The 72,089-nt window shown below is 42.9% G+C and overlaps 2 protein-coding genes and 1 long non-coding RNA gene across 11 annotated transcripts; 2 read left to right on the plus strand and 1 right to left on the minus strand.

The window, feature by feature from the left end:
• Positions 1 to 13,859: 13,859 nt before the first annotated feature.
• LOC123413274 lies at positions 13,860 to 18,219 on the minus strand. 2 transcript variants are annotated; one of them, XR_006613715.1, is made up of 4 exons: positions 17,697 to 18,219; positions 17,450 to 17,611; positions 14,327 to 14,470; positions 13,860 to 14,056 (listed from the first exon to the last, which is right to left on the minus strand). It is a non-coding gene; the product is annotated as an uncharacterized LOC123413274 (long non-coding RNA). The 2 variants fall into 2 exon arrangements; XR_006613716.1 differs by lacking the exon at positions 14,327 to 14,470.
• A 620-nt stretch (positions 18,220 to 18,839) lies between these two features.
• On the plus strand, positions 18,840 to 20,515 carry LOC123408476 (pantothenate kinase 2-like). Its single transcript, XM_045101579.1, has 6 exons — positions 18,840 to 18,959; positions 19,110 to 19,192; positions 19,395 to 19,511; positions 19,593 to 19,656; positions 19,967 to 20,113; positions 20,234 to 20,515. Exons 1-6 carry the CDS (start codon positions 18,840 to 18,842, stop codon positions 20,384 to 20,386), a joined length of 684 nt encoding a protein of 227 aa, XP_044957514.1. The 3' UTR covers positions 20,387 to 20,515.
• A 1,478-nt stretch (positions 20,516 to 21,993) lies between these two features.
• Positions 21,994 to 25,575, plus strand: LOC123412497. Of its 8 annotated transcripts, XM_045105449.1 has the most exons (6): positions 21,994 to 22,344; positions 22,478 to 22,605; positions 22,757 to 22,850; positions 22,980 to 23,135; positions 23,851 to 24,147; positions 24,951 to 25,575. In XM_045105449.1, the coding sequence occupies exons 1-6, from the start codon at positions 22,151 to 22,153 to the stop codon at positions 24,976 to 24,978; spliced, it is 897 nt and encodes a 298-aa protein (XP_044961384.1). In that variant the 5' UTR covers positions 21,994 to 22,150; the 3' UTR covers positions 24,979 to 25,575. The 8 variants fall into 8 exon arrangements, 6 of the variants coding, with proteins under 6 accessions (XP_044961384.1, XP_044961379.1, XP_044961382.1 ...); XM_045105444.1 differs by having other exon boundaries at positions 21,994 to 22,605; XM_045105447.1 differs by having other exon boundaries at positions 21,994 to 22,605; positions 24,963 to 25,575.
• The last annotated feature ends 46,514 nt before the right edge of the window (positions 25,576 to 72,089 follow it).

The following is a 72,089-nucleotide window of genomic DNA, read 5'->3' on the forward strand; positions in this document are numbered from 1 at the left end:
GGCGTGCTAGGTGGGGTTGGCGCGCCCTAGTGCCTAGTGGGCACCTGGGTTATCTTCCCGTGTGTTTATCAATTTCCTAATTTTTGTAATATTCCAAAACGAACAAAAAATATTTTTGCGGATTTTTCGGAGTCTGTTTACTTATCGTATCACATAACTCTTCCTTTTAAGGGTTCTCGAGTGTTCTGGAAGGTCTACTTTATGTGTTCCTCGGGTGTCATGGTTTGAATAATATTTGTTTCAATATTAATAGGTGTACCTGAAATATAGTGCTTTATTCTTTGTCCATTGACCACCTTCGGGTTACTGCCTTCAGGATTATGGATCTTAATAGCTCCAGACTGATAAACCTCTTTGATCATATATGGTCCTTCCTGTTTGGGGAGAAGTTTTCCTACCAAACACCTAAGATGAGAATTGCACAATAGAACATATTCATCAACTTTGAATTCTCGCTTTTGGATTCGTTTTTCATGCCATATTTGAATTTTTTTTTCTTTGAATAGTTTTGCATTTTCATAAGCTTCGGTTCTCCATTCATCTAGTGATCTAATATCAAATAACCTCTTTTCACCAGCAAGTTTGAAATCATAGTTGAGTTCTTTAATTACCCAATAAGCTTTATGTTCTAACTCAAGAGGTAAATGAAATGCTTTTCCATAAACTATTTTATAAGGAGACATACCCATAGGATTTTTATAAGCTATTATATAGGCCCGCGATGCATCATCTAATTTTTTAGACCAATTCTTTCGGGACCTATTGATAGTCTTTTGCAATATTAATTTTATTTCTCTATTGGTTAATTCTACTTTACCACTAGATTGAGGATGATAGGGACCCATGCAATTCTATGGCTAACATCATATCTAGCAAGCAACTTACAAAAAGCACTATGAATAAAATATGAACCACCATCAGTCATTAAGTATGTAGGGACTCAAAAACGTGGGGAAATAACTTCCTTAAGCATTTTAATAGAGGTGTTATGATCAACACTTCTGGTTGGAATAGGTTATACCCACTTAGTGACATAATCAACAACAACCAAAATATGTGTATACCCATTAGAGGAAGGAAAAGGTCCCATATAATCAAATCCCCAAACATCAAATGGTTCAATAAGAAGTGAATAATTCATAGGCATTTCTTGAGGACTACCAATATTACCAATTCTTTGACAATCATCACAAGAGAGGACAAACTTACGAGCATCTTTGAAAACAATAGGCCAATAAAATCCAGACTGTAATACCTTGTGTGCAGTTCTTGCTCCCGCATGATGTCCTCCATAAGCCTCAGAGTGACACTTCCGAAGGATTTGTTCCTGTTCATGCTCAGGTATACAACGTCTAATAATACCATCTACTCTCTCTTTATAAAGATGTGGGTCATCCCCAAAGTAATGTCTTAAATCAAAGAACAATTATTTTGTTTTGTTGATAGGTGAAGCTAGGTGGTATGTATTTAGCAACATTGTAATTAGCATAATCAGCAAACCACGGTGTGTTATGAGAAACATTGACCACAACTAGTTGTTCATCAGGGAAGCTATCATCAATAGGTAGTGGGGCATCAAGAACTTTTTCTAACCTAGACAAGTTATCAGCTACGGGGTTCTGAGCTCCTTTCCTATAAATGATATGCAAGTTGAATTATTGTCGCAAAAGAACCCACCTAGTAATTCTAGGCTTAGAATTTTTGTTTTCCATAAGATATTTAATAGCAGCATGATGAGTGTGAACAATCACTTTAGAATCAACAATGTAAGATCTGAATTTATCACAAGAAAATACAACTTCTAAGAGTTCTTTTTAAGTGCTAGCATAATTTGTCTGGGCATTGTCTAGAGTTTTGCTAGCATAATGGATAAAATTTAATTTCTTATCAACTCACTGACACCGGAGGAATGCTTTGTGTGTATCAAACGTCGCAACGTAACTGGGTGACTATAAAGATGCTCTACAGGTATCTCCGAAGGTGTTAGTTGAGTTAGTATGGATCGAGACTGGGATTTGTCACTCCGTGTGACGGAGAGGTATCTCGGGGCCCACTCGGTAATACAACATCACACACAAGCCTTGCAAGCAATGTGACTTAGTGTAAGTTGCGGGATCTTGTATTACGGAACGAGTAAAGAGACTTGCCAGTAAACGAGATTGAAATAGGTATGCGGATGCTGACGATCGAATCTCGGGCAAGTAACATACCGAAGGACAAAGGGAATGACATACGGGATTATATGAATCCTTGGCACTGAGGTTCAAACGATAAGATCTTCGTAGAATATGTAGGATCCAATATGGGCATCCAGGTCCCGCTATTGGATATTGACCGAGGAGTCTCTCGGGTCATGTCTACATAGTTCTCGAACCCGCAGGGTCTGCACACTTAAGGTTCGACGTTGTTTTATGCGTATTTGAGTTATATGGTTGGTTACCGAATGTTGTTAGGACTCCCGGATGATATCACGGACGTCACGAGGGTTTCCAGAATGGTTCGGAAACGAAGATTGATATATAGGATGACCTCATTTGATTACCGGAAGGTTTTCGGAGTTACCGGGAATGACGAATTGGTTCCGGGTGTTCACCGGGGGGGCAACCCACCCCGGGGAAGCCCATAGGACTTGGGGGTGCCGCACCAGTCCTTAGTGGGCTGGTGGGACAGCCCAAGAAGGCCCTATGCGCCATAGGAAGAAAATCAAAGAGAAAAGGAAAAAAAAAGAGGAGGTGGGAAAGGGAAGAAGGACTCCACCTTCCAAACCAAGTTGGATTTGGTTTGGAAGGGGAGACCTTCCCCCTTGGCTCGGCCGACCCCCTTGGGGCCTCTTGAGCCCCAAGGCAAGGCTCCCCCTCTTCCCCCTATATATACGGAGTTTTTAGGGCTGATTTGAGACAACTTTTCCACGGCAGCCCGACCACATATCTCCACGGTTTTACCTCTAGATCGCGTTTCTACGGAGCTCGGGCGGAGCCCTGCTGAGATTAGATCACCACCAACCTCCGGAGCGCCGTCACGCTGCCGGAGAACTCTTCTACCTCTCCATCTCTCTTGCTGGATCAAGAAGGCCGAGATCATCGTCGAGCTGTACGTGTGCTGAACGCGGAGGTGCCGTCCCTTCGGCACTAGATCGTGGGACTCATCGCGGGACGGTTCGCGGGGCGGATCGAGGGACGTGAGGACGTTCCACTACATCAACCGCATTCACTAACGCTTCTGCTGTACAGTCTACAAGGGTACGTAGATCACACATCCCCTCTCGTAGATGGATATCACCATGATAGGTCTTCGTGCGCGTAGGAAAATTTTTGTTTCCCATGCGACGTTCCCCAACAGTGGCATCATGAGCTAGGTTCATGTGTAGATGTCTTCTCGAGTAGAACACAAAAGTTTTTGTGGGCGGTGATGTGCGTTTTGCTGCCCTCCTTAGTCTTTTTCTTGATTCCGCGGTATTGTTGGATTGAAGCGGCTTGGACCGACATGACTCGTACGCTTACGAGAGACTGGTTTCATCGCTACGAGTAACCCCGTTTCTCAAAGATGACTGGCAAGTGTCAGTTTCTCCAACTTTAGTTGAATCGGATTTGACAGAGGAGGTCCTTGGATGAGGTTAAATAGCAACTCATATATCTCCGTTGTGGTGTTTGCGCATGTAAGATGCGATCCTACTAGATACCCATGGTCACCACGTAAAACATGCAACAACAAAATTAGAGGACGTCTAACTTGTTTTTGTAGGGTATGCTTGTGATGTGATATGGCCAACGATGTGATGTGATATATTGGATGTATGATATGATCGTGTTGTAATAGTTAATATCGACTTGCACGTCGATGGTACGGCAACCGGCAGGAGCCATAGGGTTGTCTTTAAACTAACATTTGTACTTGCAGATGCGTTTACTATATCGCTAGGACGTAGCTTTAGTAGTAATAGCATGAGTAGCACGACAACCCCGATGGCGACACGTTGATGGAGATCATGATGATGGAGATCATGGTGTGACGCCGGTGACAAGAAGATCGTGCCGGTGCTTTGGTGATGGAGATCAAGAAGCATGTGATGATGGCCATATCATGTCACTTATGAATTGCATGTGATGTTAATCCTTTTTGCACCTTATCTTGCTTAGAACGACGGTAGCATTATGAGGTGATCTCTCACTAAAATTTCAAGATCAAATTGTGTTCTCCCCGACTGTGCACCGTTGCGACAGTTCCTCGTTTCGAGACACCACGTGATGATCGGGTGTGATAGACTCAACGTTCACATACAACGGGTGCAAAACAGTTGCACACGCAGAACACTCGGGTTAAGCTTGACGAGCCTAGCATGTGCAGACATGGCCTCGGAACACATGAGACCGAAAGGTCGATCATGAATCGTATAGTTGATATGATTAGCATAGAGATGCTTACCACTGAAACTATTCTCGACTCACGTGATGATCGGACTTGAGATAGTGGATTTGGATCATGTACCACTCAAATGACTAGAGAGATGTACTTTTTGAGTGGGAGTTCTTAAGTAATATGATTAATTGAACTAATTGTCATGAACATAGTCTAATGTTCTTTGCGAATTACGATGTAGCTTGCGCTATAGCTCTACTGTTTTTATATGTTCCTAGAGAAAATTTAGTTGAAAGTTGATAGTAGCAAACTTTGCAGAGGATTGTCCTCGTTGCTGCGCAAAAGGCTTATGTCCTTAATGCACCACTCGGTGTGCTGCACCTCGAGCGTCGTCAGTGGATGCTGTGAACATCCGACATACACGTTTCTGATGACTACACGATAGTTGTGTACAAAATACTTAATGTCTTAGAAGCAAGGCGCCGAAGACGTTTTGAAACGTCACGGAACATAAGTGATGTTCTAAAGAGATGAAATTGTGATTTCATGCTTGTGCCCTTGTTAAGAGGTACGAGACCTCCGACGAGATTCTTTGTCCACAAAGTAAAGGAGAAAAGCTCAATCGTTGGGCATGTGCTCAGATTGTCTGAGTACGACAATCGCTTGAATCAAGTGGGAGTTAATCTTTCAGATGAGATAGTGATGGTTCTCCAAAGTCACTGCCACCAAGTTGTGAGAGCTTTGTGATGAACTATAACATATCAAGGATAGATACAATGATCCTTGAGCAATTCGCGATGTTTGACACTGCGAAAGTAGAAATCAAGAAGGAGCATCAATAGTTGATGGTTAGTAAAACCACTAAGTTTCAAGAAAGGCAAGGGCTAGAAGGGATACTTCGTGAAACGGCAAAACAATTGCTGCACTAATGAAGAGACCCAAGATTAAACCCAAACCCGAGACTAAGTGCTTCTGTAATGAGGGGAACAGTCACTGAGGTGGAGCAACTCTAGATACTTGGTAGATAAGAAGGCTGGCAAAAGTCGAAAGAAGTATATTTGATATACATGATGTTGATGTGTACTTTAGTAGTACTCCTAGTAGCACGAGGGTATTGGATACCGGTTCGGTTGCTAAGTGATTAGTAACACGAAATGAAAGCTATGGCATAAACGGAGACTAGCTAAAGGCGAGGTGACGATACGTGTTGGAAGTGTTTCCAAGATTGATATGATCAAACGTCGCACGCTCCCTCTACCATCGGGATTGGTGTTAAACCTAAATAATTGTTATTTGGTGCTTGCGTTAAGCATGAACATGATTGGATCGTGTTTATTGCAATACGATTATTCATTTAAAGAGAATAATGGTTGCTCTATTTGCTTGAATAATCACCTTCAATGGTTTATTGAATCTCGATTATAGTGTTACACATGTTCATGATATTGGTGCCAAAAGATACGAGGTAATGATGATAGTACCACTTACTTGTGGCACTGCCGCTTGAGTCATGTTGGTATAAATTGCATGAAGAGGCTCCATGCTGATGGACCTGTATACTCACTTGATTTTGAATCACTAGTGGCATGCAAATCATACCACATGAGCAAAGCCTTGTTTTCATTGAGATGAAACAAGATAGTAACTTGTTGGAAGTGATACATTTTGATGTATGCAGTCCAATGGGTGCTGAGGCACGCAGTGGATATAATTATGTTCTTACTTCAATGACGATTTGAGTAGATATTAGAGTATTTGCTTAATGAATCACAAGTCTGAAATATTGAAAAGTTCAATTCTGTTTCGGAGTGAAGTTCATCGTAACAAGAGGATAAACGATCTACGATATGATCATAGAAATGAATGTCTGAGTTACGAGTTTTGGTACGCAGTTGAGACAATGTGGAAATTGTTTCGCAGTTCATGCCACCTAGAACATCATAGTGTGATGTGTGTCTGAACGTCATAGCCACACACTATTTGGTATGGTGCATGCTATGATGTCTCTTATCGAATTACCACTATCGTTTATGGGTTAAGCATTAGAGACAACCGCATTCACTTTAAATAGGGCACCACGTATTTCCGTTGAGATGACACAGTATGGACTGAGGTTTAGAGAAATCTAAACTGTCGTTTCTTGAAAGTTTGGGGTTTCTACACTTATGTGAAAAAGTTTCAGTCTGATAAGCTCGAACCCAAAGCGGATAAATGCATCTTCATAGGATATCCAAAACGGTTGGGTACATCTCCTATCTCAGATCCGAAAGCAAAGTGTTTGTTTCTAGAAACGGATCCTTTCTCGAGGAAAGGTTTCTCTCGAAAGAATTGAGGGGGAGGGTGGTAGAACTTGATGAGGTTATTGAACCATCACTTCGACCAGTGTGTAGCAGGGCGCAGGAAGTTGTTCCTGTGGCACCTACACCAATTGAAGTGAAAGCTGGTGATGGTGATCATCGAGCATCGAATCAAGTTACTACAAGCCTCGTAGGTTGACAAGGTCGCGTACTACTACAGAGTGGTACGGTAACCCTGTCATAGAGGTCATGTTGTTGAGCAACAGTGAACCTACGAGTTATGGAGAAAGCAATGGTGGGCCCAGATTCCGACAAATGGCTGGAAGCCATGAAATCGGAGAGAGGATCCATGTATGAAAACAAAGTGTAGACTTTGGAAGAACTACTTGATGGTCATAGGACTATTGAGTAAAGATGGATCTTTAAAAGGAAGACAGACGATGATAGTGATAAGTCACTATTAAGAAAAGCTCGACTTGTCGCAAAGATGTTTCCAACAAGATCAAACAGTTGACTATGATGAGACTTTCTCACTCGTAGTGATGCTAAAAGTCTGTTAGAATTATGTTAGTAGTTGCTGCATTATTTATGAAATATTGCATGTAGGATGTAAAAACATTGTTTCCTCGACGGTTTCCTTGAGAAAACATTGTATGAGATACAACCATGAGGTTTTGTCGATCCTGAAGATACTAGCAAGTATGCAAGCTCCAGCGATCCTTAAATGGACTGGTGCAAGCATCTCGGAGTTGGAATATACACTTTGATGAGATGATCAAGGATTTTGGGTTTTGTACAAGGTTTATGAGAAACTTGTATTTCCAAAGAAGTGAGTGGGAGCACTATAGAATTTCTGATAAGTATATGTGGTTGACATATTATGGATCAGAAGTAATGTATAATTTCTGTAAAGCATACAAGGTTGTTTGAAAGGAGTTTTCAAAGCAATACCTGGATTGAGCTACTTGAACGTTGAGCATCAAAGATCTATGGAGATAGATCGAAAGCGCTTAAATGGAAGTTTCAACAAGATGCATGCCTTGACAAGTTCTGAAGGAGTTCAAAATAGATCAGCAAAGAAGGAGTTCTTGGTTGCGTTGTAAGGTGTGAATTTGAGTAAGACTCAAAACCCAACCACGGCAGAATAAAGAGAATAGACGAAGGTCGTCTTCTATGCCTTAGCCGTAGACTCTAAAGTATGTCATGCTGAGTACCGCACCTGATGTGTGCCTTGCAGCAAGTCTGTTGAGAGGTACAGAGAGTGATCCATGATTGAATCACTAGCAGCGGTCAAAGTTTATCCTTAGTAACTGATGGACTAAGGAATTTTTCTCGATTATGGAGGTGGTTAAAGAGTTCGTCGTAAAGGGTTACGTCGATGTAAGCTTTGACACTAATCCGAATAACTATGAGTAGTGAAACGGATTCGTATAGTAGAGTAGATATTTGGAGTATTTCCGAATAGCACATAGTAGCAGCATCTATAAGATGACATAAAGATTTGTAAAGAACACACGGATCTGAAAATTTCAGAACCGTTGACTAAAACCTCTCTCATGAGCAAGACGTGATCAGACCCCATAACTATATGGGTGTTGGATTCGTTGGAATCACATGGTGATGTGAACTAGATTATTGACTCTAGTGCAAGTGGGAGACTGTTGGAAATATGCCCTAGAGGCAATAATAAATTAGTTATTATTATATTTCTTTGTTCATGATAATCGTTTATTATCCATTCTATAATTGTATTGATTGGAAACACAATACTTGTGTGGATACATAGACAAAACACTGTCCCTAGTAAGCCTCTAGTTGACTAGCTCGTTGGTCAAAGATGGCCAAGGTTTCCTGGCCATAGGCAAGTGTTGTTACTTGATAACGGGATCACATCATTAGGAGAATCATGTGATGGACTAGACCCAAACTAATAGACGTAGCATGTTGATCGTGTCATTTTGTTGCTACTGTTTTCTGCGTGTCAAGTATTTGTTCCTATGACCATGAGATCATATAACTCACTGACACCGGAGGAATGCTTTGTGTGTATCAAACGTCGCAACGTAACTGGGTGACTATAAAGATGCTCTACAGGTATCTCCGAAGGTGTTAGTTGAGTTAGTATGGATCAAGACTGGGATTTGTCACTCCGTGTGACGGAGAGGTATCTCGGGGCCCACTCGGTAATACAACATCACACACAAGCCTTGCAAGCAATGTGACTTAGTGTAAGTTGCGGGATCTTGTATTACGGAACGAGTAAAGAGACTTGCCAGTAAACGAGATTGAAATAGGTATGCGGATGCTGACGATCGAATCTCGGGCAAGTAACATACCGAAGGACAAAGGGAATGACATACGGGATTATATGAATCCTTGGCACTGAGGTTCAAACGATAAGATCTTCGTAGAATATGTAGGATCCAATATGGGCATCCAGGTCCCGCTATTGGATATTGACCGAGGAGTCTCTCGGGTCATGTCTACATAGTTCTCGAACCCGCAGGGTCTGCACACTTAAGGTTCGACGTTGTTTTATGCGTATTTGAGTTATATGGTTGGTTACCGAATGTTGTTCGGAGTCCCGTATGAGATCACGGACGTCATGAGGGTTTCCGGAATGGTCCGGAAACGATTGATATATAGGATGACCTCATTTGATTACCGGAAGGTTTTCGGAGTTACCGGGAATGTACCGGGAATGACGAATGGGTTCCGGGTGTTCACCGGGGGGGGCAACCCACCCCGGGGAAGCCCATAGGACTTGGGGGTGGCGCACCAGTCCTTAGTGGGCTGGTGGGACAGCCCAAGAAGACCCTATGCGCCATAGGAAGAAAATCAAAGAGAAAAGGAAAAAAAAGAGGAGGTGTGAAAGGGAAGAAGGACTCCACCTTCCAAACCAAGTTGGATTCGGTTTGGAAGGGGAGACCTTCCCCCCTTGGCTCGGCCGACCCCCTTGGGGCCTCTTGAGCCCCAAGGCAAGGCTCCCCCTCTTCCCCCTATATATACGGAGTTTTTAGGGCTGATTTGAGACAACTTTGCCACGGCAGCCCGACCACATATCTCCACGGTTTTACCTCTAGATCGCGTTTGTGCGGAGCTCGGGCGGAGCCCTGCTGAGATTAGATCACCACCAACCTCCGGAGCGCCGTCACGCTGACGAAGAACTCTTCTACCTCTCCGTCTCTCTTGCTGGATCAAGAAGGCCGAGATCATCGTCGAGCTGTACGTGTGCTGAACGCGGAGGTGCCGTCCGTTCGGCACTAGATCGTGGGACTGATCGTGGGACGGTTCGCGGGGCGGATCGAGGGACGTGAGGACGTTCCACTACATCAACCGCGTTCACTAACGCTTCTGCTGTACGGTCTACAAGGGTACGTAGATCACACATCCCCTCTCGTAGATGGATATCACCATGATAGGTCTTCGTGAGCGTAGGAAATTTTTTGTTTCCCATGCGACGTTCCCCAACAAGTGGCACTTCTCCCAATTCAATACAAGGTTAGTCTTCTCACATCTCTGCAAAACTCGATCAAGATTGCTTAAGCGGTCATCAAAATAAGTTCCATAAATTGAAAAATCATCCATGAAAACCTCAACATTCTTTTCACAAAAATCAGGGAATATAGCAGTCATACATCTTTGAAAGGTAATAGGTGCATTGCATAATCTAAAAGGCATATGTCTATAAGCATAGGTTCCAAAAGGACAAGTAAAGGTTGTTTTCTCGTGATCATGTTGTGACACATGTATTTGAGAAAAACCAGCATAACCATCTAGAAAGCAAAAAATGTGTGTGCTTCGATAATGTTTCAACCATTTGGTCTATGAAAGGTAAAGGATAATGATCTTTTCTAGTAGCTTTGTTCAGTTTTCTAAAATCAGTTACCATTCTATAGCTAGTCACAACTCTTTGTGGAATGAGTTCATTTTTATCACTAGGAAAACAGTAATACCTTTTTTCTTAGGAACACAATGAACGGAACTTACACATCTACTATCAGCTATGGGATAAACTATACCTGCTCCCAGAAGCTTTAATATTTCAGTTCTTACCACTTATTTCATTTTGGGATTTAGTCTTCGTTCGTGATCAACAACGGGTTTAGCATCTCGTTCCATATTAATCTTGTGCTAACAGAGAGTGGGACTAATGCCCTTAAGATCATCAAGAGTATACCCAATAGCACCTCGGTGCTTCCTTCAAGTTTTTAACAATCTTTTTTCTTCATGTTCTGTAAGGTTAGCACTAATAATAACAGGATATATCTTCTTTTCATCAACATAAGCATATTGCAAAGTGTGAGGTAATTGCTTTAATTCAAACACAGGATCACCCTTTGGAGGAGTAGGACCTCCTAGAGTTTCAACACGCAAGTTGTGTTTGAGGATAGGTTGTTGTTCAAAGAACATTTTATCTATTTCATTTCTTTCACGCATATGCATATCATTTTCATGCTATAGCAAATATTGTTCTAATGGATCAGTAGGAGGAATGGGAATAGAAGCAAGACCAATTACTTCATCTTTACTAGGCAATTATTTATCATGGGGTTGCTTAGTGAACTTGGATAAATTAAACTCATGATACATACCACCAAAATTAACACGGACAGTTTCCTTTTTGCAATATATTTGAGCATTGGTAGTGTTCAAGAAGGGCCTACCAAATATTATGGGACAAAAATCATCTTGTGGTGGGCCAAGTACTAGAAAATCAGTATGGTATTCTACTTTTCTACACAAGACTTCAACATCTCTAACAATCCCAAGTGGTGTGATGGTGTCTCTGTTAGCAATTTCAATAGTAAGATCTCTGTCTTCTATTTCAGCTAGCGCTATCTCATGCATAATTTCTTGATGCAAGGTAAAAGGAATAGCACTAAAACTAGCGCCCATATCACATAAATCATGATAACAATGATCTCCTATTTTGACTGAGATGACAGGCACGCCAACAACGGGTCTATTTTTTATCTTTAGTATCATGTTTGGCAATTCTAGCAGCTTCATCATAGAAATAAATAACATGCCCATCAATATTATCGACCAGGAGATCTTTAACCATAGAAATACTAGGTTCTACCTTGATTTGCTCAGAGGGTTTGGTTGTTCTAACTTAACTTTTGTTAACCACGGTTGAAGCTTTAGCATGCTCCTTTATCCTAATAGGGAAAGGTGGTTTCTCAATATAAACAGTAGGAATAACTAGGTCAACATTGTAAATGATAGTTTCATCCTCAACTTTAATTGGTTCTTAAACTTCCTCTTTCATAGATGGATGATATTTAAACCATTTCTCTTTAGGGAGATCAACATGAGTAGCAAAGGTTTCATAAAATAAGGCTACTATCTCACAATCAAGTCCATATTTAGTGCTAAAATCATTGAAAGCATCAATATTCATAAAAGATTTAACACAATCAAACTAAAGTTTTATACCTGGCTCTTTACCTTCATTGAGTTCCCAATCTTTAGAGTTGCGTTTAATTCTTTCCGAAAGATCCCACCTGAATTCAATAGTATTCTTCATAAAATAACCAGAACAAGAAGTATCGAGCATGATTCTATCATTATGAGAAAGCCGTGCATAAAAATTCCGAACAATAATTTCTCTCAGGAGCTCATGATTGTGGCATGAATATAACATTGACTTAAGCCTCCCCCAAGCTAGAGCGATACTTTCTCCTTCGCGAGGCCAAATATTATAGATAAAATTCCGATCACGATGAACAAGATGCATAGGATAAAGTTTTTGGTGAAACTCCAATTGCAATCGACTCTAGTTCCAAGATCCTGTATCATCACATAGCCTATACCATGTCAATGCTTTTACCACCAAATATAAAGGGAAACCCTTCTTCTTGACTTCATCTCCGAATAAACGTGCAAGCTTAAATAATTGACAAACTTCATCCACATAGATTAGGTGCATATCGGGATGCTTTCTTCCATCTCCTGCATAAGGATTAGCTAGTAGTTTATCTATCATGAATTTCATAATAATCATTTTCAGTAGGTTCAGGGACAACACTTGGTGTTTCCGGTCGAGGTGAAGATACCCCGGACAAACCCCTCAAAGGATTATTTTCCATAGAGACAAGTGGTTATAAATTTCAGCACATAATATAAATTTCCCTTACCAAATTCCGCTTATCAAAGACGTTTCACTCGCCGTCAATGGAGGCAGAAAAGAGTCTTAATGACCCACAAGTATAGGGGTTCAACCGTAGCCCTTTCGATAAGTAAGAGTGTCAAACCCAGCGAGGAGCAAAAGGAACCGACAAGCGGTTTTCAGCAAGGTAATTTCCGCAAGCAGTGAAATAGCACTAACAAGTTGTTTGATAGCAAGACAATTATAAAAAGTAACAAGTAGCAAAAGTAACAATAAGTGCAGCAAGGTAGCCTAATCCTTTTGTGGCAAAGGGCAAGCCAGAACAGTTTCTTATAATAGGCAAAGCATTCTTGAGGGCACACGTGAATTTCATCTAGTCACTTTTGTCATGTCGGGTTAATTCACGTTCGGTACTTTGATAATTTGATATGTGGATGGACCGGTGCTTGGGTGCTATTCTTATTTGAATAAGCCTCCTGCTTATGATTAACCCTCCCTCAAGCATCCGCAACTACGAGAAAAGTATTAAGAATAAATTCTAACCTTAGCATTAAACATTGGGATCCAAATCAGCCCCTTACGGAATATCACATAAACTGGGGTTTAAGTTTTTGTCACTATCGCAACCAATCATCTAATAACTACTCCACAATGCATTTCCTTTGGCCCAAAGATGATGAAGTGTTAGGTAGTCGACGTTCACATAACACCACTAAAGGAATCACAACATTCATATCATCAAAATATCAAACGAATATCAACTTTACATGACTACTTGCAACATGACTTCTCCCGTGGCCTCAAGAACAAAAGTAACTACTCACAAGTGATAAACATGCTCAGGATCAAAAAGGTATTAAATAGCATATTGGATCTGAACATACGATCTTCCACCAAATAAACCACAAAGCATCAACTATAAGATGTAATCAACACTACTAGTCATCCCAGGTACCAATCTAAGGTTCCAGTACAAGATTGAACACAAGAGATGAACTAGGGTTTTGAGAGGAGATGATGATGTTGAAGATGTTGATGAAGATTGGCCTCCACAAGATGAGAGGGTTGTTGGTGATGATGGAGGGGAAGGGGGGCTGGCGCGCCCTGGTGCCTAATGGCCACCTGGCTGCCCCCTCTGGTACTTCTTTCTTCCATTATTTTTTATCTATTCAATAAAAATTCTTCGTGGAGTTTCAACCCATTTGGAGATGTGCAGAATAGGTATCTCGCGCGTAGCTTTTTCAGGTCCAGAATTCCATTTACCGGCATTCCCCCTCTTGGTGTAAACCTTACATATTATGAGAGAAAAGGTATTAGAATTACTCCATAAAATAGTATAATGCATAAAAACACTATAAATAACAGGAGCAAAACATGATGCAAAATGGACGTATCATACAACAATAATGTTCAACAAGTTCAGTAAGAGGTTAAAACGATTTCATCAGAAACATTGTTTAACTTGTTTAAGGTTAACCCGATTTCACTTTCATCGCATATTCAGATCTGCGGCAGTACTATTACTTGACATATCACAATTTCTTTGTTGTTGATATACCGTGTTTCTCTTCGTCGCGTACACTTGATTTATATATCCATCCCTGGAGTAGATGGATGGATGGGAATATTATAAAGTCAGCAGCAATTCTTTCCAATGCATGTTCTTTCTCGCCTGTCTGTTTGTCCACCTTTGATGTTGAACCTGAAGCAGCAAGTTGTGGTGGAGGGCTTTCAGTTTCATTTAAAGTGTAGTGTAGAGAGCATTATTACAATGTGAAAGTTGGAAACCATCAGAAAATCAATAAGTTGTGATGACTTTCTAGTAGCTGCAGTGCACAAGGAAATTAACAAGTTGTGATGACTTCTTTGATGGTCCGCATATCATATACTCCATAAACAAGATTGTTTAATCATCTATGGTCAATATTCACAAAATCATGACAAACAGTAAACCATAAGAGGTCTACTGTAATCAGTTAAACTGACAGAGGTGGCCATCAATAAACCTGGAACAATAAACCTGACAGAGGCAACCATCAATAAACCTGGGTGCATATAATTCAGTTAGGTACATATAAATTCAGTTAAGTGCTTATAAAAGCACTTAAATTTAAATGACTACTCCTATTCACAATAGCTTATTTTCATTCCTTTTTGAAATCATCTTTCATCTTCACATCTTCAGGAGAACATGGATCTCCCAGACCTCAACTTCACTCCATGTGTAGAACATGACGATGAAATGGATAAAGATGTAGGAAATCAAATGGAAGAAGATCTAGGAGATGAAATGGAAGGATATGCAACTGATAAAATGGAAGGAGATGAAATTTTTCATGATTGAGGTACTTCTTTCATTATTTCATCACTTGATCATATCATCTCCTGCTCATTTCATCATGTCATCTTTGTTGTATTTCTTGGTGCAGGTGTTGAGCAAGTTGCTAAAAGATATAGAACCGTCAATGACTAGCAAAAAATTGTTGCTTATGTAGCATTGCATACACTGTGTATGAGCAGAGGAAGAATTTTTAAGAGAATTAACATGCAAGACATTGCATTTTTTTGGACTAGGTGTCTGGAATATACAAAGAATTTGGAGGAGAGCAATGTTTCAAATCAAACAAGGTCGGGAACTGGATGTTTCTAATCATAAAAGAGGAAATTGTGGAAGAAAACCTAAGAATATTAACCTAGAACAATTCCTAACAATTCCACTAAAACAGGAGATCTACAATTAGGTCACTAGCTTGGCAGTCGGGATGTAGCCCTACCATGCTCCATAGGAAGTTCATGCTTAAGTTGATAAGGAGGCATGCAAACTGTGTGAAGACGACGCTAAAGGAAAATAATAAGAAGGATAGGATGAAATTTTGCTTGTCGATGCTTGATGAGGCAACAAAAACTATTGCAATGCCTAAGTTCAAGACTATGCATAATGTTGTGCATATTGATGAGACGTGGTTTAACATGACCAACAAGAATAAAACGTATTATCTCCTCGATGGAGAGGAAGAGCCTACAAGGCCTATACATGGTAGTTGTATTGGCAAGGTGATGTTCTTGACATCCGCTGCGAGGCCAAGGTGGGATAGTGAAGGAAATGTGACCTTCTCTGAAAAAATCGGTATTTTGCCGTTTGTAAAAGAAGTTCCCGCTCAGAGGAGATGTGACAATAGGCCCAGAGGTACAATAGAGACAAAGTCAATAGAAGTCGGTAAAAAAGTGATGAGGGAGTTCTTGATAGAGAAGGTCTTGCCAGCGATACAAGCTGTTTGGCCTGAAAGTGATGTTGGGCAGATCATCTATATACAACAGGATAATGCTTGTGTTGAGGCTCTGATGATGTTGTTGAGTTTGCGTTGCTTGTGTTGAGGCTCTGATGATGTTGTTGAGGTTGCGTTGCTTGTGTTGAGGCTCTGATGATCTTGTTGAGGCTGTGCTGCTTGTGTTGAGGCTCTGATGCTTGTGTTGAGGCTCTAATGATCATGTTGAGGTTGTGTTGCTTGTGTTATGGCTCTGATGATCTTGTTGAGGCTGTGTTGCTTGTGTTGAGGCTGTGATGATCTTGTTGAGGCTGTGTTACTTGTGTTGAGGCACTTATGTTGAGACTATGTTGAGGCACTTATGTTGAGACTATGTTGAGGCTCTGATGCTTGTGTTGAGACTATGTTGTTTGTGTGGAGTATGTTGGAGTATGTGTAACTCCATTTTGTGATTCTTACTCCATTTGAGTTTTAAAGGAAAGATTTTAGTTTAATTAATTAAAGGAAATGTTTTAGTTTAATTAATTAAAGGGAATGTTTTAGTTTAACTAATTAAAGGAAATGTTTCAGTTTAATTAATTAAAGGAAATGTTTCAGTTTAATTAATTAAAGGGAATGTTTTAGTTTAACTAATTAAAGGAAATGTTTCAGTTTAATTAATTAAAGAAAATATTTTAGTTTAATTAATTAAAGGAAATGTTTTTGTTTAATTAATTAAATAAAATGTTTTAGTTTAATTAATTAAAGGAAATGTTTGAGTTTATTTAATTAAAGGAGAATGTTTTAGTTTAATCATGCTCAATAAGGTAGGGAGAAGGAGAGAAGAAAGAGAAGGGGAAGAAGAGAGCTATCAGTGACATTACACTATCAGTACACTAGGTGGATTTCCCTAAATATTTTCAGTAAACACACATTCAAGCAAATGAAAACCATGGCCAAAATTAAATTTGATTCAGAACTTGAGCGGATCATAGGAGCTTACCCACCCATTGGTTCACAAGGAACTAAAGCATATACTGCTAAATACTCCACACTAAACATATATGGTCACCTGGATATGCAGCAGAGCATATACTGCTAAATACAGATGTTAACAAATGGAGTAATTCATTAACATTGATTTATTGTTAGCAAATGTGCTCATTAAATGGATTTCTTTGATTTTCTTAGGTAAAACTGTACATTGACACCAAGAAAGAACATCATGGTCATGTAGGCATTCAGGATTTCTGTGAGCATTGAAATTATTGGAGTACTGAATAATGAAAAGGATTTCAGGATTCAGATAAGGAGTGAGCAATGATTTACTCCTATCGATTTCAGGATTCACGTACTCAAGAGTAGGTTGGTGATTAGTCGGGCTTGGGCATGTGTAAAAAAAGTTCGGTCAATTGGAAAATTGGGCATGTGCATACCCTCGTAGGAGCAGCAGTTCACCAGGGCGCCGAGCAGTGCCTCGTCGTAGGCTGCGATGTCCAAACCCAACCATCACAACGGTCGCCTCCCCTTCGGTCGTGCCGCGCCACACCTCCTCCGTTGTCGCGGTTAGGGCGCCCTCGTCGCCCACTAGGACCAGCCTGTACGCGTCCGCGCTTACATTCAGAACCGAACAACAGGAAGAAAAGGGGAACAACGACAAGTCGACAATGTGAGAGGGAGTACGTGCAGCGGTGCCTGGCGAGGCCGACGGCGACCCCCCGCGACCCTCCACCCCTGCACGCGAGCAGCACCCGCTTCACCCTTCATCTTCTCAACAGCAACGACCACTTGTGTCAAGTGCGTCGTCGCCAACGAACATTGCTCCGTCGCCCACAAGATCGCCTCCGCACCGCATCCAACGCCTCTGACTCCAGAACGAGAGCAGGTGCACGCCAATCAAGCGGTGGCGCACACATATCCAGTGCCTCTGTCTCCTAGAAGCTCGCCGCTGGAGAAAAAAAAATCCAAGCTTTGACCTTAGATGTGGGGTGTGACTCGAGTGGGGTGCGAGTGGAGGCGGGAGAAAGATGGCGGCAACGGGGAGAGATGGTGACCGGTGAGGTGGGCAAGGCCGTGGACGGCGAGGTGGGCAAGGTGGTTGCCGGCGAGGTGGGCGAGGTGGTTGCAGGCGAGGTGGGCGAGAAGAGAGAGGCGACGGGCACAGGACCGGGCCGGCAAAATTTATGGCCCTGTGGCAAACGCTAAAATGAGGCCTCTACTTTTTCGGAAAATTAAAACTACTATACATTCAAGTTATCTAATATAACTCCTTTATGATGTTGAACTAAATCCTCTATTTTTTTCTAAAAGATCTTATATTTCTAGTAACCAGATTCATATTTTCTGGTTCTTGAAACATAAGATGTCTAAACCAATTATTAATATAAAAGAGTATAAATGTTGGAAAAACAAGACTAAAGGGATAAACAACCAACAGTTAGCATCAAACTATTTATAGAATTGGGACTGCTGAACTCACGGACCTAAAACTTGGCCTGATCGAACTGTCCCTCGCCTCTCTTTTAGTCCATCTTACTTTATTAACAGAAATTTATCTGTACTAATAAAAGTACGAGAGGCAGATCTAACTATAGATCTGAAGCGTTTAATCATGTCATCAACGGTCTAGATGCTTCATTAACGAAAGTAACTCAATTCTCGTTAGCGCTAATCCCCCGCTTCTTCGCGTCCCACACGTCCTCGGTCAACCACTCCCGCTCCAAACACAACCAACCCCTCCTCGATCCAATCTGGCTGCTACCTCCGTCCCCCATGCCACGCCGGCGACCTCCGCCCCCATGCCACGTTGGTGCCTTCCTTCAACCGATGGAAGAAGCGGCGGAGGAGCAAGCAGCCGCGCCGTCCGTCGCGGAGTTCGGGGACGCGGCGGAGAACGGGATGGAGGAGGAGGGAGCCTCTGCTTCCGCGGCGGCGGAGGAGGACGCTGCTGCTGCTGAGGCGGCGACGGCGGCGTACTCGTGGCTTGAGCTCCTATATTCACGGTTCTATCGGCGTTAAAATTGGCATAGCAGTGAATTTAAGTGTATGTGTAAACTTGAAAAGTATCTCTGTACTAAACACTAATACTGTTTGCAGACGGTTGCCAGCGAAGGTGGGACTGATGACGCAAAACGGCGTGGAGATGCGTTTGCACATGCCTTTTCTGCTCATTTGGCAAGGTACACAATTGTAGTTGCATGCCATTGGTGTTTGGCTGCCACAACTATGGCTTGGCACACTCGCGGTGCCATTTTTCTTGGCCACGACTTAGCCAATATTTTTGACATACTTAACATACTGTTCGGTTTTGACCAAACAGCCATAGTGTAAACTGTATTGCATGCTATCGCTTTGTTGCCTTACTTATGTGTTAAAGTTTAGGTTGACTGAGGAGCCTGCTGCTTATGGGAAGTTTGGTTTAGCCAACCTGTTGGAGTTGAGAGAAGAATGTTTGAGAGAATTTCAATTTTTCGATCCATATGTTAGTATCAAGCAAAGGTTAGTTCATAACCTCTTCATGGTTCTCGGTAAATATCTCTACTCTAGCTACTTCAATTGTTTGATGCTTTCTGCATGAAGGGAAAATGAAGCTTCACTGGCTATTTTACCTGATCTACTCATGGAACTTGATAGTATGGATGAGGTATGAGAGAATGTTTCCCTTCTTTATCCATTGGCACAGCGCGTAGATGTTTTTTTTAAAATTTTGGTTAATATCGCAGCAAAAAAATAATAAAAATTTCATAAACTGCCACATATTGTGTAACTGAGAATCAGATCTGTTCTGGCCCCATCCGCCAGTGCCACGGTAAGCAGTTTTTTGTTGATTTTTTTGCTTGCATGCTTCTGTGACAGTCACATGCTGCTGGCCGGTAGTTCAGCAATCTACACTCAGTTTCATCTCTAGAATTATGAATTCGTCTGAGTTTTACTTTTATGCTCGATGTTTTCAGGAAGATAGATTGCTTGCGCTAATTGAAGGTGTCCTTGTTGCAAAAATATTTGATTGGGGGTCTAAAGCTTGCGTGGACCTTTACAATCAAGGAACCATAATAGAAATTTATCGCATGAGCCGCAAAAAGATGCAACGTCCTTGGCGGGCAAGTATTCCAAGTCTCAAATTCAAATGTTATTGCAATGCACGAGTTACCCAAATTATATTTTACGAGTTATACTAATATATGACCAGATAATTGTAATGATGGTATCTTTTGTTTCAGATTGATGACTTCGATACGTTCAAAAGTAGAATGCTTAAGAAGGATCAGCCATACAAAAGAGCACTTATTTCTGTTGATAACGCATGTGCTGATGTGGTCCTAGGAATGCTTCCTTTAGCACGAGAATTTCTATGCCGTGGGGTTGAGGTATAAATTGAGAGTATGAAAATAAGAACACATTTTGCTAGGTTTGCAACACATTATAGTTTGAATTGAAAAGAACAAACGCTCTGCTGTTTCAAGAGATTGCATCATGGACCGGAGACAAGCAATATATTGCATGCCATAGTGTGTAATTTACATTCATGTTGTCCTTACTTGAAAATATAGACTGTATGCCAGATCTGGAAATTTTATTTTATTTGCATAAACCAGACTGAAAGACTGAATGCCGGAACTGATAGAAAGATGACTTCCCCAGTTTGAGCAACGTTGTGAAATAACCATTCAATGATTACTCTTTCTACTGCTACTCAGACACTCAGCATAAGCTGGTAACCAAATGCTGATTCTGCAGGTAGTTCTGGTTGCAAATTTGTTGCCGGCTTTGAACGATATTACGACTATTGAACTTTCAGAAATTGTAGCTGAAGCTGCAAAGGTACAAAGTGAATGGAAATTTGTTCTCCTTGGCCATCCTAGCTGTTTTATCTACTGATGCATCTGGCTTATGCTTTATTGGTTGTTATGTGTCGCAGCACTGTGGTATCCTTCGAAAAGCTGCAGAAGCAGGCGGACTGATAGTCGATGCTATGGCTGGCATCCAAGATGATACCAAGGATGAACCGGCGTCAGTGCCACTAATGGTCGTGGAGAATGGATGTGGCAGTCCGTGTATTGATTTCCGGCAGGTTAGCTCGGAGCTTGCAGCTGCCGCCAAAGATGTTGATCTGGTAAGGGGACTTGCTCTTTGAGCTGAATGTATTTCCTTGTGTGCAATAATCAGCTGGGGAGTTGTTTGATTTGTTGGTTTTGGCTGTGAACGTTATGCAGTTGATCTTAGAGGGCATGGGACGGTCACTGCATACCAACCTGAATACCCGTTTCAAGTGCGATGCTCTGAAGTTACTTCTTTTCTACAGTGCTGATTTGTTTGATGTATGATGACAAACTTGATCCTGGCCTTGTAGTCACACTAAATGGCAGCATAACTTGACTCTAATAGTACAGATTAAAAGCACGAGAGAGCAGATCCAACTCACAATTTGAAACGTCTAATCTCTTAATCAACGGCCTAATGACGTTGCTAACGAAACTCTCGTTAACAAAAACGCCTCCCTCGCAACTACCCCGTATCGATCGATCCTAAAAAAACTCTTCGTGTGAACCGCTACTGCAGATCACACGAAAACAATCTTCTCTCGCAGACGCTCCCCGCCGCCGTCCCGTGCTCTCCCCGCCGCCACCATGCACGCACGCTCGGTGCAGCCCCGCCCCGCCCCGCGTGCTCCTCGCCGCCGCCGCGCGCTCTCCCCGCCGCCGCCGCCACGCACGCACGCTCGGTGCCGCCCTGCCCCGCCCCGCATGCTCCTCGCCGCCGCGCGCTCCCCGCCGCTGCCCCGCGCTCGCTCGGTGCCGCCCCGCCCCGCCCCGCGTGCTCCTCGCCGCCGCCGCCGCCGCGCGCTCTCCCCGCCGCAGCCACCACGCACGCACGCTCGGTGCCGCCCCGCCCCGCCCCGCGTGCTCCTCGCCGCCGCCGCCACTCGCCCCGCTCGTCCCGCGCCGCGCCGCGCCCCGCTCGCCCCTCGCCGTGTCGCGCCCCCCTTGGCCGCTGCCGCGCCCGCGCCCCCTACGCCGGCCGACCTGGGTTGCGCCGGCCTAATCTACACCCGGAAGAGGCCGCACGGCCCCTGACGCCTGTCGACCTGGGGTTGCGCCCGCCGATTTTCCTGCTGTCGAGGACACCGCTGCCGTCTGATGTGCGGTGAGAAGGCATCTCCTGGTGGAGCTTGGTTTGGAAGGCACTGGGAGGAGGAGCGCCATGGAGCCGGTGGTTCTACAGCCTTTGGATGGCGCGCGGCAGCACCACCGTGTTGCTCGTCCTTCACCGGGACGCATCACTGCTGCTCTCCGCCTCTTCATCTGCCATGGCTGCCCAACCACACGAGAGGGTGAGCATGAGCCGCCGGAAAACCACACCAGAGTCCCCCCTCACTCGCCTTCACTTGCTCGTATGCCACCTCTGGTTAGAGTTGGGAGCACTGCCGAGTCGTTGAGCAGTCCTCCTCTGCATTATTTGATCAGCTGCCCGAGATCGACCGTGCTAGCCATCGACTTCACTGCCTCCTCTACCCCGGAGGCCCGGACTGCAGCGGCAAGGCACTATGGTTCTCGTTTAGGCTGTCCACGAAGCGAGGACCCAGTATCTGCAGGTTTTCCCTACAATCGTGCCCACCATATGTTTGTTGAAATGCTTCCTTGCAGATATAGTTGGAACTTTTTCTCAACTGACCCATTAATTGTTCTTTGGTTTGTATATTCAGACTTGGATCATCGGATTATTCAATTCTTTTTGTGCTGCAGAACTACAGAAGTACTACTTGATCATTGCAGTGTCCTGTTCTGTGTATACCAATATCTCTAAACAGGAGTTTCCAGTATCTCTACAATTTCCTAGGTGAGCATCCCCAAATCCATCTCCTTTATTCCCTTCGGTTTCAATTTCCAGCAAGCTTGGCCCCTTTCCCTTTCTTTTTGAGATTATTATATGTGTGGTCTGATTTGCATCACACACTGCCAAATACAGTAGATATCATGGTGTGCGACATTTTTCCAGCAAGTTGGACAGGATGTTGCCAAATACAGTAGAAATCATGGAGTGCGACATTTTTAAGAGGCCACTTTTTGTCAAAATATGCAAGCTATATAATGTGTACATGGCGGTGTTACTGAATGAAAGGAGGTAATATCTTTGCTCTTTCTCAATTTAATGGTTTCTTCATGCCATATGGATTAATATGGGAAAATCCCACAGTCCAACTTTTTGAAGCTATGCGACAACTTTCTCCATATGCCATTCTTGGATACTGCATATTCCACTGCCTTGGAAGCTGCTAAACAATTTCTGTGTGGTGACCATGATATGAACTCTGTACGTCTTTTTCTAATAAACATGCTATGGTTTGTGTAGAATTCTTGTAAAAATTGAGTGACTTTTATTTACTGTGATGCTATCGATTTCTTAGGCCTAGAACATGGCACTAAAGTTAACCAATGCTAAAAAAATGAGGTCTGAGTGTTAAAAATTACCTTTCCAAAATCGATGATTTTTTGCTTCGTAAAGACAAGTGTTCAGAGGAAGTAAAGTATGTGGATATCGAAGAATTAATTGCTCTGATATGTGAAGCATCCTGTCAACCTAGCTGAATCATACATAAAACTGCAGGTTGGCTCTTGGCTAGAAATTATGCACCAAGCATCTCATTTGGTTTTGTTCCTTCTTAACCTAATGATTGCAGCTTCGGGAACAGATATAGCTTATGTATACTCTTGGGGTTTAATCACTCTAATCAACTATTATGATAGAATCAACTATTATGATAGAGCACATCTAAGGTACTAAATCATGCAGGGTTATATGCAGATTTGGTTGCCATTAAATGATGTCTGTACGACAGGCGGCTCCGGCGAGTCGGATGGACTGCGGCGGTTGCTGAGCTTCTCCATGGCCTGCTGCAGTTCCAAGGAGACACAACTTCGAAGGTGAGGAGGAGATATATAGAAGAACGGAAGGAAGGGAGAGGAGGAAGGGCAGGGCGTGGCGGCCTTGACGGTGAACCTCCGGTTGCGACGGACTCTGGCGAGAGGCGGCGCACCGCGTACGGCACCGCCGCAAGCCTACGGGGCGGCAGCGGCAGCTTGGAGCTGTGGGAGCTCGGCCCTTTGGATCGCATGCCAAAGGTTGTGCATATTGGGTACGTTTTGGTTGCTAGCAAACATGTCCATACAAAATATGGTCATGATTTATCCTGCTGTTGGTTAGTTCTGAAGTATTACCTATAAAATCAATGAATATTTCTATTTTGAGGCCACATGCATTTTGATTCTGTCAACACACCGAGATCCCTGTAGATAGAAACATAAGAAGAGGGCTGGTCCTCTGATCATTAACTGTAGGCCTTCAACGCCATTTAGGTTTGGGAGGGGTAGTAGATTTAAGTTAAGAAGAACATAGTGAGTGATGGATGGTCAGCAAGAAATAAATTTAAGTCGACGATGCTACCAATGGGAAGGACTACTAGCTCTTGTGCCCCTGCTCTTGGATCATCAGTGAAGCACATTTTTTCTGCAACTAGAAAGATGATGTTTAGGGAAGTCTTGCAACTATGAAGTTATTATGTTTACAACCTGTGATTGGCAACTTTCTTCCAAGATGCATGGCTCCTGTAGTATCCTCTCAGACAATATAAAAGCTTTTCCTATGCAACTTCATATAACATTCCAATATAAAAGCGTAATTTTGTCTGTTGTTTCCATATTGAACTTCTCCACCAGCTTTGATATGTGAAGCATCCTGTCAACCTAGCTGAATCATACATAAAACTGCAGGTTATCTCTCGGCTAGAAATTATGCACCAAGCATCTCATTTGGTTTTGTTCCTTCTCAACCTAATGATTGCAACTTCGGGAACACGTATAGCTTATGTATACTCTTGGGGGTTTAATCACTCTAATCAACTATTATAATAGAGCACAACTAAGGTACTAAATAATGCAGGGTTATATGCAGATTTGGTTGCCATTAAATGATGTCTGTACGACAGGCGGCTCCGGCGAGTCTGATGGACTGCGGCGGTTGCTGAGCTTCTCCATGGCCTGCTGCAGTTCCAAAGAGACACAACTTCGAAGGTGAGGAGGAGATATATAGAAGAACAGAAGGAAGGGAGAGGAGGAAGGGCAAGGGCGTGGCGGCCTTGACGGTGAACCTCCGGTTGCGACGGACTCTGGCGAGAGGCGACGCACCGCGTACGGCACCGACGCAAGCCTACGGGGCGGCAGCGGCAGCTTGGAGCTGTGGGAGCTCGGCCCTTTGGATCACATGCCAAAGGTTAGGCATATTGGGTACGTTTTGATTGCTAGCAAACCTGTCCATACAAAATATGGCCATGATTTATCCTGCTGTTGGTTAGTTCTGAAGTATTACCTGTAAAATCAATGAATATTTCTATTTTGAGGCCACATGTATTTTGATTCTGTCAACACACTGAGATCCATGTAGATAGAAACATAAGAACAGGGCTGGTCCTCTGATCATTAACTGTAGGCCTTCAACGCCCATTTAGGCTTGGGAGGGGTAGTAGATTTAAGTTAAGAAAAACATAGTGATTGATGATGACAGTTAAGACGTGCGTTACACGTGCCTGCGTACTAGTCAGCAGAAAAGGAAAAGTAACAACAAGCGAGTAAACACATATTCAGAAGGATGTAGTGATGTTGATTAGTTGATTTGATTAAGTGGATTTAGCGCATCGTCGGAATACAGCCGTGTGCATGTCCTATTTACCTGCTGGTTGTTGCTGTCGGCTGGTGCCGGTGGCCGCCGTTCCTCTGCTGCGTCGTCAGGTTGCATTTGTCAACCGGCTGCATCGTCGTTAGGGTTAGTGCGAACAATGTGTATTCTCGTTTTTTAGGGAATTCTCGGTATTCTCTTTTTCTTTTTGAGGGAATCTCGGTATTCTCTTAGGCCATGGATTAGTGACCTACGCGTGCGACCCCATCGAGGCCTTTCGGCCTGCTAGCTTGACTAGGCCTAGCTACATGCTGATGTGCTACTGATTTGGGGCCCCTGCTACCTCGAGGCCTTGTGCGGCCGCACCAGCCGAGAGCACAACGAGTGAAAGGACGTGGATGTCGCCTAGAGGGGGGGGGGTGAATAGGCACTTTAAAATAATTAAGGTTTAGGCTTGAACAAATACGGAATAAAACTAACGTTTAATATGTCAAGCACAAAACCTACAAACAACTAGGCCCACCTATGTGCACCAACAACTTATGCTAAGCAAGATAAACAACTAAGTGATAGCAAGATATATTACAATAAACAATATGTCTATCACAAAGTAAAGTGCATAAGTAAAGGGTTCGGGTAAGAGATAACCGAGGCTGGGGGAGACGATGATGTATCCCGAAGTTCACACCCTTGCGGATGCTAATCTCTGTTGGAGCGGTGTGGAGACACAATGCTCCCCAAGATGCCACTAAGGCCACCATAATCTCCTCACGTCCTTGCACAACGCAAGATGCCGTGATTCCACTAAGGGACCCTTGAGGGCGGTCACCGAACCCGTACAAATGGCAAACCTTGGGGGCGGTCACCGAACCCGTACACGTGGCAACCCTTGGGGGCGGTTACCGGTACCCGTACAAATTGCTCGGGGCAATCTCCACAACCTAATTAGAGACCCCGACGCTTGTCCGGAGCTTCACACCACAATGATTAAGCTCCGAGACACCACCAAGCTTCTAGGGCGCCAAAGCATCCACGAAGAACAATATCTAGGGTACTAAGTACCAAAGGTAATAAGCTTCTCAAACTTCACTTCCACGTATCACTGTGGAGAACTCAAACCGATGCAACCAATGCAATGGCAAGAACACACGAAGTGGTCAAGTCCCTCACACTCAAATCCCTCCATAACAACGAAAGCTATGGAGAAATATGAGAGGAAGAACAAGGAGCACACAAAGAACTCAAAGATCTAGGTCCAAGGGGTTCCTCTCACATAGAGGAGAAAGTGATTGGTGGAGATGTAGATCTAGATCTCCTCTCTCTTTTCCCTCAAGAACACGCAAGAATCATTGGAGGGATTGAGAGTTAGCAAGCTCTAAGAATGTGAACAATGGAGGTAGAACAAGAGCTCAACGGATGGATAAGACCAAGGGGGAAGAAGACCCCCTTTATATAGTGGGGAAGGAATCAGACCGTTACCCCCACTTACAGCCCGAGCCCAGCGGTACTACCGCTGGCTCCAGCGGTACTACCGCTGACCCTCCGCCGGTACTACCGCTGGCTGCAGCGGTACTACCGCTGAGCCCATGGTAGCGCAAAGAAACTACCGGGCCAACCACCGCCAAGAAAGTCTTCGCAAAAATGTCCGACGCAGTACAACCGCAAAGATGATGGTACTAAAATCTTGAAGCGGTACTACCGCTGACCAGGGGCGGTACTACCGCTGGGACAACGGTACTACCGCTAGGGCCAGCGGTACTACCGCCAACTCTAGCGGTACTACCGCTCACCACTGAAACATCCATAACTTTCGCATACGAGCTCCGAATCGAGCAAACCCAAGCTTGTTGGATTCAGGACGACAAGAGCTATCCAAACAGCGATGAAAATGCAGATATGAAAATGCCAATGATATAAGAGATGTGAGTCCTCTATGAATGAAGAACCGGCAAAAACTCCAACATCGAAAACATCATAGTAGATGCATACTGACTCCATTTTCGATGAACTCGAGCTTGTCATGAAGATGACCATAAGCTCTAAACCTCACGAAGAGAAACACCAAACAAGAACCAAGAAGTATGATGCAAGGATGCAAATGGTTTGAGCTCTCAACGAACGATATGATCAAGCTACTCACTTGAGAGCCCCCCTTGACAGTACAGTAATCTATCCTAAACAGAAAACATATCAAGGGCAAACCTATACCTTGCACCTCGTCGTCTTGAGCTAGATGATGATGATCTTGGCTTCCTCAAGATGGACCACCTTTCTTGATTGCGTTGGCTTGATGAAGACTAGTTGATTGCTCCCCCATACTCACTATGGGTGAGCCACTCTTCAGCATATCTTCACAAGTCCATTGCCACCACAATGGACGGCAAGCTTCAAGCATGATATCTTCGTGTTGATCCACTTGAACTTGCACACCGCAATCTTGATGACGATCACCACTTGACGTCATCCTTCATGGGTTGTATGAGATCTTCCTTTTGACGCAAGCCCATGGAAACACACCTAACCCACACATAGAACTCTAAGACCATGGGTTAGTACACAAACACGTAATGGACAATGCTTACCATACCATGGGATCACTTGATCCCTCTCGGTACATCTTGTACGCTTTGTGTGTTGATCATATTGATTTACTCTTTGTCTGAGATCTTGATCAACCTTGTGTCTCTATGACCATTCTTTGGATAATACCTTGAATACCATCTTGGTCATCATATAAACTCCTTGAACCCAACAGATGAACTTCAAGAAGTGCCTATGGACAAATCCTATAAATATAACTTAAGGCAACCATTAGTCCATAGGAATTGTCATCAATTACCTAAACCACATATGGAGATATATGCTCTAACAACGAGTGAGGGGCAAGTGAGTGTCGAGGCGAGGGTAAAAGTGGAAAGCGCGAAAAAATCATAGGGTGACAAAATTTCTACTAGCTTTCTCCGACGATAATTATTCAGGAATAGAGGGAGTAGATGGCTAGCTCTTTCTCTTGATCTTCAATATAATGATCATCGCATCTTCACTTTGATTTATATGATGTAATTATTTTGTATAGTGTGTTTTAGGAATCCGATGAATTATGGGTTTTTATGTTCAGATGATCATTGCCGTGATTAGTGTGTTTCGGCCTATTTGCTTATGGACGTGATGCCTATATACACATGATTATTGCCGTGAAAATTGCATAACTATCCGCTTTTGTGTTAATTTTCAAACAGTAATTTGTTTACCCACCATATGTTGCTAGCATGAGAGATGCCACCAGAGAACACTATGACCCCCGGGTCTATTCACTTATATATTAAGAAAACATATAATTTCCTCATTGTTCTTATTTGTCTTTTATTTTATTTTGCAAGCTACAATTTGCTACAATTATCTACACACCTCATTGCTTGCAAATAACGAGATCAAAGGGATTGACAACCCTGTTGCTGGCGTTGGGTGCAAGTTGTTTGCTCTTTCGTATGCAGTCGCTCAAGACGGTTGAGGATTATATTCCTATTGGTTCGATAAACCTTGGTTTCTTAACTGGGAGAAATACTTATCTGTATTGTGTTGCAATTACTCGTTCCTCTTCATGGAAAACCCAACGGAGATCATAAGTATCAGGAAGGATTTTTGGCACCGTTGACGGGGAATATCATCACCAACTATCAAGTAACTTCACACAAATTATCATTTAATTGTCCTGCTTGTTACTTTGCTTGCTCGGTAACCATGTCTCAAGATAGATTCCACAATATCTCTTATTACCAAAGAATATTGGAAATAGAAAGCTCTATGAAAACTTTCATGACTTCACAATACTAGCATAATGAATTATTTGCTTCTGAAATTAAGGAACATTCAACTTTGCTAGACGCTATTAGTAATCGACTTGATGAAGTCAATACATAAGTGTCTAATCTCCAATCACAATTTGCTAAAACCGAAGAGTTGTTAGGAAAGATCTTTGACAAGCAAACCACTCTAGTAAATAGGATGGTCGCTAGACCAAAATTTCTTCCTACTAATAAGCATGACGACGATCTTAAAATAATTGGCACTTCTCCTATTGTTTCCTTATTTACTTATATGAATACAAATGATAAAGGGATTGGAGATGAGTCAACTTTAGCTAGAGAGCGTCTCGTTTGCTTGCAGGGTGAGGATTCTAATGCTAAAACCAAAAAGTGGGTTTGGATAGGTCAAAACTTTAACTAGTGATGTGCCCACTATTTTGGATTACAAGGAATTTAAATATGAAAGTTGCTCTTCAATAGAATGTATTTCCTTGTTACAAACCATTATTGGCTCACCGAATGCTTATGAACAAAACATGGCTTTCATTAATCATATAGTGGAAGCAATGACAAAAGCATATGATGAGAAACTTGAACTTGAAGTTTCTATTCCTAGAAAATTCCATGATGAGTGGGAACCTACTATCAAAATAAAGATAAACAAATATGAATGAAATGCTTTGTGTGACCTTGGTGCTATTGTTTCAACAATACTTAAGTCCCTTTGTGATGTGCTTGGTCTCACTAATATTCAAGAGTGTTCCGTAAGTTTGCAGTTTGCAGATTCTACCATTAAGAAACCCTTAGGTAGAATTAATGATGTTCTCATTATTGCAAATAAAAAATTTGTGCCTGTAATTCCATTGTGCTTGATATTGATTGCAATCCTACTTATCCAATAATACTTGGAAGACCTTTCCTACGAACTGTAGGTGCAATTATTGATATGAACGAGGGAAACATAATGTACCAATTTCCATTAAAGAAAGGGACGGAACGCTTTCCTAGAAAGAGAATATACCACCTTATGAATCTATCATGAGGGCTACTTATGGGTAGAGTGTCAGAGATGACAACACTTGATCATATGCATTATACCTAGCTAGGGGCATAAAACAATAGCGCTTGTTGGGAGGCAACCCAATAGTTACCGTAATCTTTGTTTTTTACTTTCTGTGTTGGTGTGGTGACATGACTATTGCCATTGTAATGATTGTGTTTTATGTTTAAATTAGTGTCTGTGTCAAGTAAAGCCTTTGGGATAACTTGTATGATAAGTAGAATTTGATAAAGTGCAAAAACAAAAACTTTTACGTCCAATGCAGAATTTCTATGATTTTACTGGAATGTCTTTTTAAGCTGAGTTTTTTAAAAAGTATTGTTGTAAAAATTCCTCAGGTCTTACTAATTTGTTATAATTTGTGGAGTTACAGAAGTATAGGTTCATTACATATCACTATAGACTGTTCTGTTTTAGACATATTCTGTTTTTGCTTGCATAGTTTGCCTGTTTTGATGATGCTATGGATTGTATCCAGGGTATAAACCATGGAGAAGTTATAATACAGCACCCATTATGCAATAATGAAACATGAATCAATTTACAAAAGTACCTAAGTATTTGATATGTTTCTTATACTAACGGGTATCATGAAGTTTTTGTTGAGTTTTGTGTGATTGAATTTTTCCAGTTTTGGGTGTTATCGCGATTGACGAAGGAATAAGGAGCGACAAGAGCCTATGATTCGGGATTCACAAGGCACCCCAAGGTAATACTCTAGGAGTACTCAAGCGTCTAATACACCCCAACAATAATCCCTTTTTCCGTCACATGATATGAGTTTTGCTTGGAGCGTCATTTGATTTAGTTTGTTTTTTATTTTTATTTTGCCACAATAATAATTTCATGTACACACCAACTTGAGAGAGACACACATTCATCATGATTTGTTAGAATACTCTATGTGTTTCAATTATATCTTTTGAGCTTAGCAGTTGCTCTAGTACTTCACTTATATCTTTCTGAGCACGTTGGCATATATATTTTATAGAAATATTTGCACTCTCGTTATTTAACTATAGTTGTTTGGGAGTTAATGAACTGTAACGGTAATTTACGTGGGTCATAAGGCTAGTCCAAAATTAATAGGTATCCAATGAATGATAATCAAAACCATCATATAGCACATAAAGAGAAATTGTGGGTTAATGATATTGATGCGGTAATATGAAAAGGTGTGAGTGCATCATTGTTGGTTCGTTCATGGCGGGGATGTGTGAGCATTTCTATTCTTTGTTGAAATCCTAGTGATGTTTCTGTTGGGGAACGTTGCATGGAAAACAAAAATTTTCCAACGCACACACAATACCTATCCACCTTATGTATACGAGAGCGGAGAGTCATCTTGTCCATGTGGTATGATTTGCATGTCTCAAGTGATTCAAAATCAAGTGAGTCCAAACGATCCATCTGCATGGAGTTTCTTCATGCGTTTATACCAATAGGCATGGTTTGCATGTCTCAAACGTTTCAAAAATGAGTGAGTACAGATATCCATCAGCATGGAGCTCCTTCATGCATTTTATACCAATATAACTCAAGCGGCAGTATCACAAGTAAGTGGTACTATCATTACTATTTTGTATCTTTTGGCATCAATATTATAAACATGTGTACCATTATGATCGAGATTCAATAAACCATTGAAGGTATTTATTCGAGCAAATAGAACAACCATTATTCTCTTTAAATGAATAATCGTATTGCAATAAACACGATCTAATCATGTTCATGCTCAACGCAAACACCAAATAACAACTATTTATGTTTAACACTAATCTCGATGGTAGAGGGAGTGTGCGATGTTGATGACCCACAAGTGTAGGGGATCTATCGTAGCCTTTTCGATAAGTAAGAGTGTCGAACCCAACGAGGAGCAGAAGGTATTGACTAGTGATCTTGAGCAAGGAATAACTGCAAGTACTGAAAGGTAACTTTTTATGGGTTTTCTAGTATAAGCAACAAGGAAATAAATGCAAGTAAAGTAAATCGTGTCGAGGTGCATCAAGTGGCCCAATCCTTTTAAACACAAAGGATAAGCCGAGGGACTAAACTTATAAAGACTAAGGCGTTCCTGAGGACACACGCGAGAGATAGTCAAGTGCTCTCGCCATACTCTGTCTAGTACTATGTTTTGTATTGATAAGTGTTATGTGGGTGGATCTTAACTAGTGCACCGTCTAGCCTAAGACAAGTACACTCTTATGATTAATCCCTCTTGCAAGCATCCACAAATACAAGATAGAAATTAAGGCAAAGCCTACCCATAGCAATAAGCTTTAGGATCCAATACTCCGTCATGCAAAAGTGTGCGAAATGGGGTTCAGGTTTCTGTCACTCCGGCAACCCACCATAAGCATTCTTTATACACGATGCATTCCCCTAGGTCCTTAAAAAGGCGAAGTGTTATGTAGTTGAAATTCACATAACACCACTAGAAGAATAACACCATAACTTAAATATCAATCAACACATATTACTTCAACATCATATGACTACTAGCATCTAGACTTTTCCCATGTCCTCAAGAACTAACGGAACTACTCACAAGACATAAAAGAGATCATGATCAGAGGTGATGAAAATATGATTAACAATCTGGTCATAACAATATTCTCCAACAAAACTCAATATCATTCACCACAAAAGAGTAATCAACACCGGTAGAGTAGAGGGGATGAATAGTGCAAGGTACAACTCCGATTGCAATGGTGAAGTAGATGGGATGAAGGTGGAGATGGTGCTGGTGTTGGTGATGATGGTGATCATGATCTCGATGATGCCCGTGACGATGGTGATGACGATGAGGACGATCTCCCCTTCCGGGAGGAGTTCTCCCCAACGGAATCTGCCCGCCGAAAAGGTCTTTTCTTCTTTTAGGTTTCCGCCACGGAGCAGCGGCGGAATCGCGAAAAATCTTCTGTCCCCGGAATTTTTATGTCAATAGGAACATATAGGCCAAAGGAGAGCACCTGAGGCTGGGCCCATCACCCAGGCGGACTCCTGGCGCGGTCTAGGGGGCGCGCCAACAGGTCGCCTCGGTGACCTCTGGCCCCCCTCCGGCCCTTCTTTGGCCTGTCTTTGGTATCTTTTCGGAAACTTCTTCCCTCAAAATTTCAGCGCAATTGGAGATGTTCTAATATTGCAACTCTTCGTGCTATTTTCTCCCGCTGAATCCTGCGTCTGTTGTTCCGGCACCGGAAAGTTGTAAGCTGTCTAAAATAAGCAAAAACACTATAAGTACACCATCATAGAGTGAAATATATCAATGAATAGAGACAAGTTATGATACAAAATAGTGATGCATTTTGGACGTATCAGATGTTTGATCACATCAACCTTGGAAAAGCTTTCAACACATATCGTCACCTCGCCTTTAGCTAGTCTCCGTTTATTCCGTAGCTTTTATTTTGAGTTACTAACACTTAGCAACCGAACAAGTATCTAATACCCTCGTGCTACTAGGAGTACTAGTAAAGTACACATCAATATCATGTATATCCAATATACTTTTGTCGACTTTGCCAGCCTTCTCATCTACCAAGTATCTAGGGTAGTTCCTCTTCAGTGACTGTTCCCCTCATTACAGAAGCACTTAGTCTCGGGTTTGGTTCAACCTTGGGTCTCTTCACTAGAGCAGCAACTAGTTTGCCATTTCATGAAGTATCCCTTCTTGCCCTTGCCCTTCTTGAAACTAGTGGTTTTACTAACCATCAACAATTGATCCTCCTTTTTTATTTCTACTTTCATGGTGTCGAACATTGCGAATAGCTCAAGGATCATCGTATCAATCCCTGATATTTTATAGTTCATCACGAAGCTTTAGTATCTTGGTGGCAGTGACTTTGGAGGACCATCACTATCTCATCTAGAAGATTAACTCCCACTCGATTCAAGCGACTGCAACACTCAGACAATCTGAGCACATGCTCAACGATTGAGATTTTCTCCCTTACTTTGTAGAGAAAGAATCTTGTCGGAGGTCTCATACCTCTCAACAAGGGAACGAGCATGAAATCCCAATTTCATCTCTTGGAACATCTCATATGTTTCGTGACATTCAAAACGTCTTCGGCGCCTCAATTCTAAGCTGTTAAGCATTACCCACTGAACTATCATGTAGTCATCAAAAATGTGTATGTCATATGTTCGCAACATCCACAGACGATGCTCGAGGTTGAGCACACTGACTGGTGCATTAAGGACATAAGCCTTCTGCGCAGCAATGAGGACAATCCTCAGTTTACGGACCCAGTCCGCATAATTGCTACTATCAACTTTCAACTAATTTTTCTCTAGGAACATATCTAAATCAGCGCAAGCTACAAAATAATTTGCAAAGACCTTTTGACAATGTTCATGATAATTGAGTTTAGCTAATCATATTACTAATAACTCCCACTCAAATAGACATCCCTCTAGTCATTCGAGTGGCGCATGATCCAAATCCCTCTAGTCCGATCATCACGTGAGTTGAGTATAGTTTCAGTGGTGAACATCTCCATGTTGATCATATCAACTATATAATTCATGATCGAACTTTCGGTCTCTTGTGTTCTAAGGCCATGTTTGTACATGCGAGGCTCATCAAGTTTAACCCGAGTGTTCCGCGTGTGCAACTGTTTTGCATCCGTTGTATGTGAACGTTGAGTCTATCACACCCGATCATGAGGTGGTGTCTCAAAACGACGAACTGTCGCAACGGTGCACAGTCGGGGAGAACACAATTTTATCTTGAAATTTTAGTGAGGGATCACCTTATAATGCTACCGTCGTTCTAAAAAAAATAAGGTGCATAAAAGGATTAACATCACATGCAAATCATAAGTGACATGATATGGCCATGAACTTGTGCTTTTTGATCTCCATCACCAAAGCACCGGCATGATCTCCATCGTCACCGACGCCGCACCATGATCTCCATCATCGTGTCGCCATCGAGGTTGTCGCGCTATCTATGGTATTACTACTAAAGCTACAACCTAGCGATATAGTAAAAGCATCTGCAAGCACAAACGTTAGTTTAAAGACAACCTTATGGCTCCTGCCGGTTGCCGGAGCATCGACGTGCAAGTCGATATTTAACTATTACAACATGATAATCTCATACATCCAATATATGATATCATATCTTTGGCCATATCACATCGCATGCATACCCTCCAAAAACAAGTTAGACGTCCTCTAATTTGTTGTTGCATGTTCTACGTGGCTGCTATGGGTATCTTGTATTATCGCATCTTACTTATGCAAAGCCACAATGGTGATATGCAAATTGCTATTTAACCTTCTCCAAGGACCGCCTCGGTCAAATCCGATTGAACTAAAGTTGAAGAAACAGACACCCGCCAGTCATATTTATGCAACAAGTTGCATGTCAGTCGATGAAACCAGTCTCTCGTAAGCGTATGAGTAAAGTTGGCCCGGGCCTCTTCAATCCAACAATACCGCCGAATCAATAAAATACTAAGGAGGGCAGCAAATTGAACATCAACGCCCACAAACTCTTTTCTGTTCTACTCGAGATATCATCTATGCATGAACCTAGCTCATGATGCCACCGTTGGGGAACGTCGCATGGGAAACAAAAAAACTCCTACGCACACGCAATACCTATCCATGGTGATAATCATCTACGAGAGGGGAGAGTGAATCTACATACCCCTGTAGATCGCTAAGAGGAAGCATATATGACGCGGTTGATGTAGTGGAACATCTTCGCAATCCAAATCGCAGCCCGTCCTGCGATCTCATCACGACCCATCCCGCGATCTCATCACGATACTTCCCGATCTAGTGTCGAACGGAAGGCACCTCCGCGTTCAACACACGTACAGTTCGATGACGATCCCCGACTTCTTGATCCAGCAAGATAGGCGGAGAGGTAGATGAGTTCTACAACACGGCAGCGTGGTGGTGGTGGTGGTGAACTAATCGAGCAGGGCTTCGCCTAAGCACCGCCGAACTAGACTAGAGGAGAAACAGATCTAGAGAGAAGTAGAGGGAGCACGTGGCTGTTTTTCTATGTCTCAAAAACCCTCAATACCTCTAGTATACATAGGAGGGTGGGAGAAGAGGAGGCAGCCTCAAACACTCAAGGTTTGGCCTAAATTGGAGGTGGAGGAGTCCTACCCCAATCCTACTAGGAGTAGGATTCCTCCTTTCCACTTGGAAACCCATTCCACCTTTGGGTTTTTTGCCTCTCAAACCTCATGGGCCTTAGTGGGAGATCATGTCAGGCCACTAGGTGCTGGTTTGTATCCTCCCACAGCCCATAAGGCCCCTCGGGGCGTGACACCCCTCCTGATGGTCCCCGGTACACTCCCGGCACTCCCGTTACACTACCGATGAGCCCAAAACTTTTCCGGTGACCAAAACAGGACTTCCTATATATCAATCTTTACCTCCGGACCATTCCACAACTCCTCGTGACGTCCGGGATCTCATCCGGGACACCGAACAACTTTCGGTTACCAACAACTATAACTCAACTATACCGAAACGTCACTGAACCTTAAGTGTGCAGACCTTGCGGGTTCCAGAACTATGCATCCATGACCCGAGACACTCCTCGGTCAATAACCAATAGCGGGACCTGTATGTCCATATGGGCTCCTACATATTCTGCGAAGATCTCTATTGGTTGACCCTCTATCTAAAGGATTCAATTAATCACGTATGTTGTTCCCTTTGTCCTTCGGTATGTTACTTGCCCGAGATTCGATCATTGGTATCTTCATACCTAGTTCAATCTCATTACCGACAAGTCTCTTTACTCGTTCCGTAATACAAGATCTCATGACGAACTCCTTAGTCACATTGCTTGCAAGGCTTGTTGTGATGTTGTAATACCGAGTGGGCCCCGAGATACCTCTCCGTCACATGGAGTGACAAATCCCAGTCTTGATCTATGCCAACCCAATGGACACCTTCAGAGATACCTGTACAACACCTTTATAGTAACCCAGTAACGTTGTGACGTTTGATACACACACGGTATTCCTCCGGTGTCCGGGAGTTGCATGTTCTCATGGTCATAAGAACAGATACATTGACATGCAGAAAACAATAGCAATAAACTGACACAATCAAATGCTATGTTCATAGTTTGGGTCTTGTCCATCACATCATTCTCCTAATGATGTGATCCCGTTATCAAGTGACAACACTTGTCTATGGCTAGGAAACCTTGACCATCTTTGATCAACGAGCTAGTCAACTAGAGGCTCACTAGGGACAGTGTGTTGCCTATGTATCCACACATGTATTTGAGTTTCCAATCAATACAATTCTATCATGGATAACAAAAGATTATTATGAACAAGGAAATATAATAATAACCGATTTATTATTGCCTCTATGGCATATTTCCAATAGTTTCGGGTCGGAGGCATGCGATGGTTAACTGCTCCCAACCCCTCCCTCGGGGCATGCAGGCAGTGCATTGGTTTGTGATTAAACTAATAAAACTTTACGATAAGTATATGAGTTCTTTATGACTAATGTGAAACCATGGACATACACAATCTCACCTCCTTATATTTTGCTAGCCTCTTCGGTACCGTGCATTGCCACATTCTCACCTCGAGGATCGGTGCAAACTTTGCCGGTGCAGCCAAACTAAGTGGCATGATACACTCTATCACAAATAAGTGTGATGGCCTCGATTTGATTGTATGCTAATCATACATGCAAATGCGTACGGCCAAGCTCAAGGACTCACGGGAAGATATCACAACACAACGCTAGACACAAGTAGAAACATACAAGCATCATATTACAAGTGAGGGGCCTCGACGACTCGAATAGAAAAGCTCGAGAAACACACGAGTCAGTGGAAGCAACAAGTATCAGCGGAAGTAACAAATATCTGAGTAGAGGCTAGCACAAAATATACATCGACCGAACAAGGGGAGGCCTCCTGCATGGGAACCCTGTAAACTACTCCTGGTCGTCAGCGGCCTCCACGTAGTAGTAGTTATCGTCGGGGTAGCAGTCGTCGTCGGCGGGATACACCATCTTCTGGGCTCCGTCATCTTGTCGCAACAATCGAATCAACGGAAAAGGGGGGAGCAAAGCAACGGTGAGTACTCATACAAAGTACTCGCAAGACTGACATTAGAACTATACTAAGTATGCATCAGTATCAAAGGAATTGGGTTATCTGTGGACTGACTACAACAATGCGAGAATAGAGAGAGAAGGACTAGTCCTATCGAAGACTAGCATCTTCAGGGGTCTTGCAGCAATAGACGAGAGTAGATAAAGTAACACAATTATAGTCATATTGTTGCAGCAAATTTAATTAAGGTCTCCCAAGCAACTGACCATTAGCATTTTATTAATTGCAGTGATGAGCAGAACCACGATAAATGGGCCCGTCGCCCCATCTCGAGGATGTGTGGCAAGGGCCGAGAATGCCCGGCCACGCCCCGTCACAACCACGCGGGAATCCACCCGCAACACACCTTTCATGTTCCCAGTAGTAAGGTCAAGTAACTGTGTGGTTGTAACATCAGAGGAATCCGAGGTATCACCTTCGATGGATTCCAAACGATGTAATCATCAAGGTGGCCAGGGAGGAATCATCCTCGATGGACCATGCTTGATGGGTTGTACAACAAAGTCGTTATCGGAGGTGGTGAAGAGGAATCACCCACCGTGAACCACCGCCGGTCAACTACACTACAACGTAGACATCGGAGTACATAATGAGGTGTCACCCTCGGTACTCGATGGTAGCTCTGCAGAGTCATACACCTAAGAGGGTGTGAGTGATGTGACGGGTCTTGGCTCGTCGATCACTAGATCGAGACTTGGTGATCAAGCGGGCCAACTGGACAAAGGGGTAAATGGGGATCACTGCTCCACCTATACTAAAAAGTTTAAAGTGCGGTAGAGCAAAGTAGCAGTTCATCAAAAACAGGCTATGCATCAGAATAGGAGCTATCTACGAAAGTCGCGAAATCTAATGCAAGCATGAGGGAGAAAGAATAGGCGATATAGGAATGATCAAGGGGGTTTGCTTGCCTTGTTGCTCCGTAGACAGATACAGATCCTCGACCGGGAAGAAGTCAATCACCGGATCATCATCAGTTTCGGGGTCTACCGAAAAGGAAGTAACATAAGGGAAACACAATAAATAACGGAGCAATCTAATGCATCACAAAGCATGACATGGCTATATGCAGCACTAGGTATGAGATAATGCAGTACTACACGTTGCAAACGGAGCGGAATAATATCTAACGATATTTTCCAGGTCTCTCGCTACTACCGGACAAACGCAAACGATGAAAAAGTTCCATGTTCGCAATGCTAGGGATGCGTGACAAACGAACGGACACCGTATCCGGGTTCGTCTCGTTTTTGTGATCAACTTTCAAGTACAAAATATTTTCATCCGGATTACGGATTACTTTATATTAATTTTTAGTTTTTTATTAATATTCTCAAATTAAGTAGAATTAATTTAATTTAATAATTTAAATATGACACCGGCATGATGTCATGTTGACATGAGGAGTCCACAATCTTAGTTAACTAGTCAAACTAGCCAATGGGCCCGTGTTGTCATGGTCACATTTTTAATTAAGTTTCATTAACATTAGTGAGATTAATTTAGACGGGGCGGAACCCACCTAGCATTCACACATTAACTTAATAGAGTGTTTTAATTATCTAATTACTCTAATTATGTTAATTAACTAATAAATTAATAAATTAATTTTTATTTTTAGATTATATTCATATTTTTAATTCTTATATATATATATATATATATATATATATATATATATATATATATAACGTTTAGCGGGTGGGACCCCTCTGCCAGCGTCATAGTGACGGAGGCGGTTAGTGGGGGGCCTAATCCCCACTAACCGAATCGGGCTCGAAGCCAGGCTAGCGTGGGGGCGGTAATGTCCGCTGGTGGTGGTGGTGGCTAGCGGCAGCGGCGGAGCACACTGGAGGTGCCCGCCAACGGGTGGGTGTGGGGGTGGTGGGGACACAGCGCAGGGAGCGTGGGGCAGTGTGTAGGGCGGCCAAAGGGCTGTGATACATCCCAAACATATCTATAATTTCTGCTTGTTCCATGATCTTTTGGGTGACATTGTTATATGTTTTGCTACACTTTTATATCACTTTACACATATTTGGACTAACCTACTAACTCAGTGCACCCAATATCAGTTTCTGTCTCCTGATGTCTATTTCGCACGGGCTTTTACCCAATTTTCCGAAGCCCGAAAAAATCCAGAAAATATATATAAAAAATCAGCGAAACAGAAGCTTCCGGATCATCGAAGGAGGGCCAGGCGCCTCCCAAGCGGCCTGCTGGCGCGGCCAGGCCCTAGGCCATGCCAGGAGGTCGCCTGGGTGGGTCTCACCTCCTCCGGTGCCTTCCTCTGGCCTATATTTAGAGTCCCGAGAGGAAACCCTCGCAGACTTTCAGGAATCGCAAATTTCTCCATCGTTCCGCTACCGCAGCGCTTCCAAGATCGGGAGCGTGAGGAGACCTCTTCCCGGCACCCTGCCGAAGGGAGGATTGACCTCCGGGAGCTTCTCCACCACCATGGATGCTTCCCGGACGTGTCGTGGGTAGTTCCCCTTGGACCATGAGTCCATGACCAGTAGCTATGTGATGTCTTCGCTCCAATCTTGTGCTTCAATGGTTAGTCCTTGTGAGCTGCCCTACATGATCAAATCATCTATGTAATTCTCTTGCTCTTCTATGCTTGGTTTGTTGGGATCCGATGGATTATGAGATTATGTTCAGATTGTTATGAGTTATATATTTGATTATCCTTTTATATTATGTTGCTTAGTGATTCATGCATGTTCTCCGTTGCTTTTTATTGCTTTGGCCAAGTAGTAGATCGTGACTCCAAGAGGGAGCGTTATGCATGATTGTGGGTTAGGGCCCCTCGATGTCTCGCTTGAGTGACAGAAACATGAGACTAGGAGATGTGCTTGTTGCCACCAGGGAGAAAACAATGATGCTTGTGACCACGGTTGCAAGGTTTGTTTACCTTACGCATAGTTGTTAATGCAGTTGTCCGCTGCTTTGAGTTTACACTTTGGGTGGGGCTCGCTGTTGGAATTATGCCCTAGAGGCAATAATAAATATATAGTTATTATTATAATTCCTGTATCAAGATAATAGTTTATTGTCCATGCTATAATTGTATTGAATGAAGACTCATTTACATGTGTGGATACATAGACAAAACACCGTCCCTAGCATGCCTCTAGTTGGCTAGCCAGTTGATCGATGATAGTCAGTGTCTTCTGATTATGAACAAGGTGTTGTTGTTTGATAACTGGATCATGTCATTGGGAGAATCACGTGATGGACTAGACCCAAACTAATAGACGTAGCATGTTGATCGTGTCATTTTGTTGCTACTGTTTTCTGCGTGTCAAGTATTTATTCCTATGACCATGAGATCATATAACTCACTGACACCGAAGGAATGCTTTGTGTGTATCAAACGTCGCAACATAACTGGGTGACTATAAAGATGCTCTACAGGTATCTCCGAAGGTGTTAGTTGAGTTAGTATGGATCAAGACTGGGATTTGTCACTCCGTGTGACGGAGAGGTATCTCGGGGCCCACTCGATAATACAACATCACACACAAGCCTTGCAAGCAATGTAACTTAGTGTAAGTTGCGGGATCTTGTATTACGGAACGAGTAAAGAGACTTGCCGGTAAAACGAGATTGAAATAGGTATGCGGATACTGACGATCGAATCTCGGGCAAGTAACATACCGAAGGACAAAGGGAATGACATACGGGATTATACGAATCCTTGGCACTGAGGTTCAAACGATAAGATCTTCGTAGAATATGTAGGATCCAATATGGGCATCCAGGTCCCGCTATTGGATATTGACCGAGGAGTCTCTCGGGTCATGTCTACATAGTTCTCGAACCCGCAGGGTCTGCACACTTAAGGTTCGACGTTGTTTTATGCGTATTTGAGTTATATGGTTGGTTACCGAATGTTGTTCGGAGTCCCGGATGAGATCACGGACGTCACGAGGGTTTCCGGAATGGTCCGGAAACGAAGATTGATATATAGGATGACCTCATTTGATTACCGGAAGGTTTTCGGAGTTACCGGGAATGTACCGGGAATGACGAATGGGTTCCGGGAGTTCACCAGGGGGGGGGGGGGCAACCCACCCCGGGGAAGCCCATAGGCATTTGGGGAGACACACCAGCCCTTAGTGGGCTGGTGGGACAGCCCACAAGTGGTCTATGCGCCAGGAGAAGAAAAATCAAGAGAAAAAGAAAAAAAAGGAGGAGGTGGGAAGGGAGGAGGACTCCCTCCCACCAAACCTAGTCCAACTCGGTTTGGGGGGGGGAGAGTCCTCCCCCTTGGCTCGGCCGACCCCCTTGAGGGTCCTTGGACCCCAAGGAAAGGGCCCCTCCCTCCCACCTATATATACGGAGGTTTTAGGGCTGATTTGAGACGACTTTTCCACGACAGCCCGACCACATACCTCCACGGTTTTTCCTCTAGATCGCGTTTCTGCGGAGCTCGGGCGGAGCCCTGCTGAGACAAGGTCATCACCAACCTCCGGAGCGCCGTCACGCTGCCAGAGAACTTTTCTACCTCTCCGTCTCTCTTGCTGGATCAAGAAGGCCGAGATCATCGTCGAGCTGTACGTGTGCTGAACGCGGAGGTGCCGTCCGTTCGGTACTAGATCGTGGGACTGATCGAGGGATTGTTCGCGGGGCGGATCGAGGGACGTGAGGACGTTCCACTACATCAACCGCGTTCTCTAACGCTTCTGCTGTACGGTCTACAAGGGTATGTAGATCACTCATCCCCTCTCGTAGATGGACATCACCATGATAGGTCTTCGTGCGCGTAGGAAAATTTTGTTTCCCATGCGACGTTCCCCAACACTCGCAACTTAATATCGGAGAGATGTCCTGGATAGATATCTCAAGGTGGATGATTAGTAAGTAGGTGCTAATGAATAAACGGTCTACTTGTCTTGGCGTACTGCCTATTACTATTGAACCTCTAACTATCAAGGAGCATAATTAGCACTGCGGTGCGATCATAATTATGTCAATTGCCCAACGGTGATTTGTTTACCCTAGCATAGTTGTTTATCGTCTTTTGGGAGAGAGACATCACTAGTGAACATCATGTGACTCTGGTCCATATCACCATCATTTTTTACACCTCCACCATTTACCGCTTTCATTTACTTTTCCGTTGCAATCACTATTACCTTCCCGCTTGTGTTTTGATCCTTTGCAAACTACAAGGCCGGAGAGATTGACAACCTCTCTGTACTCGTTGGGAGCAAAGTTATTTGTTGTGTGTGCAGCTCCATGTCTTCTGCTAGCTCCAGGGTGGAAGACACCTACTTGTTGAGCCTAGGAGTCCTCCTGGTTCGATAAACCTTACAGTCTCCGTGTAAGGGAAATTTTCTGCTCACTACATCTCCACCTTCCACTTGGGGTAACCAACGAGGGGCGAGAAGTATATACATCAACTCATCATCAAGCGAATTTCTGGCGCTGTCGCCGGGGACTCCAGTCTTCAAGATAGGGGAGTTGCACACTATCTTTTACTTTTGCTTTCTAGTTTTTGCTTTAAAGTCCTATACCAAAAACCACAAAAAAAAATAGTTGCTTTGTTCTTGCTCGTTGCCGCTGCTATGGGTTCCACTGAGAACACCAAGTTGTGTGACTTCACTAGTCACAACAACAATGACTTTATCTGCACACGTATTGCTACTCTTGCCACTAGAGCCACGTCCTATGAGATTAAACCTGCTTTACTGAACCTAGTTATGAAAGATCAACTCTCCGGTGCTGGAGATGACGCTACCTTTCACTTGAACAATTTTGTTGAGCTCTTTGATATGCAAAAATATAAAGAAGTAGATGGTGATATTGTTAAACCTAAGCTTTTCCCTTTCTCCTTGAGAGGAGGAGCTAAATGTGGCTTCAATCTTTGCCTAGGAAAAGCATAGATTCTTGGGATAAGTGCAAATATGCTTTTATTGGGAAGTATTACCCACCTGCTAAGATTATCTAGTTGAGGAGTAACATTATGAATTTTAGGCAATTGGATAATGAACATGTTGCTCAAGCTTGGGAACGTATGAAATCTCTTGTTAAGAATTGCCCTACACATGGTTTGACTACTTGGATGGTTATCCAAACTTTTTATGCAGGATTGAACTTTACCTCGCGGAATTTCTTAGACTCGGCCGCGGGAGGAACCTTTATGTCAACTACACTTGGTGTTGCCACAAAGCTATTAAATGATATGATGACAAATTATTCTCAATTGCACACCGAGAGAGCTCCAACAGGTAGGAAGGTAAACTCTGTTGAGGAGATTTCCTCCCTTAATGATAAGGTTGACATGATCATAACCCTACTTACTAAGCAAGCTCCTATTGATCCTCATGGTGTTCCTTTAAATTCTTTGGTTGCTCAAGAAAGAGAGCAAGTGGATGTTAATTTTATTTCTAGGAACAACTTCAATAACAATGCTTATAGGAGTAATTTTGGTAGCAATCCTAGACCGTTCCCATCCAACAACTACAGGAACAACAACAATTATCCTAGCACCAAAAACTCCACTTTTGAATTAGAGAGCATGCTTAAAGATTTTATCACTTCTAAAAAAGCCTTCAACAAGAGTGTAGAAGAGAAACTAGAAAAATTAGATAGTCTCTCTTTGAAGGTGGACAAAATAGCTCATGATGTAGAGATGCTTAAAATCGGAACTTCCCCACTTGAGGAAAGGAACACCACACCCATGAATGATATCCAAGTCCAAATTAATGAGAACATAAGAATGCTAGCCAAACTTAAAGAGAGATGGGCTAGAGAAAAGGAATATGAAGAGAGAATTAAGAGCCTTCGTACACACACTACCATTGCTACTATACAAGTTGTTGAGGATCTCAAAACTTTTAGCACCCATCGCATTCCTAGTCCCAATGGACCTATTAATGGTGATGCTAATACCTCAACTATAGGACAAGAAGGTCCTATGAATTTAGAGACTACCAAAAGAATGAGATTATATGACATTACTACCACTTTAATTAATGGTAGTAACCTTGATTTTGACAATTGTAGTCTTTCCGAAGTTATCACCTTTTTGCAAAGAATGGTTAAAGACCCCCACACTAGTACACTCAATATTGCCTTCACCGAGCATATTACCAATGCTCTTATCAAAGCTAGGGAGGAGAAGCTCAAGCTAGAGACTTCTATCCCTAGAAAACTAGAAGATGATTGGGATCCTATGGTCAAGATTAAATTGAATAATATCTCTTGCTTTGCATTGTGTGATGTTGGAGCTAGCGCCTCCGTTATGCCCAAAAGAATGTATGATATGCTTGATTGGAAACCTTATGATCCATGTTATTTTGGTGTTCGTCTTGTTGATTCTTCCATAAAGAAACCTTTAGGAAGAATTGATAATGTTCTTATTATTGTCAATGATAATTATGTGCACGTTGATTTTCTTATTATGGACATTGAATGTGATCCTTCATGTCCAATTATTTTGGGACGCCCTTTTCTCCGCACCGTTGGTGCTATCATTGACGTGAAAGAGGGAATTATTAAATTTCAATTTACTCTTAAAAAGGGAATGGAACACTTTCCTAGAAAGAATATTAAGTTACCTTATGAGTCTGTTACACGGGCAAGTTATTCTTTTGGAGTTGATAACACTTGATCTTCTTGTATTATGACTAGCTCAAAGGCATAAAAGAAAGCGCTAGTTGGGAGGCAACCCAATTTTTTTTACTTTCTATTTTAGTTGTCTTGATGTGTGTTACTACTATAGCAACATCATTGTATCTTTATTGCAAGAAAGTTCAAAAATTGTGACATGCTGTCCAGCAGATTATGTCTGCTTGACGGAAAAATACGCCAAAAATCACCAGATCATCTTTCTGATCTGAATTATTTTGACAACATGCGCTATATAATTTCCTTTCTGGCATCTGTTCTGAGTTTTTTGATTTGAGTTGCAGAAGTACCCCGAATAAATTATTTAGTACATGTTGTTCTGTTTTTCCCAGATTCTGCCATGTTTTGTGTTTTCATTGTTTTGCGAATCCTAAGCTTGCTTTTTATTTGCAAAAATCTTTTGGCATTCATGAGAAGCAGTATCTTTTCATGCAAATCTTTATTTCCAGCAGGTATTGAATTATTTTATTAGGGGTACTAACTACTCTAATCAGCTTATGATGAGTTTCATATGAAGGGAGTTTTCAGGTATGCGATGGGAGAGATGATGAAAGAAGATCAAGTAGTGTCAATCGCTCAAGCTTGGGGATGCCCCAATGCATCCCAAGAAATATTCAAGGAGACTCAAGTGTCTAAGCTTGGGTATGCCCCCGTGCATCCCCTTCTCTATCAACAATCATCAGGTCGTCCATCTCCATGCTTTATTTTTATCACTTCATATGATATGTGTTATGCTTCGAGCGTCCCGCTATTTTCCTTTTAGTTTGTTTTAGTTTTTCTTTCTGTTCATAACAAGTCGGAACCTAGCCTACCTTGTTTGGGAGAGAGACATGCTCCATTCCACTCTATAACACAACATAGGTTTTCATGCTTATCTTGTTGTGTGTTCTTTATCCTTTCGTAGCTACTATCATGCTTAGCTTTTAGTTTTCATGCTTATCTTTTTAAGAGCTACTATTTAGGTTGATTTTGGAACTCTCTTGAGTTATCATGCTTATCTTTTTTAGAGAGTTGGCTTGTTGCACTAAGTTGTGTGTCTTGCATGAGTAGGTAATTGAGGTTGCTATTTAAGTATAGTAGTAACTTGCAATAGTTTTGAGGTATTGATTTGAGTAATGTTTGGACTATTGGTGCCAACAGCTTGAGCCTATTAGTTATAGGTGTCGTATTTTCGGAAATCCGTGTGTGATACGTCTCCAACGTATCTATATTTTTTGATGGTTCCATGCTATTATCTTGTCAAACTTTGGATGTTTTGTATGCCTTTTATATCTTTTTTGGGACTAACTTATTAACTCAGTGCCAAGTGCCAGTTCCTGTTTTTTCCGTGTTTTTGACCCTTTTCAGAGGAGAATTTTAAACGGTGTCCAAATGAAATAAAACTTCCGAAAAGATTTTTCTGGAATAGAAGATACGCACGGGACGTGAGAACCAAGGCAGAGGCCACGAGGGGAGGCCACAAGCCCCCTAGCCACGGCCAGGGGGGCCGCGCCTAGCAGGCTTGTGGGCCCCCTGTGGCTCGTCTGCCCTACCTCTTTCGCCTATAAATTCTCGAAAAATCCAAAACTGCGCGAGAGATCCACAAAAATACTTTTCCGCCGCCGCAAGCTTCTGTCTCCGCAAGATCCCATCTGGGGCACGTTATGGTGCCTTGCCGGAGGGGGGATTCGGATACGGAGGGCTTCTTCATCAACACCATGGCCTCTCCGATGATGCGTGAGTAGTTCACCATAGACCTTAGGGTCCATAGTTAGTAGCTAGATGGCTTCTTCTCTCTCTTGGATCTTCAATACAAAGTTCTCCATTATCTTCATGGAGATCTATCCGATGTAATCTTCTTCGTGGTGTGTTTGTCGAGATCCGATGAATTGTGGATTTATGATCAGATTATCTATGAATCTTATTTGAGTTTCTTCTGATCTCTTATATGCATGATTTCATATCCTTGTAATTCTCTTCGACTTGTGGGTTTTGTTTGGCCAACTTGATCTATGATTCTTGCAATGGGAGAAGTGCTTGGTTTTGGGTTCATACCGTGCGGTGACCTCACCCAGTGACAAAAGGGGTAGCAAGGCGCGCATCGTGTTGTTGCCATCAAGGGTAAAAAGATGGGGTTTACATCATTGGTTTGAGTTTATCCCTCTACATCATGTCATCTTGCTTAAGGCGTTACTCTGTTCGTCATGAACTCAATACACTAGATGCATGCTGGATAGCGGTCGATGTGTGGAGTAATGATACGTCTCCAATGTATCTATAATTTTTGATGGTTCCATGCTATTATCTTGTCAAACTTTGGATGTTTTGTATGCCTTTTATATCTTTTTTGGGAGTAACTTATTAACTCAGTGCCAAGTGCCAGTTCCTGTTTTTTCCGTGTTTTTTATCCTTTTCAAAGGAGGATTTTAAACGGTGCCCAAATGGAATAAAACTTCCGAAAAGATTTTTTCGGAACATAAGATACGCACGGGACTTGAGAACCAAGGCAGAGGCCACCAGGGGACCCCACAAGCCCCCTAGGCGCGGCCAGGGGGGCCTGCGCTTAGCAGGCTTGTGGCCCCCCTGTGGCTTGTCTGCCCTACCTCTTCCGCCTATAAATTCAGGAAAAATCCAAAACTGCGAGAGAGATCCATGAAAATACTTTTCCGCCGCCGCAAGCTTCTGTCTCCGCAAGATCCCATCTGGGGCACGTTCTGGTGCCCTGCCGGAGGGGCGATTCGAATACGGAGGGCTTCTTCATCAACACCATGACCTCTCCGATGATGCATGAGTAGTTCGCCATAGACCTACGGGTCCATAGCTAGTATCTAGATGGCTTCTTTTCTCTCTTGGATCTTCAATACAAAGTTCTCCATGATCTTCATGGAGATCTATCCGATGTAATCTTCTTTTGCGGTGTGTTCGTCGAGATCCGATGAATTGTGGATTTATGATCAGATTATCTATGAATCTTATTTGAGTTTCTTCTGATCTCTTATATGCATGATTTCATATCCTTGTAATTCTCTTCGACTTGTGGGTTTTGTTTGGCCAACTTGATCTATGATTCTTGCAATGGGAGAAGTGCTTAGTTTTGGGTTCATACCGTGCAGAGACCTCACCCAGTGACAGAAGGGGTAGCAAGGCACGCATCGTGTTGTTGCCATCAAGGGTAGCAAGGCACGCAGAGACCTCAATACACTAGATGCATGCTGGATAGCGGTCGATGTGTGGAGTAATAGTAGTAGATGCAGAAATAATCGGTCTACTTGTCTCGGACGTGATGCCTATATGTATGATCAATGCCTTAGATATCGTCATGACTTTGCGCGGTTCTATCAATTGCTTGACAGTAATTTGTTCACCCACTGTAATATTTGCTATTTTGAGAGAAGCCTCTAGTGAACACTATGGCCCCCAGGTCTACTTCACACCATACTTTCAGCCTTACACTTTTACTTCATTTCACTTTTCGCCTTCAGATCTCACTTTGCAATCAATCTTGAAGGGATTGACAACCCCTTCATAGCGTTGGGTCCAAGCTCGTTTGTGTTTGAGCAGGTACTCTGGACACTTGGCTTGATTCTCCTACTGGATTGATACCTTGGTTCTCAAACTGAGGGAAATACTTACTGCTCCTGTGCTACATCACCCTTTCCTCTTCAAGGGAAAACCCAACGCAAGCTCAAGAGGCCGCCGGGGATTCCTGGCGCCGTAGCAAGTAATAGTAGTAGATCAGATAGTATCGGTCTACTTGTCTCGGATGTGATGCCTATATGTATGATCATTACCTTAGATATCGTCATGACTTTGCGCGGTTCTATCAATTGCTCGACAGTAATTTGTTCACCCACCGTAATATTTGCTATTTCGAGAGAAGCCTCTAGTGAACACTATGGCCCCCGGGTCTACTTCTCACGATATTTTCCGCCTTACACTTTTACTTCGTTGCACTTTCCGCCTTTAGATCTCACTTTACAATCAATCATGAAGGGATTGACAACCCCTTTATAGCGTTGGGTGCAAGCTTGTTTGTGTTTGCGCAGGTACTCTGTACACTTGGCTTGATTCTCCTACTGGATTGATACCTTGGTTCTCAAAACTGAGGGCAGTACTTACTGCTTCTGTGCTGCATCACCCTTTCCTCTTCAAGCGAAAAACCAACGCAAGATCAAGAGGTAGGAAGAAGGATTTCTGGCGCCGTTGCCGGGGAGGATCAAGTCAAGAATAGTCTCCCGTCAACGTGTCAATTTCTGGCACCGTGGATTATTCTAGGTGGAGCTCATCCAAGTAAGTGTCGCAAACTCATCTCTTGCATTTACTTTTTTGCTTCTCGTTTTCCTCTCCCCCACTTCTGAAAAACAAAAATTTACAAAAATATTTGCCTTTTTCGTTCGCCCTTTTCTCTCGCTTGCTTTCTGTTCGCTTGTTTGCTTGTTTGCTTGCTGAAGTCACCATGACTGAAAACACCAAACTTTGTGACTTCTCGAATACTAATAATAATGATTTTATTAGTACTCCGATTGCTTCCGCCACTAGTGCGGAATCATGCGAAATCAATGCAGCTTTGCTGAATCTTGTTATGAAAGAGCAATTCTCCGGCCTTCCTAGTGAAGATGCTGCATCCCATCTTAATACCTTCATTGAGCTTTGCGATATGCAAAAGAAGAAAGATGTGGATAATGATGTGATTAAATTGAAGTTGTTTCCGTTCTCGTTGCGAGATCGAGCAAAAATTTGGTTTTCATCTTTGCCCAAAAATAGTATTGATTCTTGGAACAAGTGCAAAGATGCTTATATATCCAAGTATTTTCCGCCGGCTAAGATTATCTCTCTATAATGATATCATGAATTTTAAGCAACTTGATCATGAACATGTTGCACAATCTTGGGAGAGAATGAAATTGATGATTAGAAATTGTCCCGCTCATGGCTTGAGTCTTTGGATGATTATACAAATCTTCTACGCCGGTTGGAATTTCGCTTCTAGAAATATCTTGGACTCCGCCTCAGGTGGAACGTTCATGTAAATCACATTAGGAGAAGCCCCAAAACTCCTAGACAATATCATGGCAAACTACTCTCAGTGGCACACTGAAAGGTCACCTACTAGTAAGAAGGTACACGCTATAGAAGAAATTAACTCGTTGAGTGCTAAGATGGATGAGTTAATGAAATTGGTTGGTAGTAAAGGTGCTCCTTTAGATCCTAATGATTTGCCCTTGTCTTCCTTGATTGAGAGTAGCAATGCGAGCTTGGACGTTAATTTTGTTGGTAGGAATAATTTTGGCAACGACAATGCTTTTAGAGGAAACTATGTTCCTAGGCCTTTTCCTAGTAACCCCTCTAATAACTTTGGCAACTCCTACAACATTACTCATGGAAATTACAATAAATTACCCTCTGATTTAGAGAGTAATATCAAAGAGTTTATCAACTCGCAAAAGATTTCAATGCGTCCATAGAGGAAAAACTACTCAAAATTGATGATTTGGCTAGGAGCGTTGATAGAATGTCTATTGATATTGATGCTTTGAAAGTTAGATATGCTCCTCCTAAGATCAATATGGATGAAACTTTTAAAGCTATGCGTGTTTCCATGAATGAGAGCAAAGAAAGAACCGCCCAAATTCGTGCTAGACATGACTGGCTTAAAAAGGCGTGTTCTCGTGATAAGAATCATGAAGATCTTAAAGTGCTTGGCGTGACTCCCATTGAATCCTTGTTTTCTTGTGTCAAACCTAATGATGATGGGGCTGGATATGAATCTACTTTGGTTGAAAAACTCCCCAATGGTTCGGAGTCCATCTATCTTGATGCTACAAGCATTGAAAGTGGAGTAGAAGATATCAAAACTTTGAGTAGTAATGAAACTACTACCTTGGATTTCAAGGAATTCAATTATGATAGTTGTTCTTTGATTGAATGCATTTCCTTGATGCAATCCATTCTAAACTCTCCACACGCTTATAGCCAAAACAAGGCCTTTACCGATCATATCGTCGATGCTATGATAAAATCTCTTGAAGAGAAACTTGAGTTGGAAGTTTCTATTCCTAGAAAGCTTCATGATGACTGGGAACCTACTACCAAAATCAAAATCAAAAACTATGAATGCAATGCTTTGTGTGATTTGGGTGCTAGTGTTTCCGCGATTCCAAAGTCTTTATGTGATGTTCCAGGCTTTAATGAGATTGAGGAGTGCTCTCTTAATTTGCATCTTGCGGATTCTACTGTGAAGAAACCCATGGGAAGGATCAATGATGTTCTTATTATTGCAAATAGGAACTATGTACCCATGGATTTCATTGTGATTGATATTGATTGCAATCCTACATGCCCTATCATTCTTGGTAGACCTTTCCTAAGGACTATTGGTGCTATCATCGATATGAAGGAAGGGAATATTAGATTTCAATTTCCTTTAAAGAAGGGCATGGAGCATTTTCCTAGAAAGAAAATAAGATTGCCTTATGAGTCCATGATGAGGGTTACTTATGGTTTGAGTACCAAAGACGACGATACGTGATTCCATCAACTTATGCCTAGCTAAGGGCGTTAAACAATAGCGCTTGTTGGGAGGCAACCCAATGAATTTATTTATTTTCTTTCTGTTTTATTGCGTCCACACCATCATAATTCTGTTATGATTGTGTCTTTTGTGTTTCTTTTTGTGTTTGAGCCAAGCAAAACCTTTATGACTAGTTTGGTGTTGGTTGTTTGATCCTGCTGGAAAAAAACAAAAACTTGAGTTGATTCTTTTTGGTGCTGATTGATATGCCTTTTTCCCAGGCTGTCATAATTTTTCAGAATTGTTGATATACAGAAGTATACGAAGTATACAGATTGCTACAGACTGGTCTGTTTTTGACAGATTCTGTTTTTTGTGTTGGTTGCTTATTTTGATGAAACTATGGATAGTATCAGGGGGTACTAGCCATGGAAAAGTGAGAATACAGTAATCTAAAACCAATATAAATAGAAATTAAGATTGCTAAAGTACCTCAAGATGTGGTAGTTTGTTTTCTTGTGCTAATGGTATCACGAGTTTCTGTTTAAGTTTTGTGTTGTGAAGTTTTCAAGTTTTGTGTGATGTTCTCATGGACAAAGGGATAAAGAGTGGAAAGAGCTCAAGCTTGGGGATTCCCAAGTCATCCCAAGACAAATTCAAGGACACCAAAAAGCCTAAGCTTGGGGATGCCCCGGGAAGGCATCCCCTCTTTCGTCTTCAATCCATCGGTAACATTACTTGGAGCTATATTTTTATTCACCACATGATATGTGTTTTGCTTGGAGCATCTTGTATCGTATGATTTTTTTATTTTTGTTGTGACATAATCATCCTTGCTGCACACCTTTTGAGAGAGACATGCACTCATCGTGAATTTGCTAGAATACTCATTGTGCTTCACTTATATCTTTTGATCTAGACAGTTTTGCTCTGTGTGCTTCACTTAGGTCTTTTAGAGCATGGAGGTGCGTAACTTGGTAATTGGCTTGTGCTATGAAAGTAGTCCCAAAGGTGATAGGTACCCAAAGAGAATACAATAAAACTTCCATCTTCATGTGCATTGAGTAGAAATAGAAGTTTGATTCCTCTCAATTAGTTTTGAGACGTGGACTCGGTAATAATAAGAGTTATGTTAGTAGGGTGTTGTGAATCTAGAAATACTTGTGTTGAAGTTAGTGATTCCCGTAACATGCACGTATGGTGAACCGCTATGTTAGGAAGTCGGAGCATAATTGATTTACTGATTATCATCCTTTGTGTTGCGGTCGGGATCGCGCGATGGTTAACACCTACCAACCCTTCCCCTAGGAGCATGCGTTTAGCACTTTGTTTCGATTACTAATAAAAACTTCCGCAATAAGTATGTGAGTTCTTCATGACTAATGTGAGTCCATGGTAGAGATGCACTTTCACCTTCCACCATTGCTAGCCTCTCTAGTACTGCGCAATTTTCGCCGGTGCACAAACCCACCATACGCTTTCCTCAAAACAACCACCATACCTACCTACTATGGCATTTTCATAGCCATTCCGAGATATATTGCCATGCAACTCCCACCGTTCCGTCTCATGACTTGTGTCGTCACTCTCATATTGCCATTGCATGATCGTAAGATAGCTAGCGAGATGTTTCAACGTCGTACGCCAAGCTAGATCGTTGCACATCCCGGTACACTGCCGGAGGCATTTCCTATAGAGTCATCATCGTTCTAAGCTTTGAGTTCCGAGTAAATAAAAGTATGATGATCATCATTATTAGAGCATTGTCCCATGTGAGGAAAAAATAAAAAAAGAGGCCAAAGTTGCCCACAAAAAAATGGAGAGATATGGAAAGAGGCCAAAGAGCCCAAATAAAACAAAAAAGAGAGAGAGAAAAAGAGAGAAGGGACAATGCTACTATCTCTTTCCACACTTGTGCTTCCTAATAGCACCATGTTCTTCATGATTGAGAGCCTCTCGTTTTGTCACCACCATATGCTAGTGGGAATCTTCATTATATAACTTGGCTTGTATATTCCAAAGATGGGCTTCCTCAAAATTGCCCTAGGTCTTCGTGAGCAAGCAAGTTGGATGCACACCCACTAGTTCTCCTTTTGAGCTTTCACATACTTATAGCTCTAGTGCATCCGTTGTATGGCAATCCCTACTCATTCACATTGACATCTATTAATGGGCATCTCCATAGACCTTTAATACGCCGAGTTGATGTGATGATCTCCTCCTTTTTGTCTCACAACCTCCACCACACTCTATTCCACCTATGGTGCTATATCCATGCCTCACGCTGATGTATTGCATGAGAGTTGAAAAAAGGTTTGAGAAAGTAAGAGTGCAAAAACAATTACTTGGTCAATACCGGGGTTGTGCATGATTTAAATTAGTTGTGTGGGGATGATGGAGCATAGCCAGACTATATGATTTTGTAGGGATAACTTTCTTTGGCCTTGTTATTTCGAAAGTTCATGATTACCTTGCTAGTTTGCTTGAAGTATTATTGTTTTCATGTCAATAGAAAACTATTGTTTTGAATCTTACGGATCTGAACATTCATGTCACTTGAAAGAAGTTACAAAGGACAACTATGCTAGCTAGCATTCGACATCAAAAAATCATTCTTTATCACTTCCCTACTCGAGGACGAGCAGGAGTTAAGCTTGGGGATGCTTGATACGTCTCCAACGTATCTATAATTTTTATGGTTCCATGCTATTATCTTGTCAAACTTTGGATGTTTTGTATGCCTTTTATATCTTATTTGGGAATAACTTATTAACTCCGTGCCAAGTGCCAGTTCCTGTTTTTTTCGTGTTTTTGACCCTTTTCAGAGGAGAATTTTAAACGGTGTCCAAACGGAATAAAACTTCTGAAAAGATTTTTTTCGGAACAGAAGATACGCAGGGGACGTGAGAACCAAGGCAGAGGCCACCAGGGGAGGCCACATGCCCCCTAGGCGCGGCCAGGGGGCCCGCGCTTAGCAGGCTTGTGGCCCCCCTGTGGCTCGTCTGCCCTACCTCTTCCTCCTATAAATTCCCGAAAAATCCAAAACTGCGCGAGAGATCCACGAAAATACTTTTCCGCTGCCGCAAGCTTCTGTCTCCGCAAGATCCCATCTGGTGCATGTTCTGGTGCCCTGCCGGAGGGGGATTCAGATACGGAGGGCTTCTTCATCAACACCATGACCTCTCCGATGATGCGTGAGTAGTTCACCATAGAGCTACTGGTCCATAGCTAGTAGCTAGATGGCTTCTTCTCTCCCTTGGATCTTCAATACAAAGTTCTCCATGATCTTCATGGAGATCTATCCGATGTAATCTTATTTTGCGGTGTGTTTGTCGAGATCCGATGAATTGTGGATTTATGATCAGATTATCTATAAATCTTATTTGAGTTTCTTCTGATCTCTTATATGCATGATTTCATATCCTTGTAATTCTCTTCGAGTTGTGGGTTTTGTTTGGCCAACTTGATCTATGATTCTTGCAATGGGAGAAGTGCTTGGTTTTGGGTTCATACCGTGCAGATACCTCACCCAATGACAGAAGGGGTAGCGAGGCACGCATCATGTTGTTGCCATCAAGGGTAAAAATATGGGGTTTACATCATTGGTTTGAGCTTATCCCTCTACATCATGTCATCTTGCTTAAGGTGTTACTCTGTTCGTCATGAACTCAATACACTTGATGCATGGTGGATAGCGGTCGATGTGTGGAGTAATAGTAGTAGATGCAGAAAGTATCGGTCCACTTGTCTCGGACGTGATGCCTATATGTATGATCATTGCCTTAGATATCGTCATGACTTTGCGTGATTCTATCAATTGCTCGACAGTAATTTGTTCATCCATCGTAATATTTTCTATTTTAAGAGAAGCCTCTAGTGAACACTATGGCCCCCAGGTCTACTTCACACCATACTTTCAGCCTTACACTTTTACTTCGTTGCAGTTTCCGCCTTTAGATCTCACTTTGCAATCAATCTTGAAGGGATTGACAACCCCTTTATAGTGTTGGGTGCAAGCTTGTTTGTGTTTGCGCAGGTACTCTGGACACTTGGCTTGATTCTCCTACTGGATTGATACCTTGGTTCTCAAAACTGAGGGAAATACTTACTGCTGCTGTGCTGCATCACCCTTTCCTCTTCATGCGAAAAACCAACACAAGCTCAAGAGGTAGCAGTGTGTTTTTCAAAAACTAAAAATTAGTTGAGAACTCTAGCTACTAAATTGATTGCTAACCTCTGGAGGGGTTGGAATATATAGAGTACCCTCACGTTACCATGAGTCGAGGATGCGCAAGGATAACAAAACCCCCAAATACTCCTCCTCGGGGTACTAGTCTCTTTGTGAATTTCATAACTAGGTAGAGAGTTACGATAATAAGTGTATGAGTTCTTCGGACTAATGTGAGTATTTGATTGTTGGCACTTCCACCATCCATATTTTGCGAGCCTCTTCGGTACCGTGCATTTCCCTTTCTCACATTGAGAGTTGGTGCAAACTCCGTCGATGCATCCAAACCCATGACATGATACGCTCTGTCATACATAAGCCTCATTATATATTTCCTCAAAACAGCCACCATCCCTACCTATTAAGGCATTTCCATAGCCTTTCTGAGATACATTGCCATGCAACATCCACCATCTCATGACTTGATCTTCATGGCATACATGCTTTTGCTTGATCATAGAGCCGCATGATAGTTGGTCCTTGGCCTCATTACTGCTACATGACGCACTAGTATCATTGCATATCCTGCTACACTGGCAGAGGCATACATTTGCATACATCATGATAGTTTTCACTTGTCTTTATGTTGAGTACTTCTTATAAAGTGTGATGATTTTTCTTTTTATTCATGTAAAACATAGAGTATTTCCCTTAAGAGAGGAAAAGATCCCAAAGAGGACAAACAAAAGATCCCAAAGAGGACAAATGAGAGATAAAAAGAAAGAGCCAAAGAGGCCACAAAACAAATAAATAAAGAGAAGAAAGAAAAAGGAAAAAAAAGAGAGAAGGGGGCAACACTACTATTCCTTTTGAAATATCCACACTCGTACTCCATTACTATATTGGTACTACATAGAGATTATCATTCATGCATAACTATGTGGGGATCCTTACACTATAGAACTTGGTTTGCATATTCCAATGATGAGCCTCCTCAAATGAGCTCTAGGTCTACATGACCAAACAAGTTGGATGCACCCCCACTAGTTTCATTGGAGAGCTCACCTTAGCTCATATGTGCATCCGTTACATGGCAATCCCTACTCCTCACATCATATCTATCATTTGGCTTTCTCTCGCCTATGGTTGTCCTCATTGATGTGAGCCTTTCACACCTTTTTGTCTTCCTTCCCCATCATTATTCTATTTGCCATCCTAACTGTCAACATATCTTGCTTACGCTCATCCATTGCATGAGTACTCAAAGTCGAAAGGGAGAGGATCATCTTGACTTGTGCCTAACTAGTGGTCTGGGGATGAACCAAAATAAGATTCCGAAGGAGACTAAGTGTGAGGTTTAGTAGATTGAGTTCTCAATTAAAAATATTTTATGATCTCAACCCATCTCCCACTTCTCGCACGCAAACACCATTTGGAGACATTCGAGTCACTGATAGCGAGAGCTCTTGCACCTTTATGTTCTTACTTTGCTAAATTCAATACTAGATATAGACTCTTGCTTGTTATTGTCTTGACTTGAATTGCCTATATCACTTGCTTTACTTTGAAGTTATTATATGTGTGTTAGCATGTCACCACAGAAATTATTGTGTTATCATTTATCTACTCGAGGACGAGCAAAAATTAAGCTTGGGGATGTTGATACGTCCCAAACATATCTAAAATTTGTGCTTCTTCCATGATCTTTTGGGTGACACTGTTATATGTTTGGACTAACCTACTAACTCAGTGCACCGAGTGCTAGTTTCTGTTTGCTGATGTCTATTTTGCAGGGGCTTTTACCCAATTTTCTGAAGCCCGAAAAAATCCAGAAAAAATATATAAAAAATCAGCAAAACAGAAGCTTCCGTATCACCGAAGGAGGGCCAGAGGGGGGCCACGGGCCTCCCACACGTCCTGCTCGCGCGGCCAGGCCCTAGGCCGCGCCACGAGGTCGCCTGGGTGGGTCCCACCTCCTCCGGTGCCCTCCTTTGTCCTATATTTAGAGTCTCGAGAGGAAACCCTCGCACACTTTCTGGAATCACAAATTTCTCCATCGTTCCGCCACTTCAGCGCTTCTGAGATCGGGAGCATCACGAGACTTCTTCCTGGCACCCTCTCGGAGGGAGGATTGACCTCCGGGAGCTTCTCCACCACCATGGACACTTCCCGGACGTGTCGTGACTAGTTCCCCTTGGACCTTGAGTCCATGACCAGTAGCTATGTTATGTCTTCTCTCCAATCTTGTGCTTCAATGGTTAGTCCTTGTGAGCTTCCCTACATGATGAAAGCATCTATTTAATTCTCCTGCTATTGCTATGCTCGGTTTGTTGGGATCCGATGGATTATGAGATTATGTTTAGATTGTTATGAGTTATATATTAGATTATCCTTTTATATTATGTTCCTTAGTGATTCATGCATGTTCTCCATTGCTTTTTATTGCTTTGGCCAAATAGTAGATCGTGACTCCAAGAGGAGCGTTATGCATGATTGTGGGTTCGGGCCCCTCGATGTCTAGCTTGAGTGACAGAAACATGATACTAGGAGATGTGCCTGTTGCTACCAGGGAGAAAACAACAGTGCTTGTGACCACGGTTGCAAGGATTGTTTACCTTACGCATAGTTCGTTAATGCAGTTGTCGGTTGCTTTGAGTTTACACTTTGGGTGGGGCTCACAACTTAATACCGGAGAGATGTTCTCGATAGATATCTCAAGGTGGATGATTAGTCAGTAGATGCTGATGAATAAACGGTATACTTGTCTTGGCGTACTGCCCATTACTATTGAACCTCTAACTATCAAGGAGCATAATTAGCATTGCGGTGCGATAATAATTCTATCAATTTCCTAACTGTGATTTGTTTACCCTAGCATAGTTGTTTATCAGACATCACTAGTGAACACATGTGACTCCGGTCCATATCACCATCATTGTTTACACCTCCACCATTTACCGCTTTCATTTACTTTTCCGTTGCAATCACTATTACCTTCCCGTTTGTGTTTTGATCCTTTGCAAACTACAAGGCCGGAGAAATTGACAACATCTTTGTACTCGTTGGGAGCAAAGTTATTTGTTGTGTGTGCAGGTCCACGTCTTCTGCTAGCTCCAGGGTGGAAGACACCTACTTGTTGAGCCTAGGAGTCCTCCTGGTTCAATAAACCTTAAAGTCTCCGTGAAAGGGAAATTTTCTGCTCACTACATCTCCACCTTCCACTTGGGGTAACCAACGAGGGGTGAGAAGTATATACATCAACTCGTCATCAGGGTGCGGTAGCGGCGAGTGGGCACGACCAATAGAGACTGACGACAATGCCAGCGAGTTGCACCGACGGCCAACATGGAGGGGGAGCGTGCACGGCCCGGGGAGGGGGCCCTTGGAGCCGGGGCTCTGCTTGCCGGAGGGGGGCTTGTCGGAGCTACGGGTGGCATGGTGGCCACGGCGGCCAGAGTTGGGGGGGGGGAGGAGGAGAGGAGAGGAAGAGAGGGGTGGACTCTCTAGCGGCGTAGAGGAGGCAGAGGCGCGGGGAGGACGTGCGGGGAGGCCGACGGTGATGGCCGGTGGTGAGGCGCCGGTGGGGCGGCGTCGGTGGTCGGGGGTACACGGAGGGCGCAGCTACGAGGGAGTGGATTCGGGTGAGGGGGAGTGAGGGAAGTGGGAGGCTGGTGGTGGCTAGGGTTAGGCTCGGGGGATAAATACCCCCATGTGGGGTGAGCTAAATTAGGTGGGCCGGTTGGGGCCGGTCTAGTGAGGGAGGATTTTTATTTATTAATCCATTTCTTTTCTTTTAATATTATTTCTGTTTTATTAATTTTTAGTACTTAGCACTTCTGTAAAAATATGGCACAAGGCCCATCAATCCCATTGCATTTTTATAAACTGCCACAAAAGCTTTGGGGGCCATTTGGATCTTTTTTGAAAATACCAAAATTTAAAAGGGCAATTACTAATCGAATTGGACTCAGTTTTAATTAGTTTTGAGGTACCAGATTTATTCAAAAAAAAATTGGTTGCAATTTTATAATAACCTAGGGATTATTTGCAACCTAAGCATGATTTTTAATTTGAAGTTTGGATAACTTTCGTATCCACTTTTGAAATGAATGTGAATTGCAAAAAAAATTGAATCGGAGTTTCATTCCAACCGTGATCACAACTTGACTAGCAAAATGGATTAGCTTAATCCCCATGTTATTGTAGCTTAATTACAAGGGGTTATTGTATCATAATCCGGGGATGTCACAATAAGCCTTCCTATACCTTCCTCAAAATAGCCACCATACCTCACAATAAGCATTTCCATAGCCATTCTGAGATATATTGCCATGCAAATTCCACCGTTACATCATATGACTAGTTCATTCATCATCATACTGCTTTGCATGATCATATAGAGGTGACTTAGCATTTGTGGCAAAGCCACCATTCATTATATTGCTGATACATGTCATGCTTGATCATTGCATATCCTGGTACACTACCAGATGCATTCATGTTGAGTCATATTGCTTCATATCGAGTTCTCATTGAGCTGTAAGTAAATAAAAGTGTGATGATCATAATTATTAGAGCATTGTCCTAGTGAGGAAAGGATGATGGATACTATGATTCCCCTCCAAGTCGGGATGAGACTCAGGACGAAAAATAAATGGGGGAGGCCAAATGAGCCTACCATAATGAAAAAAATGAAAAAAAAGAAGAAAAAAATGAAAAACTGAAAAAGATTAATGAGAGAAAAAGAGAGTAGTGACTTTGCTACTATCCTTTACCACACTTGTGACTCAAAGTGGAACCTTGTTACTCATATAAAGAGTCTCATGTTATGTCATTTCCATATGCTAGTGGGAATCACCTTTCATTATTGTAAACTAGGCTTGCATATTGCGATAACGGGCTTCCTCAAATGCCCGAGGTCTTCATGAGCAAGCAAGTTGGATGCACACCCCACTTAGCTTTCATTGAGATTTCATACACTTATAGCTCTAGTGCATCATTTGCATGGCAATCCCTACTCCTTGCATTGACATCTACCAATGGGCATATCCATAGCCCGTCGGTACACCTAGTTTATGTGAGACTATCTTCTCCACTTTTTTACCCCTTTGATATCTACCACCATATTATATTCCACCTTATGCTATGTCCATGGTTCACGCTCATGTATTGCGTGAAGAATAAAAAGTTGACTCGCATTGAAAAAGTACGATCCAATTGCCTTACTTAGACACCGTGGTGCTTGACATTTGTATTAATGTGGTGAAGGAGCCATGCCCTGCTAATATGATAAGATGAATAGGGGTAATCATTCTTTTAGAATCGTATCTTTGAAAGAATGATGATTTTGTTGCTTATGCTTATAAATATTAGAATGTTGATATTTATTAATTCATCGTTTCTCAGTGAGCATACATGCAAAAGATTACATATTGGGTAGCATGTCACATCAAAAAAATCTGTTTTTATCATTTACCTACTCGAGGATGGGCGGGAATTAAGCTTGGGGATGCTTGATATGTCGTCAACGTATCTATAACTTTTTATTGTTCCATGTTGTTATATTGTCATCACAGGATAATTTTTGGGTCATAATTTACCAATTTATATTATTTTTTACCACTAACCTATTGATCCAGTGCTAGTGTCAATTGTTGTTTTCTCCGTGTTTTTTGTTTTTCAGGTTTACAGTACCAAACAAAGTCCAATTGCTCCTAAACTTGTTATGGTTTTTTGGACAAAAGGAAGACCTGAAAGCTATAGGAGAAGACCGGAAGCCACATGAGGGAGGCACAAGCCAACACGGCGCGACCAGGGGGGCGGCGCATCGTGATGGCTTGTCCCTCCCCAGTGGCCCCTCTACCTCCGTTATGTGGCCCATAAATTCAAATATATTCCAAAAACCCTAAATATCAGAGAGAAACACTTCCATGGTGATCCCATTTGGAGCTCCATTCCGGCACCCTTTGGGAGGGGGATCGATCACGGAGGGCCTCTTCATCAACCTTGTTGCCCTCGGGATGATGTGTGAGTAGTTCACCACAAACCTACTAGTCCGTAGTTAGTACCTAGATCTCTCTCTCTCTCCCTCCCTCCCTCTCTCTCTCTTTGTCGATCTTCAATACAATGATCATCGCATCTTCGCTTTAATCTATCCGATGTAATTCTTTTGTATGGTGTGTTTGTTGGGATCCGATGAATTATGTATTTATTTCTAGATTATTCATGAAAAGTATTTGAGTCATTTCTGAGTTTTATAATTCTTATTTGCATGATCATCATAGCTTCGTAATTCTCTCCGATCTATTGAATTGCTTTGGCCAAGTAGTTTCGTATTTCTTCAGTGAGAGGGGTGTGTTGTAGTGGGTTCAACCTGACGAGTTTTTATATCCCACTGACAAGACGTTGCCATCACGGACCACCCTTTTTCTTTCTTTAGAGTGTCTACAGTCGGACCCCTCAAACCCGCTTCAAATGCTTGGGCAGCTCGCCCGGTCACTCATCGATCACAAAAAATAAACCCAGCCGGACCCCTCATACCCATCTCAAACGCCCGGACCGAGTAACACCCCTCATATCCATCTCAAATATGAGGACGATATGAGAGCTCCCGGACACGTCCGGGCACGCCCGGTGAGTCCGCCACGTAGGGCGCGACCCCATCCCAGACCACTTATTTTTTTCTCTATTCATTCTTTTCTCTCTCTCTTCTTCTCCATCAATCACGTTCAACTGATCATAATGAGAAAAAATGTGAAAGGTGCGGCTGCGCGGAGGATAAAGCAGTGGTTCAAAACGGACAGACCTGGTCACTCACCGGTCGTGTCCACGGGTGTTTGAGAAGCCGAATCTGCAAGTTCCGGTTGTAGATGCTCTTATTCTATCTTTTATTTTTCTTCCATCATCTTCACCAATTACATACAAATATAAATGATCAGACATATATGGAAATAAAATAGAAAATATGGATGCATAAATGCACAAATATGAATTTAAAACAAACATATGCGATCATTGATTGGACAAGTCCGCAGACCTGTAAGAGAACAAATTTGCGGAGCCAGGCTATAAATGCTCTTAGAAACCCGCTGGCCGAGGAAAAATTGACAAAATTGGCCCCTAGGCTGAAAGAACTCGCAAAGTGAACCCGAGGGGTAAAACATTCACCCAAGTGACCCTTTCGTGTCGTGCTCGACGCCTAGGCGCCACACTACACTCTGTGACGCCTAAGACATCGGCGCCACACGCGCGGCCACGCTGGCATAGCTAGCCCCACCCCAGGCAGTGTGACGCCTAAGCCTTAGGCGTTGCACACTCTGCAGTGTGGCGCCGAGCGCTTAGGCGCCACACTGTGACTTATCCAGACACGGACCATCCCCCTCCCCCACCCCCTCCTCATTCACCCCCTTCACTTCACTTCACAACTCGAGTTCAAGTCGTCCCCTTCCTCAAATCCCTCTCGAAATCAGCAAATCTGAAGGTTTGGTCCAAGCATTTGTTGTCCAATCCCTCCCCTAAGGTAACCCCCCTTGATCCCCTCCTTCTCATCCCAAAAAAATGTCATTTCGTCACTTTTTTGCATATGTGAGGAAACCCTAGTTTTCCATGAAATGTGGGATGTATATGATATTGTTGTATTTGTTTGTATGTTAGGATAAGGGATATGATGGGGTTAGGATTAGGTTTGTTTGGATGTTTTCATTATGGTTGTGTTAGTGTTAGGCTAGGGTTAGGGTTAGGGGTACAATGGGGTTAGGGTTAGGGGTACGATGGGGTTAGGATTATGGATGTTTGGAAGTTAGGAATAGGGTTTATTTTTATTAAGTAGATTTTGTAGTATTTTGATGATTGCTTATAGAAAATATTGTATGTTGTGTTGTTTAGGGATGGGAAGAACATGTGTTTATGTTCATCACGTGGACAAGGATGCCTTTTTAAAAGGCAATATTGATCCGGACCCGAATGAGCTTGACATGGTGTTCGATTTCTGTCCTAGCTATGCTGAATTGTTGGAACAAGTGTGAAAGGATTTGAATTGGATGGACCCTAGTGATGTTGTTGAGTTTGATGGTAGGCATAATGTGGGATTCGAAATGCACATTCGTTGGAAGACCATGCGTGTAAACTCCGAGCAACGTTGGCTTGCATACAAGGATGCGGTGGCCGAATCACTAGACACGACTCTAGAGTTATTTGCCATCAAAATAAACGTTCCTAACTTGCACTTGGATTTGAACCGGGTTGCCTCTCCGATTGGTGAATCAAGTACTCCACGCGTCAACGAAGAGGCCAACATTGAACCTCTTTTAGCACAACAATCGAGTATCCAACATGAACCATTGCTAGAGGAGAATGATGAGCATGATGATGATGAGAATGATGATACTGTTCTCCATGACAACAGCCTTGGTGATTTGGACAAATATAATTTGCAAGAGACAATAGACCATTCTATTCCGTACTCACGTGGCTATGCATCCGAGTCGGACGATGAGGGTCCCGATGAAGAAGTTGATGAGGAAGGGTTCACGACAAAGGAGGCTGAAGCTTTCACGAAGGTATTAGGGCGGGATCACCGGACACCATTGTTCGAGGATCTTAGCCTTGCGGATGAAGCCGTGGTTGACGGAGGCGAGGCATATTGTTTGGAGTTAGGCCACCTTCTCACCGGGACAAACATGGGAAGAATATAATTTTGTCGGGGTCAAAGTTTGAAACATTCCTTGAACTGAAGATGTGGTTGGATGAATATTCCGTTATGCACTATAGGACACACAAAGTTGTTCATTCAAGCATGAAGCTGCGTTACACGGCTGCATGTGAGGATTCAGGGTGTCCATGGATTGTCCGTGCAAGACCATGGAAAGGAGGGTCAGGATGGAACATTGTCAGTTGTATGCCTCACACGTGTCGAGGCAAGAGGGCTGATGGAAAGCTTTCGTCGCAAAACCATAGACAACTCACCTCCGAGTTCATCGCTTATAGGCTTTCCAACTCCATCTCCTCTCTTCCTACAATGAGCATAAAAAGCGTACAAGACCTTGTGAAAGCCCTCTTACACTACAAGGTGAAATACGGGAAGGCATGGAAAGCGAAGCAAGCCGCATTCAAGATGTTGTATGGTGATTGGGAGCAAGCATACAATCGACTACCTAGGTTGTTGGGAGCTATTGCCGCCACTAACCCGGGCATGGTTCATGTGGTCGAGCCGTACGCGGAGAAAACAAGGATTCACAATCGAAAGAGGGTCCGCGTATTTGGAAGTGCATTTTGGGCATTTGAGCAATGTGTGAGGGCTTTTCAGCACTGTCGGCCGGTCATCTTCATTGATGGCACATTTTTGACCGAACAATTCAAGGGCACTTTGTTGGTTGCAATAGCAAGTTATGCCAATAACCAATTGATGCCTTTGGTTTTTGCTTTGGTTGAGGCTGAGAACAATGTTAACTGGGAGTGGTTCTTGCATATTTTGAGAACAAAAGTATTACCGTCTGAAAGGGAAATCTGTGTCATACCGGATCGCCATCAAGGCATACTTAACGCAGTTGACATTGTCATTCCCGGCCATGCTCCTTTGCACCATCGATGGTGCATGAGGCATTTTTGTCCAAATTTCTACCGGGCATGTGGTAGCAAGGAGTTGGCGGATGATCTTCAAGTTTGTTGTCAAGCATTTTTGGACAAACGATTTGCAAGATTGTACAACGCTTTGGTTGTAAATAAAAAACTTGATGCAGGTGGGCTTGAGTTTCTCAACAGGCACATTCAACTTCGGCCCAAGTGGGCACGAGCTTATGACGAAGATGGACGAAGATATGGTCAAATGACAAGTAACATGGCAGAATGCTTCAACCGGGTGCTGAAGGGTGTCCATGCGTTGCCGGTGACGGCAATAGTTCAATACACATTCGATAAGTTGAGACCATACTTTCAAAAGTACTCGGAATAAACGGATGATCAGATTGTGGGAGAGAACAAGAAAAAGTACAAGTACCAGTTCCCACCAAAGGTTGACAAATGGATGGTATTTCAATCACGGAATACCGACTCCCAAATAGCTACATTGTACAACAACGAGGATTGGACGTACCAAGTGAATGAGCCCTGAGGAACGACAAACGATGGCCAGCAACACGGAAATAGGGTGTTCAAGGTATCTTTATCATTGTGTGCTTGCTCTTGTGGGAGGCCAAGGTTGATTCATCTCGCATGCTCGCATTTGTACACGGCAGCTCGCACTACGAGTGTGGACGTCAACCATCCACTAACCGTGAGGGAGTCCGAGTTCTCGATCATGACCACGAAGCATACATGGGCTCCTAGATTTGAACCATACTTTGACCAATCACAATGGCCGAAGTATCATGGAGTACAACTATGGCCCGACCCAGAGTGGAAGGTGGTCAAACAGGGAAGACGAAAGACAAAGCGTTTTAGAGGAGACATGGATGGATGGGGCCATGGTGGTGGCAGAGAAATGGGGAACAACCAATTCCAAGAGCCTACTGAGAGATCACATTGTGGAGAGTGTGGTGTAACAGGTCACAACACAAGAAGGTGTACGAAGCCAAAGAAGAAGTCCAAATACAATGATTCAAGGTCAAGCCAACCAAGTCCTAGCCAACATGGTCCTAGCCAAGCAAGTAGTAGCCAACAAGGTCCTAGGCAAGCAAGTACAAGCCAACAAGTTCCTACTCAACATGTTCCTGGCCAACATGTTCCTAGCCGACTTGGGCTTACTAGAGGACGTGGCGGTGGTGGTGCTAGAGGCAGGGGTGGGATAAGTCATGGTGTTGCTAGAGGCAAGGGTGGGATAGGTCGTGGTGGTGCTAGAGGTAGTGGTGGGATAGGTGGTGGACTTAATAGGATTGGTATGCGTGGATACCTACGAGGACCATTTCCGTATGTCACATATTTGACTTATCTTTTTCATGTTGTTTTTCATGCTCCTTTCTGTGTTATTGTACTAACTCTGAGCCTTTCTGTTTTTATGTAGGTATGGTGGCGTCTCAACCCAACAAGGTAACAACGGAGTGGGGGGAGGAGAAGGATGCAGTTGGTGAGGACCAGGGGTTGTGGGATAGGGCTGCAAAGAAGTTGAGAGAGGAGGACATAGCCAAAGCGCGGAAGAAGAAGGAAGAGGAGTATGAAGCAATGATGAAGGAGGAGCTGAAAATAACAATTGACCACTGGAGATATGAGAAAAGGATGAAGGAGCAGCACAAGAAGATGATGGAGAAACGACAAAGAGAATTTGTAGCTAGCTTTAACAAGACACTGGCAGAGAGCGCAGCAAAGAGAGAGCGGGAGCATCAACACTTCACGGAGAGGGTGATGGAAGAGGCTTCAAAAATGCGCAAAAGGGAAGGGGAAGAGGAAGAAGAGAGGAATAAGAAGAAGGAAAAGGGGCCTTGCTCGACACAATAGAGCCGGAGGCTTCTATTCTCATGCGCGCTTTCATCTTTGAACCCTTTGTGTTGTTGAACCTTGTCCACTTGCGCACTTTCTATAACTATGAAACTCCACTATTATGTAACTTTGAACCTATTATGTATGTTTGAACCTATTATGTATGTTTGAACCTATTGTGTTGTTCCACTTGTTGCTATGATGGATGATAAAAGTCCACTTGTTGCTATGCTAAATGATAAAAATGAATGATAAAAGTCCACTTGTTCCACTTGTTGCTACGCTAACTGAAATTGCTGACAGTAAAAATGCTAGTAGGTTGAACATGTGTGGCGCCTATGCCTTGGGCGCCACACATGTGAAATTGCTGGCAGTAAAAATGCTAGTAGGTTGAGCATGTGTGGCGCTGAAGGCTTGGGCATTGCACATGTGTGGCGCTGAAGGCTTAGGCGCCACACATGTTAAATCTACTGGCATCTCTGTTTTTTCACAGCACTTCAGAGCATTAATTCACAACATTTCAGAGCATATTAATTCACAAAACTTAAAACACCCAGATAGACACAATTCATAGCATTAAAACACCCACAATTGCAAATGGTTCACAACTTAAAACACAAATAGTGCAAATGGTACAAATGGTTCACATAGCCACATCTACTAATATGTCCTCCTCGTAAGCCGACGGACAAGCGCGTCGTACTATTGTATTCGCCACGGGAAAGTGCATCGTACTCAGTGGGTTCTTACAATATGTCCTCCTCGTAAGCCGACGGACAAATCTCCACCTGAGTACTCTCCTGAAACCATCTTACATAGTTGTTGAACGCAAGCGGACAATGCTCGCGGGGCTGGGTTCCTTGCGTACTCGTAGCTGCCTCCACACTTTGCTCGAACATGATGACATACTTCTTATGATGCTTGTGCCAATCCTTGATCTTTCGCTGCCTCCTCCTATCCAACCTGCTTTTTACGAAACTCATTATTAGATCGCTCAACACTAAACTCAAACATAATGCTTTCTTGTGCATGATTTGTTACCTGTGAAGCTGTGTGTCGGTGTCCACCCACTCCAGCGGGTGTGGCTGAAACAACCCAAATTGATACATCACACGATGCGGGAGATGAAACTCAACCGCCAAATTGCATATAAGTGGACAAGCATTAGCCAAAGATTTCTTTCCTGCAGGCATATTGCATTGAGCTGGAACATGTGTGCATCACTAAAGCTTGGCCTGGCACCATATGGCTGCCATTCCACCTACAACACAACATAAAGGGCACAATTCATTTTCCTCACAACAAAAGCTGGGAGTCAACTCTGAGATGTTTACCTGCTTGGCGGTAAGCGAATACATCTCGTTCGTGTATTGCTTGTACAAGAGATTCACATCGCTCGCCACCTCCGATACCACGTCCCACTTGTAAGCCGAGGTAGGAAGCCGTACAGGATTGCTGTGGTCATCCTAGGGCTTCCACGTTGCTCCTTTATGGCGTCCAAGAGGAAGGCGTTCCCAGCTCCACACCGAAAGTAGGAGCATACAACCACCAATTCCACCGTCCTTTGTGGACCTGCGACGAGATTCGTCCAACTGCAAGTAACAACAAACATGGATCAGTTAAGTGAAAAGTATAAAACTGAACTTACTATTAACAATTTATTACCTGCCAGTACAAGTAGGCCAGTGCGGCCGACCCCCAACTGAACTTGTTGTCAAAAATAGTCAATGACTTCAGCCGCATTCATGGAGCATTCTTGCCAGAGCCGTCAGCGAATATAGTCCTAGAGATCACAGACCACATGTATGTTGGGGAACGTTGCATGGGAAACAAAAAATTTCCTACGCACACGAAAACCTATCATGGTGATGTTCATCTACGAGAGGGAGATCGGATCCACATACCCTTGTAGATCACTAAGCGGAAGCGATAATAAATGCGGTTGATGTAGTGGTACGTCTTCACGATACGTCCCTCGAACCGTCCCATGATCCGTCCCACGAACAGTCTCGCGATCCGTCCCACGATCCGTTCCGATCTAGCGCCGAACGGACGGCACCTTCGCATTCAGCACACGTACAGTTCGATGACGATCTCGGCTTTCTTGATCCAGCAAGAGATGGAGAAGTAGATGAGTTCTCCGGCAACGTGACGGCACGCCGGTGTTGGTGATGATCTATTCCTGTAGGGCTCCTCCCGAGCTCCGCAGAAATCTAATCTAGAGGAAGAACTACGAGGTGTAGGTTTGAGTTGCACGTGGCAAAGTTGTGTCTCAAACATCCCTAAACCTTTAGTATATATAGGAGGAGCCAAGGGGTGGGGAAAAGCCCTAGGGCGCCAGCCAAAGCAGGCCCTCCTTGGGTCGGCCGAAGTGGGAGGGAGGAGTCCTTCTCCAATCCCAATTGGATTAGGTCTCCTTCCTTATTTTCCCACCTCTTTTGGATTTTCCACTTTTTCCTCATGGGCTTTCCTTGGATGACTTTTTCAGACCATTATACCTTATTGTGCATCCAATAAACCCATGTGGACCCCTTGGGGCGTGGTGGGCCCACCCAGTACACTGCCGGTAATGCCCGAAAACTTTCCGGAATCCAAACACGAACTTCCTATATATCAATCTTCATTTCTGGACCATTCCGGAAACCCTCGTGATGTCTGTGATCTCATCCGGGACTCCGAACAACCTTCGATCACCAACACATATAACTCAACTATACTAAAACATCATCAAACCTTAAGTGTGCAGACCCTGCGGGTTCGAGAACTATGCAGACATGACCCGAGACACTTCTCGGTCAATATCCAATAGCGGGACCTGGATGCCCATATTGGATCCTACATATTCTACGAAGATCTTATCGGTTGAACCTCTGTGCCAAGGATTCATATAATCCCATATAACATTCCCTTTGTCCTTCGGTATGTTACTTGCCCGAGATTTGATCGTCGGTATCCCTATACCTATTTCAATCTTGTTACCGGCAAGTCTCTTTACTCGTTCTGTAATACAAGATCCCGTGACTCACACTTGAGTCACATTGCTTGCAAGGCTTGTGTGTCATGTTGTATTACCGAGTGGGCCTCGAGATACCTCTCCGTCACACGGAGTGACAAATCCCAGTCTTGATCCATGCTAACTCAACGGACACCTTCGGAGATACCTGTAGAGCACCTTTATAGTCACCCAATTATGTTGTGACGTTTGATACACACAAGGTATTCCTTCGGTGTGAGTGAGTTACATGATCTCATGGTCATAGGAATGAATACTTGACACGTAGAAAACAATAGCAATAAAATGACACGATCACATACTACGTTCATAGTTTGGGTCTTATCGATCACATGATTCTACTAATGATGTGATCCCGTTATCAAGTGACAACACTTGTCTATGGTTAGGAAACCTTGACCATCTTTGATCAACGAGCTAGTTAACTAGAGGCTTACAAGGGACAATGTTTTGTCTATGTATCCACACATGTATTTGTGTTTCCAATCAATACAATTTTAGCATGGATAATAAACGATTATCATGAACAAAGAAATATAATAATAACTAATTTATTATTGCCTCTAGGGCATATATCCAACAGTCTCACAGTTGCACTAGAGTCAATAATCTAGTTCACATCACCATGTGATTTTAACTAATCCAACACCCATACAGTTCTGGGGTTTGATCACGCCTTGCTCGTGAGAGAGGTTTTAGTCAAT

This window comes from Hordeum vulgare, chromosome 7H, assembly GCF_904849725.1.
Source record: "Hordeum vulgare subsp. vulgare chromosome 7H, MorexV3_pseudomolecules_assembly, whole genome shotgun sequence".
NCBI classification, from domain to species: Eukaryota; Viridiplantae; Streptophyta; class Magnoliopsida; order Poales; family Poaceae; genus Hordeum; species Hordeum vulgare.

What these genes read in the sequence shown, in the direction of transcription:
- LOC123408476 (XM_045101579.1), top strand. Translation starts at nt 18,840, where the DNA reads ATGGAAGAAGCGGCGGAGGAGCAAGCAGCCGCGCCGTCCGTCGCGGAG. An exon ending in TTTTCTGCTCATTTGGCAAG is followed by an intron (nt 19,193 to 19,394) that starts GTACACAATTGT and finishes GTTAAAGTTTAG; the next exon opens with GTTGACTGAGGAGCCTGCTG. An exon ending in AGATGCAACGTCCTTGGCGG is followed by an intron (nt 20,114 to 20,233) that starts GCAAGTATTCCA and finishes CTTTTGTTTCAG; the next exon opens with ATTGATGACTTCGATACGTT.
- LOC123412497 (XM_045105444.1), top strand. Translation starts at nt 22,215, where the DNA reads ATGGAGCCGGTGGTTCTACAGCCTTTGGATGGCGCGCGGCAGCACCAC. An exon ending in CGAGGACCCAGTATCTGCAG is followed by an intron (nt 22,606 to 22,756) that starts GTTTTCCCTACA and finishes TTTGTGCTGCAG; the next exon opens with AACTACAGAAGTACTACTTG. An exon ending in GTGTTACTGAATGAAAGGAG is followed by an intron (nt 23,136 to 23,850) that starts GTAATATCTTTG and finishes TCTGTACGACAG; the next exon opens with GCGGCTCCGGCGAGTCGGAT.